Raw genomic sequence first — 50,927 nt, 5'->3', positions numbered from 1 at the left:
TTCTGCATATGCCCTCTCAAGCTCTTCTGGGCCCCTAGTTGCAGAGAGAGAAAGAGTTGAGGACTGGTTAGTAGCTCTCCTCCATGGGAGGTACCAGCAGAGTTAAATATGTTGATAATAATTATTATTACAATAAAAAATGTTGCATAGCACTTACAAAGTGTATTCTTTGCTACTTTGTTCCTTAAAGAGGCGAAGCTAATTCTGGTCCCTTTGAGTGTGGGCTGGACTCAGCGCTCACTTCAAAAGAATAGAATATGGCAGAAGTGAAGGTATATGACGTCTTAGATTAGGTCGTAAAAAGCATTGTGGCTTCCTCCTTTCTCTCTCTCTGGCTTTATTCAATCTGGGGAAAGCCAACTGCCATGCCATGAGGACACTCAAGCAGTCGCTGTGGAGAAGTCCACATGGTGAAGAACTGAAGCCACCTGCCAACTGCCATGTGAGTGCATCTTGGAAGAGAATCTTCCTTCCTCAGGTAAGCCATCAGATGCCTGTAGCCTGGTCAACATCTTGACTGCACCGTCCTGATAGATTTGGAGCTAGAATCACCTAGTTAAGCTGCTCATAGATTCTGATACTCAGAAATTGTGAGATAATATTATTTTTTTTCTTTTTTGTCACCTCACTTTCTTGGACAGTCGTTCCTTAGCTGACAATCTAATCTAAAGTAGCTACCCAATCACTCTCGAGTGTATTATTTTTTTTCTTTTTTGTCACCTCACTTTCTTGGAGAGTCATTCCTTAGCTGACAATCTAATCTAAAGTAGCTACTGTATTTTTTTATAGTACCTATTATGACTAAATTTTATTTGCTCATTGTTAACTAGCTCCACTCGAGTGTAGAGGCCACTGTATTTTTTATAGTACCTATTACGACTAAATTTTCTTATTTGTTCATTGTTAACTAGCTCCACTATAATTAATTGAGAGCCAAAATAGTTTCTTCCTTATTCAGAGATGTGTTCTTGTTGTCCAGAGCAGTGCCTGGTACATAGTAAGTGCTCATTAAATGTTTGTTGGATGAACAAAATAAATGAACTATATGTTCTTTAACAGGAGTACCTATGTTGATCTACTTTGGATCTCTACAATTCTGAACGCTGTGGCTTGAACATGATTGGAGCTCAATTAACATTACAGACTAAATTAATATACTTTATAAGACAGTAAAGAAGTGAAAAATGAGCAGTGATTATCTTAGAATCCTTCATATAATATGTGTAATCTTGTTTTATGCCTCTAAGTTTGAAGTAATTTACTACTCAGCGATAGATAACTATTACAAATAGCTAGCGTTTTTTCCTTTGTTGCCTAATCATTTGAAAATAAGTTGCAGTCATCATGATGCTTCAGCTCTAAATACTTTAGCATGTATCTTCTAAGAACAATGACACATGAAAAATTTATTTCAATTTATGAGGAATTATCGCACCCATGAATTTGAACATTGATTAAATAATATCTAATACACAGTTTATAAATTTCTCCAATAGTCCCCAAAATATTCCCATTTCATTCAGAGTAAAAGCCAAAGTCCTAACTTAGGCCATGAGGTCCTCCATGATCAGCTCCCACCCTTTCTCTATCACCTCTCTGACCTCTATCCTACCCTCCCCCTTACTTACTCCTCTCCAGCATCACCAACCAGCTCTGATACTCAAGGCACACTCCCACATCATGTCCTTTGCTCTTGCTGTTCCCTGTGTGCAGAATTCACTCTCACCTCCTCAAGGTCTAGGCTCAAATGGCTCAGATATCTTCTCCTCAGCAGAATCTACCATAGCTACATTTTAAAATCTCAGTCCTCACCCCTGGCACTCCCATCTCGTTGCCCTGTAGATTTTTCTCCATAAACGTAACATCTTCTAACATACTGCATCATTTACTTGTGTAATGTTTGTCTCCCCTGTTAGAATATAAGCTCCAAGAGGGCTGAGTTGTCATCTATGTTCACTACAGTATCCACACTGCCTAGAACAGTGCCTGCTGAAAACATTAATGAATATTTGTAAGCTGGATAAATGAGTGAATGAATAAGTGAACTGAGAGAAATACCACTCGTGGGTACTGGCAAACGGGACACGGGGTAGCATAATGATAATGAATTGAACATCACTGCTGGAGAAGTCTGCCATGTTTTGGGGAGACCCAGGCAAGATGAGGGTGAGCCTTGATAGCCAGACAGGAAATGAGGGACAAAGGCGTGAAATGGATATCTTATTCCTGCCACGAGGATTATCTGTGTTCTATGTCACATCCTGTGTCTCAGAACATCCCGCTTATCTCAGAACATTTTTATATTCTCCTTTAAGAAAGAGTTAATAATAGTAAGAATTGCTGGCATGTCATATTGAATTCTTACCATGTAACAATCGTGGTGCCAAACACTTTTTTTTATGTTGCAGCTTTTTTTAAATTATTTTTTTGTTTTTCAATTGCAGTTTACAGTAAAAATTATATTAGTTTCAGGTGTAGAGCATAGTGGTTAGACATTTATATAACTTATAAGGTGATTTCCCTGATAAGTCTAGTTCCCAGCTAGCACCATACATAGTTGTTATGATATTATTGACTATATTCTCTATGCTGTTCTTCATATCCTTGTGACTATTTTGTAACCACCAACATGGTGTCAAACACTTTAAACCCAGTTTCATTTATTCTCTCAACAATCCTACAAGGCAGGTATTACCATAAATCTCATTTTGTGGACAAGGACAATTCAGAGGTTTAACTGACTTTTAAAATTAATATTTAATTTATTGAAATTACCATATTAAAAAAAAAAACAGTTCTTCCTTAAGTTTTGGCTTACAAATCTTATTCTATTTATGTCCAACATATTTTAACAATCACTATTAAAAGATTTTGAATGATTTGATACAAAGTTAAACTCTTTTAAACATTTTAAATTGCATTTAAACATTTACTGTGTTTAGTTTCTTCATGGACTTTAACGGTCTGACTTAACATACAAAACCTTTCCAAGTATTTAAATTTAAATTATTCATTCAATAAATTAAACTTACAAATATGGCGAACTTTGAGTTCTCTTAAATGTTCCAATACTATATATACATTTAAGAAATTTTCAGTTTAAAATTATAAATCCAAATCAATTACATACTAATTTTCTATTGGAATTTCAAGGTTTTTACTATAAACAGTCAAATTCAATTGAGCTATAAATACATAAATACCAAATGTGCACAGATTCTTTTACATAAAAACATTAATACCATGATTTGAATTTCCTTAAACTTTCTGTACTTAATTTTAAATCTTTGAAGATGCTCACTCACCAAGAAAACCATAATATTCATTTCACACTGTTTGGAGAGTTACCTTCTAGACTCTTCTGAGATTACAGAACATCTATTCTGCCCTGTTGATCATTGTTGTGTCCATGACCCCATAATTCAAAAAAGGTGCCACATGGCCTAGGACTCTTAGATCTAAGTTATATGTTACACTCCTACCCAGGAAACTCTACTGCCTGATTTAATTTTGGATGTCTTTGGCTTTTAAGATTAATCACTTCTATCTAAAGCTTAAGATCTTTGAACCAGATGGAATCCTGTATTCTTTCATCTTCTACTGTTTCTTTGGACCATGCAAGTCTTGGAGATATTAAACTGATACCTGATTGAATCATGGCTTAGAAATCAGCTCTTTTTCAGGCATCCATCAACAGTGGAAACAGAGTTGGGCGGTCATAAGTTCCTTCCCTGGTCTGTAACACCATACCCTGTACTTCCACAGCTCTTAGGGCAGGAAATACGGAGACTTCCTCCAGGAGTCCTGTGTTGGATTTTATCCTACCTTACAGGATAAAGTCCACACAGATGGGACCAGAAGACACAAAGGCAGCAGCATTGCAGTTAGATATGCTCCTCCAGAGGGAGCATAGAGGTGCCTGAGTACTTTTCTTTCTCATCTCCTTTTTAATTAGAGAAGTCCCCTTTATCCATGGGGGATATATTCCAAGACCCCCAGTGGATGATTGAAACCACAGATAGTACTGAACCCTATACATACTATGCTTTTTCCTATACATACATATCTATGATAGTTTAATTTATAAATTAGGCACAGTGAGAGATTAACACAATAACTAATAATAGTGTAGAATAATTAAAACAATATACTTTGACATTCATCTGTGTTTACTGGGTACCTATTATATGTCAGGCATTATTGAAGAGAGGAGTTTGGGGATGAATAAGAAAAAATTAAACAAGATAATTTCAGGTTGTGAGGAGCTATCCTCTATTGAGTGCTTACAAAGAGCTGATGCTGTTCTAAATGCGTTACTTAAATTGACTTGTTTAAACCTCCCAGCTCTTCTGTGGGGCAGGAAACCATAGATATTCCCATTCTGCAGGTGAAGTGACTGTTTTTATTTATTTGCTGCATAGCAATTCACCCCCAAAATTTAGTGGCTTAAAACAGCAATCATTTTATTTTGTCACAATTCGGTGGGTCAGGAATTCAGGCAGGGCTCAGCAGGGACCGCTCATCTCTGCTTCACAGTGTTAGCTGGGCTTTAGGCTAGGACTGGAGGATCAAGATGTCTTTCCATATGACTGGGGACTTGGGGTTGGCTGTCAGCTGGGGCATTTCAGTGTCTTTTATGCGACCTCTATCTCCAGCTGGATGGCTGGGACTTCTCTACAGTTGGCTTTCCAGAGTGCAAACACAGACACTGCAAGTGACAGCGTCAAGTCCACCACATTCAAGTGGTCAATGAATGTCACAGAGCCAGCTCAGGTTCTGGAAGGGAAATGGACATGGGAGTTGTGACAAAGTCACATTGCAAAGGACATGCAGGATGGAGGGAACTGCTGTGGCTGGCTGTCTTTGGAAACAATCTTATGCAGACATGGGGTTTAAATAACTTGTTCAAAGTCATAACTAGTTAAGGGGAGGTCAGTAGAGTAAAGATCAGACACACAGAAATATGGAGAAGGACATTTCAGATGAAGCGATATGCATGTGAGTGAGGGCCCAGAGACATGAAACCTGGAGTGGAATGTTCAGTTTGCTGGAAGAAGTAGGTAGACAAGAATGAAGCAAAAAAGGTAGACTGGGGCCAAACTGTGGATGACCTGGAACACCAGGCTAGACTATTTAGACGCAATTCTACAGGCAGCGGGAAGCTATGGGAAGGTTCGGAGCAGGAGAGTGACTTGATCAGGACTGTGCTTTAGGGAGATTAAGACAGCCGTATGTGTGCTGGATGAATGGAGTCAGCCCAGTAAATGGAGTGCTGAGCACCTGACCTAGATAGCATATGTGGGAGCAGAGGGGTGAGTATAAATGTAGGAAACATCTCAGGTGGATTTGACACAACTTGACAACTTGGTGTTTTGCAGATGAGGAAATCGTGGCTCTGAGAGATAAATACTCCAGGATCTCCTAGCAAAGCAGATGGCAAAGGCAGAGAATAAGAGGTCAGTGGCCAAAAGAATAAGTAGAGGGTGGGGCCCAGGAGCCCAGGTCCTTGGACCCCCTAGTCTGTTCATACACAATGGGAGCTTTCAGGGTGGGAATCAGAAAAGTTGGCTCCAGTGACTGTTCTGTGGGGCATGTTGGCATCAGCATGGCATGAGGGTCAATTCTGTGACTTGTCCAATGGGAGATGACTTGGCTTGACATGACAGAAAGAGCCCCACCTGCACTCTTCTCTCTGAGAGGCACTCACTTGCAAGGGAGTGAGGCCAGGTCCATTCCAGGTTAGATGGGGGCTGGGTTTTGACAAGGAAATGGAGGGTTGAATTTTTGCTACCTTCACATACACCCTGAGTTGTTTTGAGGGTCTTTCTGAGTAATAATTTTTTCAAAAGTCAGCAGGGAAGAGAAGAAGGACTGTGAAATACAGTTCTTTCAAAGCTCTTAGTTTGAAAGGACACTGAGTTTTGTTTTGTTTTGTTTTTTAAAGAGCCTGGTTGATCTCATTCTTAGCATCTCTGGCTGAAAGGGGCTCCCCACCCCCTCTGTACTAGTTGCTCTTTGGGATTTATATCTTCTATTCTTCTGACACACTTCATGCAGGGAGAGCTCATTTTGGCTTCTTCAAAAATTGGACTCTAAATTTAGAACTGGCCTCAAAACTTCTGATCTTTGAGCTCAACTTGTCTGGCTTGGCCCAGCCTGTAACAGCCACCTCTTATCACCATTAATGTTGTTCCTATTTGGTTCTTCAGTTGTCTTAGAAACATGAATTGGTATGATCAATCACGGCCAAAAAAATGTAAGCCAGAGCCCACCAGTCTGCCCAGCTCTTCTCTTGTAAATAATGTTCTCTCAGAGCAGAACATGTTTTCCTCTCATTTTCGAAGAGCTGGGCCCCTTGGGCCCATTCCAAATTCCTCTGGTCTCCCTTCCATCTGTTGCAAGTTCCTTCCCTGCCTTCTCATCCCTGGAATCACCAGAAAGGGGAGGAAGCAGTGCTTGGTTTGTGCCTCGGCCAGCTGCTTACCATCTGGACACAGGCCCATTAACCCCTGACCTTCAGCCATAATCCTTCCTCTCGCCTCCTTCCACAAAACCTATGTTGGGAGAAGGCGTGAGCAGTCAAGGGGCCTCCCAGTTCCCACCGGGTGGTCCTTTACATGCCCACTTCTCACAGAGGAGATGCCATCTCCCTCAGAGCCCTGCACGAACTATCTAGTGTGCAGCAGGCAGCTGGCTCCGAGTTCTGAGCTTTGCTCCTTCTATTTGTCTCTGGGCAAGTCACTTGACTTTCTAGCTGAGCCTGTTTTCTCATCTATAAAATGAATAATGAATGAATGGGCCTCTAACCTTAGGGTGCATCCCACTTAAGACATTCCATGTCTCTATGAACATGACCAGTTTTTGTTAGAGAGTGTTTTTTCAGCATTAAAGAGAGGAGCATCACACAGTGTCATCCACAACATCTTGAAGAGCAACAGTCGTGAACGCATTAGAGAGTTTCAGCATCCTTCAATGAAATCCAGAGATATAACCTCCCAAACTCAACTCAGAACAATTCTGCAGGAAACCAAGGCTCCCCTGGATCTCATCTATGATTGTTTTAAAGATCCACAGCATTCTAAAAATAAAAGCTAAATTCTTTAGAGCAGCGTTTCCAGAATTGCTTTCCATAGAACCCCAATAGAATCCCATGAGTACTTGGGTTTTGCTCACCTATTGTCCAATAAGTTTGGAAAAACCTGGTTTTCTTTACTGCAGGACTTCTCAGAGCCTTTAACAGGCTAATGTGCCTTGAACTTAGAGCCACTACTACAGACATCCTGCTTACCCTTCATAACAGCCTTTGTTTTTGCCATTTTGCTATTTCCATTTTACAGATGAGAAAATGAGGCTCAGAGAGGTGAAGTGACTTGCCCAGTTTTGCAACTTGGAAGTAAAGGGGTTGGGATTTGAATCTAGAGCCATGTTCCTAACATGAGACAATATTTACATCCCATGTTAGTAAGCTCCAGAAAGAAGTTACTGGCCCTGAGAGCCTGCCTTTGTCTCAGCTGAAACACCTCATGGAAAAAAAATGAGACAAAAGGCAGCCTTCTGGAGTAAAGGGACATGCTATGTGTTTATAAAAGCCCCAGGTATAAGGGCCTGTAGCTGTTTCTTGAGGACAACTCATTCAGGGGTTTGAGAACTCACAGACATCTATGCTGCTCCTCACAACTGGAACCAATTTCTGGAATAAGTCAGGTGGTGTGCCATCCCCTTTACAAGGAAGATGCGCAAAGATTTACAAAGGCTCAGAGATGCTCATTTCAGAAATATCCATCATTGCGCCCAGATTTGTACCACACAACTCCCCTCTTCAACACTGCTGATTGAACGGGGTCAGCAACAGTCTCTCAGCGGCCAGTCTGCTACTAAGGGATTCTGAGAGATTGAATTATTTGTTAGTTACTTGTTCCTTCTTTCATTTCTCTAACAAGAATTTATTGAACACACTACCATACATTGAAGACACAGTGGTGAACAAGTCCAATTCTCCTGTTCTCAAGGAGAAACAGACCTTAAACAAAAATAATGCTCATAAGTGGTATAGTTACAACCAAGGTAAGTTCTCTGAAAAGAAAGAACGTTGTTCTATGATGATATGTGTCAAAGGAAAATGATCTGGTTTAGGAAGGTGTTGTGTGGTCACAGAGGGGCACCACTTACAAGTCCCTTCAAGAGACCCTCTTTCGAGGAATGTAGTTGGCTGACAGCCTCCAACTGCCACACCTTCAGATCAGCCTGTGTTCATACCAAGGTTACTCCCTCACCAGGTACTCCTAGCCAATGACTGAGCTACAGCTGGGAAACTACAGCTGGACCATCTCTGCTGATACAGGACTCCCTAATGGGCAGCCTTTGCTCTGTGCTTTCTATCGGCTTGACTGAGACTTTCTCAGAGCTGCAATGCAGTCTGAAGCTCTTGCTTCCCTCTTCTTTCAAAGGTGTCCTACCTGAAGGCTCTCCCTACCTCCTTCTGCTCACTCACTCCTTTTCATCCTTCACATCATTTTGGCATCTGCTTCTTAAAAAGTATATTCAACTGAGTAAATCTTAAAGATCTTATTGGCTTTATTCAATGATTCATAAATCAGGCAGCATTCTATCTAGCATATAGAAAGGAGCTCCTCAGCGCTCCTTTTAATGAAAGACTTTTATAGACAGAAAGGGGCACGAGCAAAGAAGTTACGCTAGGCAAAAAAGTGAGTTGGTTATTGCAAGGTCACTTTCTTTGAGGGGATGGCAGGGTTCTATCAGGCAGATTACCTAATTAGTGCTTCTCAGGCAATTGCTGTTCAGCTGGTTTAAGATTCCACTTAAGCTAGACAAAGAAGAGCAAAGTAAACTCAAAATAAATAAAAGGAAGGAAATAATAATAAGAGTAGATATTTGTGATGTAAAAAACACACAAACAAAATTAACAAAGCCAAAATTTGGTTCACTGAAGATATCAACAATGGCTTCTATAACAAAAATACCATAAATTGGGTGGCTTATGAATCACAGCAATTTATTTCTCATAGTTCTGGAGGTTGAGAAGTGCAAGATCATGGGTAGATTCAGTGTCTGGTGAGGACCCACTCCATAAGTTTTAACCTCACAAGGCAGAAGGGGCCAGGAGCTCTGTGGGATCTCTTTTGTAAGAGGACTAGTCCCATTCACGAGGACTCTGCCATTATGACCTAATTACCTCCCAAAGACCCCCTCCTCCTAAAAAAGAGGGGGGGTGGAGAAAATATCAACAAAATTAGTAAATCCTAGCTAGACTGAACAAGGAAAGAGAGGGAGAGAATAAATTATGAATATAAGGAATACAAGAGAAGATATCAAAACAGAGCCTACAGACATTAAAAAGAATGATAAAAATAATAAGACAATTAAAATAACAATAAGAAAATATTATGAACAACTTTATGCCAATAAATTTGACAAAAGAAGAAATGGACAAATTGCTTGACAAATTACAACTTACCAAAATTGACACAAGATGAAATTGAAAATCTATATCATTTTATCTATTAAGGAAATTAAGGAGATTCATTGCCAAAACCCTTCCCATAAAGAAAACATTAAGAAAGAAATAATACCAAACTTACACGGACTTTCATAAAATAGAAAAAGAAACACTTCCCAATTCATTTTATGAGGCCAGAATACACTGACACAAAAACTCAACAAAGACATTATAAGTAGATAGATAGATAGATAGATAGATAGATAGATAGATAGATAGATAGATAGATGGATGATAGATAGAAGATAAATAGAAATCCAGATCTCAGTATCTTAATTCAACAAGACATTTATTTCTTATTATGCTACATATCTAAAATAGGTCATCAGGAGGCTTTGCTAGTCATAGACGCTCAGGGACCAGACTGATGAAACTTTCTTTCATCTCATCACGTGCTCCCCTTATGATTAAAGCAGAGAACAGAGACATAGGGAATCGCACACCGATTTTCAAAGCTTCTGCCATGGACATGTGTCACCTACGCTCATGTTCATAACCATGTCCCGAGATGGTGAAGACCTACACGTTCCTGGAAGGAGAGGAAAATGGATAATGATTATCTCAGGAGTCATAGATGTATATATAGTAACAGAAGAGCCTACATATGTAAGATGAATGACCTGCCCAGTGAGAGTACAGAGTAGGCAACAAGGAGGCCCTGGTGCCTTGCCTTAAGAAATTCCACCAGCCTGAGAGATGGGCATGAAGGATGCTGAGATAGAGGGAATGGGGGAGGGGAGACTCGGTGAATTCATAAAAGGATTGATCAACTATATCTAATGTGATTGAGGGGTCATGCAAGATGAGGATGTGAACAACTAGGATGTCACTGGTAGCAGAATGAGAAGTATGTCTGTGGCATGATGGAGTTAGAAGCCAGAGGAGTAAGAACTGAGTGTGAGGTAAAGAAAGGAAAACGGAATATAATGCCCTTTAAAGAAAGTGATTGTGAAAGGGAAAAAGGCAGTAACTGGAAGAGGACATGTGTCAAGAGAGGATCTGTTTGTTACTTCAATGGGAGAGCCTAGAGAATCTTTAAATATTGATGTGAAAGATATAGTTTGGAGGAAGTGGTTCAATATATGAGAAAGGAATCAGATCTTGGAAGGCAGGACCTGAAAGTTGGAAGTGAAGGATGCCGTAAGGAAGCACAGGGATTGTGGATCGCTGAGCTGTTGTGAGTGGAGACAAGTAGGCAAAGGAAGCCAGAAGGAAAGGGAGGAGAATGGAGCAAATGCAAAGTGAGGCAGAGACTCTGAGAGGAAGGGAACCTACAGTAGTCTAGCTGGTCCCTGAGGCTGCTTCCCTTCTGACTTCCACTCCAAGTCTGGACCTTCTGTGTCCTTACAACTCCCATTTTATTGAAAATATTTCATTCATTCAATAAATATTTACGGAGCATCTGATACGTACCAAGTCTGGTCTTGAGCACTGTAGGTAGACCATGACAGATGCCGTTCTTGTCCTTGGGATCTGTTTCTGCATCCATCCAAAGAAGCCGAGTGGCCCAACCTCTTTGGCTGGGCAAGCGCCCTCAGTTTGGACTGATTTATTGGAAAGCAACAAAGAGATACCACAGACATGGGGGTCAGAGCAAAGAGGACTTCCCATTATGGAAAGGGGAATAAGGCTTGTCATCTGGAATGGCTGGGGACTTTGGGTGGGTGGGGGGCGTCCAGATCTGTCTCTGAAGCAACTCGACACAGAGAATCACTCTGTGCCTTGAGAACACTGTGATGTGCGCATGATTGTGGTTGGCAGTATGTGTGTGAAGAGAGACAGACCAACAGAAGTGACGCTCTCCTAGAAAGCGTGCTCATTCTGGTTTTTTTGTTATTGTTTTTTACTTTTTGTTGTAGAAATTTTAAAACATATATAAAAGTTAAGAGAATAGTACAGTGAACCTCCATCACCACTATTCTCACTTCTACTGGCCCCTTCCTCCTCCAAAAACTTCTGACTTCTCCATGATTCCCATTTGGCAAATAGTTTTGTACTTTCTCATGAAATCTTAATTTTAGCTTCTTTTGAAACCAGCACTATTTCTAGGCTTTTCTGTTATGTGGGTCAATAAATTTCTATATTTCAGTTTAAAGTGAATTTTTATATCTCATAATGGAAAAAATCCTGTCTAATATAGAGACATAAGAATCTTGTCTAATAAAGAGAATATAGAATTAAGTCCCACCCAAACTTATCTGCCTGTCACCCTGAGCCTAACTACCATTTCAAGGGCATCCACGCTGTTAGTTGTCTAAGGTTGCCTAATAAATAACACAAAACTAGTAACTATGGCAATCAGCCTCCAAGATGGCCCTTAAAAACTTCGCCTCCTGATATTTGTATTTTTAGGTGAGGCAACCCTTGGTTGACCTCACAGATTGCAAGGACCTTGTCAGTTTACAATCTCTTATTTTTTTTATTATTATTTTCTTTACGCCTACAGCACCTGGTTTTCCTAGGTGGTCTCCCATCCAAGTACAAACCAGGCCCAACCCTGCTTAGCTTCTGAGATAAGACGGTACTGGGCTTATTCAGGTTAGCATGGCCGTAGACCACCTCCTAGTATTCTTGCCGGAGTGTCATTTCCTACTTGTCTTATTCTGTAAAACAAACAGAACATATTTGAAATGACAATGTGTGACTTCCAAGCTAGGTCACAAGAGACATTGCGCTTTGCTCCTTGCTCCCCCTGGACATATCCTGCTGCTTTGTGATGTCTGGGTGAGCACACAGGAGGGTGCCTGTCTTGCCCTGGGGAGCCAGGAAGGACTTCCTAGTGGAAGCAATGACTAAGTTGAGTCCTAAAATTTATCCTCCCCCTCTGAATGCTCAGTGGACAAAGCTCTCTGAAGGCATGTTGACAGATGAGGACACTCACTTCCTTTTAAAACAGGCTCTCGTGCTTCCAGGATGTCAGGGGACACATCTAGTCAATATATGCACCCTGGAGGGAAGAAAGCCAGACAAGGCCCCCCGACCCTATTTCCCTGCTGGATCACACCACAGCATTTTCTCAGGGATCTCCTGCAGCCAGTGCCCCAGCCTCTGTGGTCAGCTCAGAGAAGAGGGGCCACAGTTTTCCTTTTAAAACAGGCTCTCGTGCTTCCAGGATGTCAGGGGACACATCTAGTCAATATATGCACCCTGGAGGGAAGAAAGCCAGACAAGGCCCCCCGACCCTATTTCCCTGCTGGATCACACCACAGCATTTTCTCAGGGATCTCCTGCAGCCAGTGCCCCAGCCTCTGTGGTCAGCTCAGAGAAGTGGAGCTAAAGGGGCCACAGTGCCTACAGGCAAGGACAATGGGGAAGTCTGATGGAGAGAGGGTGTTGGCCCCGTGCAAAGACACAGATATACACTTCCTGAGCTGAGTTGTTGGTTGGGGAAGGCTGGGCTAGAAAGCCTATGCTTGCCTGACCCCCATACCTTTGCTGACCAGCTGTCTCCATTCCTGTCTGTTCTCTTTCCAAAAGGGGAGCTCAGAGCATGCTAGAATGTCCCTCCCCTTCCAACAACAACTCCTGGCTCTCCCTCCCACACACTTCCCACTCCCACAGCCCACCCCTTCCTGGCAAGGTGCCTTCACCTGGCCTGCCTTCTCTCCCTGGGCTCATTCTTACTTCGTTGTTCTTCTTTTCTTCCCTTTTGCTTGTGTGTTGTAGCAATGGGTATACATGAACGTGTATTTCTGTGCACATTCGTAAGAGTGTGTATGTGTCTGTGTATACCACAGTATATTGGCGTATGTGCCTGAGCTGGCAATTGCTCAGGACCAGGGGCTCCGATGTGATAGGAGGCTGCAGAGGTCCTGACCCTTTAGCATTTCCTGGAAAAGGCCTCCCTGTTCTGGCCCCGCCCTACCTCCCAGTCTCATATCTCACTACACCAACATGGAACTCACCCACCCCCTCACTCTCTTTCCTCAGCCTAGGGTTTCTATTCCTAATCCTTATCCATTATTAGGCAAACTACTGCGTGTACTTTAAGCTTGGCTCCAGTGTCACCTCCTCCCAGGAGCCTCCTTGAGTCCCTGAGTCTTGGCTGGGTACCCCCTACAGCAGTGGGCAGTGCCTCATCTCTCCTCCAGGGCTAGCTGCTTGTTGGTCATCTTCCCCCAGCTTCTGGCACAGTGCCTGGCCCAGAATGGTAACTCACTGCAGGGGTTAATGCAGCCACGGGTCTGGCTGCTGGGGCAGGGCAAGGGGAGAAAGACAAAATTTGGAGAGGGAATTATATATAATAATTTATCACCCCCACTCCCCACCCCAGCTAAGCAATCTACACTGACTCTTTCTCCTGGTGGGAATTGCAGGTATGTTGGCAAACGTGGGTTAACTTTGTTCTTGGAATTGGGGGTAAATTGTGCCCTCCACCCTATTACCCACATACACACTGGCACCACACCGGGCTGCTTTCTGAAAAGAATGTGAGCTATCATTCTACATTTCTAATCTTCCTGGTTTAAGGCCATGGTCAAACATACTCGCAGCCCTGACCCTCGCTAATCATCCTCCACACCCCAAACACACGTTAAAGTCAGTCTGGACGGGAGCTTGTGGTGGAAGACATTGAACCCGGGGAGGCCCCACAGAGGACCCGCCTCTTCAGCCATCCCCTTGCTCCCCCAGCCAATCGCTGAGCACCTTTGGTTTCCGGAGCAAGGGTTGGGGGCGGGGGCAGAGAGCGGGGCTGCAAGAGGTTTCAAGCCAGGCAGGCTGCATGCTCTGGGGGCTGACGCAACTAGAGAATTTGGCTTCTTTTTATCACATATATCATTTTGCCATATATGGTCACCGAGAGCTACTGGCAACGAGACTTGGGCCCAGATGGTGGGCTCCCAGAGTGCAATGAGCTACATACCAGCCTAGAACAAACAGACCATCGCTCACTCCGCAGGACAGGTGGGTGGGCCAAGAGAGGGGTTATATATAGTTCTGGTCACATTCCTTCACTAATGCATGTTGGCCCCCAAATGCACAAACAATCTCCATTTCTGGCTCTTTTTACTGAATTTGCTAATTGCTATTCTTCTATAACCAAGGGAATGAAAAAAATTCCAGGAGGAATGTGGGGGAAGAGATCTGCTGGCCGTTATTTCCCTTCCTTGATCCTCCCCTCCTCCCACCCCCTTTTCCCTTCCTCTCTCTATTGCCCCTGACGTCTTTCCCATCCTGGCCACCCCCAGCGGGCCTCTTCTGCTGACTCTCTTCCATTCTCCCGTTGCCTTTCATCTCTTTCTTCCCTGCATACCTCCAGGCCAGGCAAAGCTGGCCTGTTGCAAATGATCCCTGAGGCTGGGCAGGATTCAGAGAGGTAGAGTCACAGCAAACAAGATCCCCAGCTCCCAGAACCTGTCTTTGCAAAATATTGAGGTTCACCCTCCCTACCTGGCCTGACCGAGCAAGAGATGCTGCCCCAGCCTGCCCAGGATCCCGAAGGCAGCAAAAATGGCAGCACAGGAAGCTAATCCTGGAAATAACAACAGACCTCAATAAATATTGGTGATCCCCAAAAGCCATTGTCGGAACCTCACTTTCTGTCTGCAGCCTGAGGCAGTCAAAATTTCCAAGGCTTATCACCTGTAGAATCAAGTAGCTCTGAAAATGGATAGTGCTGGAGCATCAGGCAAGACAAACTCTGAGAGGAAACTTTAGGTCATGCAGAGAAATGCTCTTGGCACACTCCTTGATTTTGACACAAGCAGCATGGTGTTCCCCCCTGCCCTCCATTGGGCTGTCAAGGAGTAGATTTCAAAGCTTGCTTCTTTATTTAATAAGAGCACAAAATAGTGGTGGCCCAAAGATGAGGTGATGTCAGCCAGCTGAGAGAACAGCTACACTTCTCTGCCCAGCAGGAAAGAAAAAAACAAAAACAAAACAAAAAAAGGGAATGGCTGAGTGAACAGTGGTCCTGTCTCTAACCCAGAAAGTTGGTAGCATATAGGTTCAGGTCTCCCTCCACCCTGCTGCTCCGCTTTTCACCTTTTTTGAGAAGAATCAGAAGAAAGAGGAATCTGTGCTTTCGAGAGGGTCAAAGATGAGGTTAGTGTTGTGAGGGAGTAAGGTAGAAGCAGCCGGAATCAGCAAACTGAGGATGGTAATTTCCTGGAATTGACAAGTCCAGGAAAAGCCAAGAGGCCAAGAGAGAGAGGTCAGAGAAATGGTTTTATATTCGTGTGTTCATTGTTGACAGCACTTAATGGAACCTGGACTCAAAATATGAGACTTTGAGAGATTGTTGATTGCCTCTGAGGTACTTTTCCTGCATTTAGGGTAAGCCGCCACCAGTGGGACTTTGTTGTGGCATTGGAACAGTCTGACCACAGTCAGAGCATGGATAACTAACTGTATAGTTAGCATACCTTTCCTCTCATCGTTTTTATTAAACATACACACACATGACTCTTAAGTTAAAAATCAAGAAAACCGAGTTAGAAAAAGCAGTTCCCGATTTGCCACAATCCACCAAAATGAAGGCTACAAATATCCTTTGACTTATCAGGCTGCAATTCACCTAATAGGAATTTAGCCTATGATCCATGTGTAACAGTGGTCACTGCAATTGTTTGCAATAGTGAAAGCACAGAAAACAACCAAAGTGTTTATCCACAAAGACCAGATTAAAGAATAAATTTTAAAGGGCTCCCATGCCTAGAATCATATCTACATTCTTCATCCCGAGGTTCAAAGTCCCAGAGTTCTAAAGATGAAAAGAACTCAGCACTTTATCAGCCAGCCACCATGCATGTGACTTCCCTGGTTGATCCAGCCAACCGTAGGCCAAGATATTCCTATTGCCATATAGGAAGGAGTAATGGAGACCACCATCCATGAAGACCTTGATCAGGTGGAACAAGAACCCCTTCCTCAACTCTCTTTGCAAGTGGCCAAACCCTCAGTTGCTCTGGGAGCACAGGTGGGGGCTTATGGTTGTACATGCTCAAGTGCGGGTTCTGTGGCCCCCTCCCCTTCCCCGGCCCCAGTGCATGAATTCTACAGAACATTGCGATTGGATTCAGGACTGTCCTCTCCTCACCTTTATACACATTAAACACACATGAATCTTAAAAAAAAAAAAAAAAAAAATCAACTGAAAACCTAAAGAAACTCCTTGAAAAAGATTTCACTTCCCCCAACCCCCAAGAGAAAAAACAAGACAGCACAACCACAATAGCTTCCTATAAGCCAAATTAAATGAGCTAATTAAAACAAAAAACAATCCCCAGACTCTTTTCACTAAAGACAGACTCTACTGGTTCTTGCTCTTTTTTCCTCTCTGATGATTTCAGTGAAAGAAAATCTTGCCTTTTCGTTTCACCTGCTTGATTTGATGACCACACACCTCTCTCCCCTGAGAGACTCAGCTCTACAGTTGCACTTGGAATTCACATCCTGTTGCTCTTTTTTTTTTTATTTTGTCTTTTTTTGTTTTATTATCCTTTTCAAAGAACAAAATGTGTATTTTGTATCATATAGCATAGAACATGTATTATGTTACAAAAGAACTAAGGAACGATGTCTAATACAAGACAAAAGTTAATTTCTCTCCCATGTGAAAGAGGTCCGGAGGTGTGCAGCCTGGGGCTGGTATGTTGTCAGCACCGTGGCATCATCAGGGACCCAGACTTAGTCTTCGTGCTCTGATTCCCAAGGCCTGCCTTCCATCCTTAAAATTCATCATAACCATTGGAGATCTAATGATCAGAGTTGTGTTTCGGGCCAGGAGCAGCAAAGTATGGTCAGGAACTTCTGGGAAGGCTAATAAAGAGGGGTCGAATTATTGGTGAAGTGATCCTTTTATCTTTCCCTCCTTCTGTTGCTCTTTCTGCTGTACCACCCGTGGAGTTGCCGGAAAGGGCAAGGCAGGCTAGGTTTGAAGGTCAAAGAGAGTAGCCACTCACTGAAGCTCTGATGGTGAGGTCCCTTGCTCCAGCACTGACGCCGCGCTTCACTACATTAGAGAGGAAGTGAAATGTCAGCAGCAAAGCGTCCCTTTGGTTTTAGTTTTCCACTAAAAGAAGCAGGTAAGGAAACCACAGGAAAAGCTTGTATAAAGCTTCTTGATCCAATCAAGTGCACCCCAGAGGAAATAAGAATCCATCAAAGGAAGGTGCTGACAAGGCTCAGGTGAGGCTGGGTCAGGAAAACCAGACTCGAGGAGCTCGGGTTTTCAAGTTCTTACAGATAGTATCATTCTTTAAAAATGTTTTCATTATCAAAATTTTCAAACATATACAAAAGTAGAGAAAATAATGCAAAGAACCCTTCCCTTGTACCTATCACCCAGTTTCAGTGGTTAGAAACACTCTGCCATTCCTACTTCTTTGTCTCCTCCCACATTTTTTTCCTTGAAATATTGAAAAGCAAATTTCAGATATATTATTTCATCCTTAAATACAGCAGTATTTATCCCTAACTGGTAAGAACTAAAGATAAGGATAAGGATTTTGTTTATTAACGCCACCATCACACCAATACCATGAGGGCCCTCAGAACAGGCCTCCCCAAGATGAGCTCCTTTGGCATGTGAATTATTTTGAGCTGAAGGCAGTCGAGACCCTGAGGGCTCATGAGAAACTTTTACCTCTTTCTTAAAACATTTAAATTAGAGGCCTTGCCCATGATAGGAGTTATCACCAGAAATAACGTTTTATGACCTATCTGTGGGGCAGGACAAACTTCTAAACAGTGAACATCTGCTCTTCTTATCATCCTGCGAATGACCTTCCCCCTCTCTGAAGCCCCAAGGTGCTTTACCTCATCCTTAGCTCAGAGTGTCTTACATGCTTCATTTTCCCTTTCTGTCTGTGAACTTCTCATGTATGTGGGGTTCACATAGGTACCTATGTAGTTAAATTTGGTTATTTTCTCTTGTTAATCTGTCTCATGTCAATTTGATTGGTTAGACCAGCCAGAAAAACCTAGAAAGGTAGAAGAAAGTTTCTTCCTCCCACATAGTTACATCCAACAGAATTAATAATGATTCCTTAATATAAAGTAATCTGTGTTCAGTTTTCTCTAATTGTCCCCAAAATGCCTATTTTCAGTTTGTTCAAATCAGTATCCAAAGTCTACGCATTGTGTTTGGTTAACATGTTCAAGTCTTCATTTATAACACTTTCCACTTTCCTGCTGTTTTTAATGTCATCTACTTGTCAAAGAAACTGGGTCATTTATCCTATAGAATTAGTCACATTGGCTGACTGTACCTTCACTGAGTGGTTTAACTGTTCCTCAATGATTAAGTCATATGTTAAAATTCAAGATCTGGGTATTCTCAACCCTGGCTGCACATCAATATCACCTGGGGAAATTTTAAACATTTCTGAACTCCTGGCCTCATCCCTGATGATTCTGATTCAGCAATCTAGGGTACAGCCCACGAGTCCTTTTTTTTTTAAGCCACCCAAGTGATTCTGATGTGCATCTCTCAGTTGAGAACCACTGACCCCAATAGTTGGGCTTTTCTCAAAAGGGCTACTGATTATCCAGAAGGAGGGCAGGGAGGAGGGATAGAGGGAGGAGGGGCAGGTGAAAGAGAAGTTGACAAACACTTATTGAGCACTGAGCACTTAGGTTGGGATGGCATTGTTGAGAAAGAAATAAAAGAGGTTCGATTTACTAGTTTAAAAGTTTACACCAGGGAACCAAATCCTGACTCTAAAAATGTAACAGATATCAAATCCCAGACCTAGCCCATGTTTAACTCCCTGTCTCCTCTAAGTAAACATAATTGGGAGATAACAGATTATGGCAGGAATGGAGGAGCTGTGGGAATCAGACCCTGCCCCCAGAATGGGAGTCCGCCCTCCCGTGGGCCCTGTGAGAACCCATCTTTTTCTGTATTCTAGGCCCTCTGCGCTGAAGCCCCCTTTCACTTAATACTGCAGATTATTTCCACTCTTTGTAAGTCTACTTGTGAACAAGAAAAAGACGAAAATGAAGGATAATCTCAATACGTTAAAAAGCTTTGTGACATTCAGCGCACGGGCTAAATTCCTTATTTGATATATGAAGAAGCCATATTCCACTATAATTAAAAGAAAAATAGTTTTTTTTCTATCCTCTTAAATGAAAGTCTAACAAATATTTAAAGAATATCAATTCGAAAGGGTACTCTTTATGATTATGATAAATTTCTCATTATTCACAGAGGCGAGTCAATCGATATTAAGATTCAAACTGGAAGAAAAAAACAGCCTAAAAGAAAAGAAGAATACGTTTGATTCATTAAAATATAACAAATTTAATGCAGACTAGAAAGATACCATAATGTTAAGTCAAAAGCAACAGGTTAGGAGAAATAATTTAACAATATTTTCCAAAATAAAGATCTCCCACATAGCAGTAACTAAGTAGGAAAGGGACAAAAAATAGAAACATGTAATTCACAGATAAGGATTCCCACATGGCCAAGAAACAAAAACATGATCAACTGCAGTAGTATCCAAAGAAGCGCATATTAAAACAGCAAGAAGAAACTAAAATTTCACTAAAAAATTGGATGAAAGTTTTCTGTTAATGGTGAATGCTGGCAAGAGTGTGAAGAAGGGAATTCTCTTGTGTATTATTGGTCAGACTGAAGGTCAATTTGACCATATCTACTGAAATATTAAATGCCTGTACCTTGTGACTGACAGATCCACTTCTAAATAGATACCTAATTTGAAGAAGCAATAGCATATACACCCAAAGAGCCATTAGTCCTTCACTCATCCATTTATTCAGTGAATATCTGCTGAGTGTCTACTATGTACCAGACACAGTTTTAGGCACAGTAAGAACAAGCAGAAAAAGTTGTTTGTTTGTTTTTTTAAGAAAAAGAACAATAAACAAATGAACATTCTATCAATCAAATGACTAAATAGGATAAAATCATATGGTAACAAGTGCTATGAAAAAACTATTTCATGCAGCATGTTAATGAAGAAAATTTGGGACCCAGTTAAATGTCCCTCGAATGGGAAATAGTTTTAAATAAATATATCCATACTGTGGACTATTATGTAGTATTTAGAAAGGATAAGATAGTCCTGTATGTACTGACATAGTGAGTTCTCCAAGATATAAATCCACTGAATAAAAGCAAAACCTTGCAATTCAGTACATAGAATTTAATCCCATTTATCTAAAAAAGAAAAGTATCAAATTACATATATGCACACGTATGTATGAAAATGAAAAAAGTTCTTGAAGAATACACAGCAAATGGATAATGTGGTCATTTCTAAGCATGGGGATGAGGATTCGAAAGGAAAATCAATGGGAATTTTTGCTTCTTCTGTGTGGTTTGAATTTTTTACATTGAAAACGTTTTTATAACATTTTAAAAGAAACATAGTAAAAGGAACAAAATAACTTACAGAAGAAGATGGAGACCTCCCCAATTCAATTTACAAAACTAATATAACCCTGATATTGAAACCTGACATCATTAGCACAAATAAAGAAGACTAGAGATCAATGTTGTTTAGGAATATGGATGGAAAATTCCTATGTAGAACATTAGCAAAAGGAATCCAGCAGTATATAAAAAATAAAAAATAAAAAAAAAGCATGACTAAGCAGGGTTTATTCCAGAATCACAAGCATGGATGACTATCGGGAAATCTATTAATACAATTTATCAGGACAATCAGTACTGCTCTGGATCTGGGCAACATGGCCCCCCACTCCACCCCTACTCCAGCCTTGCTTCTCCCAGAGGGCAAAGGACTCCTGTGGGCCAAGAGGACTTGTCCTGTGTTCCTCCTCCCAGACCACATTTTTGATACCAAGACTCCAAAATCGCCTGCCCCAATAGCCCCAAGCCCGTTTCCAGGACCTATCCTGGCTTCTTCCCCTTCCTCAAGGGTGGATCTTCCCACCAGAATAGTACACGCCCTAAGACCTGAGGGATGGCCAAGGTGAAGCTGTTTGTGGGGGGCTGGCAATGTAGTAGGGTGGAACTTGGATATATGAGCTGGGGTGTCCATAGCTGTGCACAGGAGGCATCTCATGGTGTGGGATGGAACCGGGGGTGAGAAGAGAAGTAGGGAGGGCTGTAGCCTGGGGTTGAGAACGGGCGAACTCTCTCTAAACTTCCATAAGCCAAGGAGTATGAGAATTCTAGATTCACATTTGGCCTCCCTGGTTGTTATGGAGATAAACGTCAAGGTAGGAGACAAAAACATATTTTAACGGTTTGACATTTTAGTTTGCAATTTCGAAATATTTAGAAATATGACAGGCTAGGCCTCCATTTGTACTCTTGGCCCAGGCCCCACAATTGTTGAGGGCAATAATAGAACCTAAGGGAAAAAAAGGTGTGACACCAAAAATAGATAAGACACTGGAAAGATAAATTGAGAGGGAGAAGAGACAGACGGTGAGAGGAAAGATGGAAAAGGAGACATCCTAAAACTCAATCACCTGCTCCTTAATGTATGCTTACCAATGCCTTCCTTCTGCTAGTCAGGGTGAGGAACACCAGTGTAAGGAAGGGTGGTGAGCAGACCCTATGAGTTGTGCAACTGAGGAGGTGAGACTAGGGACAATTTTCTGTCACTAAAGATGGAATCTTCGATTTATCCTTAAGGCCATTTATCCTTAATCTTTGTTTGTTTTGGCAAAACACACTAGAATTGACCCTTTATTGCACAAATATAAAGCAAGTTCCTATCTATTGTTCTTAGACAAACTGTGAAATCAACACAACCTGAATGCATTTGTTAATTATGGTGGTTTTCTCATGCCCGTCTCAGGTGTCTGCTGAATCAGGGTGTGTAAGAATGTGCCACTACTCTGGTTTTTTCTACGGAGAGGTGGTTTTGTGTTTATTTTTCAAGGGAGATTTGTTCTCTGGAGATGAGAATCCAAGAAACAAAACACAAGAGAAGTCACTTTGAGATTTCTAAATGGTCTTCTATCTTTAATCTTGCCCCAATCCCAAAATGACTTTTTTTCTTCTTAAATCGTTTCATTAAGGCATAATTTACATATCATAAAATTGATCCATTTTAAAGATAAAGTTAGACAAATTTTAGTAATTTGTACAGTATGCAACCATCACTAGAATCCAGTTTTATAATATTTCCATCACCCCAAAAATGTCCTGTGTGCCTTTTTGCAGTCAATCCTCACTCCCACCCCTTGCCTCAGGAAACCACTAATCTGCTTTCTGTCTCTATAGTTTTGTCTTTTTTAGAAATTTCATATAAATATAATCATACAATATGTAGTCTTTTGTAGTCTTGTTTCTTTCACTTAGCATAATATTTTTGAGGTTCATCCATGTTGCAGAATGTATCAGTACTTCACACTGATATTGCATTCATACTGTTACTAAATGGTGTTCATTGTATGGATGTACCACATTTGTTTATCCATTCATTAGTTGAACATTTGTGTTGTTTCCTGTTTTGGGCCGTTATTTAAAATTTTGCTGTGAACAATTGCTACAAGTCTTTGTATGGACATATATTTTAGTTTGTCTTGAATTTATACCTAAAAGTGGAATTGCTGAATCATATGTTAAGTTTATGTTAAAAATTCTAAGTAGCTGCCAAACTATTTTCTAAAGTGGCTGAGTCATTTAAATTCCCGCCAGTAATGAGGGTTCCAGTTTCTTCATATGCTTGTCAACACTTAATATTGTCAGTTTTTTTTACTATAGCCATTCTAGTGGGGTAGTTCATTGTTTTAATATGTATTTTCCTCATGTCTAATGATGTTGAGCATCCTTTCATGTGGTTATTTGTCATCCAAATATCTTTTTCAGGGAAGTATCTATTTAAATCTTTTGCTCATTTTAAAATTAGTTTGTTTATTTTTTTTATTAATAACGATCTGTTAAAAACATAAATTGGGTCAGGTAACCTTCTTTTTGAAAACCTTTCAATGATTTCACATTTACCTTCCTCTCCTACCACCTCCTCTTCTCCAGGTTAACTCCCACTCATCCTTCTCTCTGCTCAGGTATCTCTTCTTCAAACTAAGTCAGGAACTTCTGATATGATATACTTTGTCATGGCCCCTGGATATTTACTTCATGAAACTTGATACCATTATAATTAAATATGTAGTCATACAACTTTAATCTTTGTCTCCTCTGCCCTTCAACAGGCTTCATGAAAGGGCATGGGCATGGGTGACATCTTGTTGCCCCATTGCATCCTCAGCATTTAGCCAGTGCCAGGTACACAGAGGGTGTCCCAAACACATTTGTTGAATGAATAATTGAACGAAGAGGTCCTGCTTCTCTGAGGAGTGAGATCCCTAAAAGGCCAAGTTCATTCCAACCCAGGGCATGACAGCAGTAAACCGACAGGGGGACAGTGGTCAGAGCCACTGCATGATCAGAGCTACAAGGAGGAACTGTGGACTGAAAAATAACAGGATGTCTCTGAGAGGAACTTTCAAAATATGAAGTGTGTATACTAAGAGCCTGTCTTAGAGACTGGCCTCCAGCTGGAGAGAATCTGTACACTTGGAATTTGTTCCTGGAAAACAACAATTTAACTCTTGAATTGAGAGTAGATAAGGAATTTTAGTGGATGAGGTAAGAAAGAAGCTCTACATTAGAAGAGGCTTTGGGAAGGGCCTCTGTAATTCAGTCTTAAAAGAAGGCATTTCCTTTCCACACCCTAGGTTATGATATAAAACATTAACCAGAGATCAGTATTGTCAGGAGACCCAACAGGGCCCTGGCACCTAGACTCTGCATGAAATTTTGTCTCAATCATTTTCTTTTTTTCTTTCTCACAATCCCGTTTCCCACCTTCTCTCTCTCTCTCTCTCTCTCTCTCTCTCTCTCTTTTTTCTCTCTCTCTCTCTCTCTCTCTCTCTTTCTCCTTAGAATGGAAACATATTTATTGGTAACCTGACGTTAATCAAAGTTTGGATAAATTGAACACTTTACCCTCAAAAAATCGAAATGTTCCCAAATGAGATTCTGACATATTACTGTTGACCCTTGAACAACACCAGGGTTAGGAGCGTCAACCTCCAGTGCAGTTGAAAATCCACCTAGTTTGACTCCCCAAAAACTTAATTGACCCTCAGTATTTATGAGGATTGGTTCCAGGTCCTGTAGATACCAAAATTCATGGATGATTAAGTCCCCTATGTAAAATGGGGTAGATCAAGACATACAGTCTGCCCTCCACATCCGTAGACTCCCAACCAGAGATCAAAAACAGTACAGGTATTCAGTAAAAGTTCCAAGATCCTCTAGATCAGCGGTCCCCAACCTTTTTGGCTTTAGGGACTGGTGCTCCTATGAGAATCTAATGCCTGATGATCTGAGGTGGAGCTGAGGCGGTGATGCTGGCACTGCAAATATAGGTGAAGTTTATTCACTTTCCCAGCACTCACCTCCTGCTGTGCGGCCCAGTTCCTAATAGGCCACAGACCATACTGGACTGCTGTCCCGGGGGTTGGGGACCCCTGCTCTAGATTGTGATTCAGAGACCCTTGTATTAAAAAGTGCCACTTAAGTTGTGGGCATTGCTTATTTATTCTTACAGATACATTGGAAAGAAAACCTCTAAAGAACACACCAAGGTATATGGTTATCTATTATTTGTTGAAAGGCAGGGGGATAGGAAAATGCAGATCAGGGATTAGAGGCAAATTTTTTCTTAGATAATTTATTTTAAAACAATCTCAAATTTATACAAAATTTTCAAGTATGGTTAAAAAAAAAAAAAAGCCTTGCTCCTGAACTATTTGAGAGAAACTTGCTAATATGGTGCTGCATCACCCTGAGGACTTCAGTGTGGATTTCCTACGAGAACCTTCCCTGACATAACCACAATATAATTTTAAAAATTGGGAAATCGACATTGATATATTTCCATCATTCGAGTTTCACGAAGTGTTTTAATAATGTCCTTTATAAAAATGAAAAGATCCAACTCATAATCACATGTTGCCTTTAGATGTCACATCTCTTTAGTCTTCTCCAGTCTGGAATAGTCTCTTAGTGCTTCCTCGGCCTTCATGATCGTAAAGATTACAGGCCAGTAATCATGTCGAATGTCTTTCAGTTTGGGTTTGCCTGTTGTTTCCTCTTGAATTAGCTTCGGCTTCTGAATCTTGGGCAGGAATATCACAGAAGCAATATATCCTCTTACTGCATCCTATCAGGCCGCACGTGATTTTGATTTGTCCCATTACTGATGACGTTACCAGTAATCACTTCATTAAGGTAGGGTCTGCCAGGATTCTCCAGTGTAAAGTTACTCTTTTCCCCTTTTTAACAAATGAATATTTTGTGGGGAGTACTTTGAGACTATTTAAATGTCCTGTGCTGGCTCAAATTTTCAACTTATTCATTTTTTAATTTATAGACTCAAAGTTCCCTGTTTTATTACTATTTAGCTTCTTATACTTTTCTTTTTTGGAACCATGTGAATGGATTAACTATTTTTAAAACTAATTTTTTAAAGAAGGGACCTGAAGTCTAAAACCTCCGCTGATCCTGAAGCTTTGCTGAATTCACCATTATTCTTTGGCCAGGCTGAAGGCGTACACGACCCAAGGTGCCTGGATGTATGCGTGGTGGGTTGGAGGGTATTGTCCACCCCAGTGAAACTCAGGACCGAGAGTGGGCAGGGACATTTCCCCACATGGCAATGGGTGGCTGCTACCAAAAACAGGGAGAATGAAAACTGGATGTCAAAGACAAGAGCAGATATAAAAACAAGAAAACACAGAAAAGAGGCTACGACCAGAGGGCATTGGGAGTCCAGTGTTGGGAAATAGGGGATGTATTGGAATGAAAATGTGTGCCAGGAAGTAAAGGAACAAGCCCCAGGGCCAGAGGGTGATCACGGGGCAGTGAGGCCCCTGCTCTCTGGCATGTTCCATTGGACGCCAAGCCACTTTCCACGAAGTTGGGACCCAAGTGGGGACAATTGGCACCACCTGGTTGAGGAGGTCATTCGAAGGCAGAGGATCAGCTCCTAGGAAGGCCTGATGACATCTCCAAGAAAGTATGTGTGTATAGATAGAAGACTTTAAATGAAAGAACAACCCGGAATCTGCTAGTCTCTTCCCAGAGGTGGACCTCAGGCCAGCACTTGAACTTTGGCAGTGATGCTAGTGTGGAGAAAGTTGTCAGCAGTCACTGAATTCTTTGTACACTCCATTTTTTAAACACAGGAAGTATCTGCCACATTACATGAATTATGCTTAATGCCACTCATTCTATGCCTCTCCCCCAGGCTTTTCTCTCCCCACCTCTCAGCCATGGAGTCCGCTTATCATTCCTGCGTTCATGGGATATTTTAGGAAACTGTATGTTGGCAGCTGTCCCTGGCCTGAGCAGAGCACACCTCCGCAGACAGACACATTCTGCAAATTTCTAACAAAGCAAATATGTTGATTTTGGCCTATGTTAGCTCCAACTTATCAGACTATATTGCTTGGTTGACTAGAAGGAAATATCTAGGGAAAACACATTTTATGATTTTAATTGTTATTATAGGTGCTCTCAAAAAATAAATCTGTGACCCGCAATATATTTCAGTGAAAGAACACACATCTGGTTCCAATTAGCTCTGGAGCCTGTTGGCTGACTTAGCACGGGAGCCTTTTCTGGAAGTCAGCTTTGTGTCTCAGGGATTTTGTTTTCACCCAGAGAGGCACAGTGGAGACCTTGTTCCAGCACAAAAGCATTAACTGTTAGTGCGACCCCTTGCAAACATGGCAATGCTAACCAAAGACCTCAAAACGTCAGAATCCTGTCGTGGATGACTGAGACAGGCAAGTCTGAAGGCAAGGGCAGAATAGATGGAGAAAGAGTTCCAGAATAGCCCAACAGACTTGGCTTTGGGCATTGTCATTTTAACCTCTATTCACAAGGAGGACCAATAGAAGCTTTCATAAAGACAGTGGCACTTCTCACCCTCGTTCTGGCTAAGAGAACAGAATCAGTAATAAACATTATGCTATGTTCACTTTCATTATGAGCAAGATGGCAAAACCTGTAGCAGACATCCTAGGATAGTTCACTTTCTTCTCTAAAGATGACAAGAGCTATAATAAACACACCAGCATATCTCATTTCCTTTTGGGTAAGATGGCAGGATTAATGATAAAAATGGGTGAAATGAAGCCAACACAGCCAATATCTACACTGGACCGTAGACTCCAAGGAGTTCACAAAGCAATGTCCAGGAGGAGATGTCTTTGACTTGAATGAACCCTTATGATTTTAAAATTTATTGGCAGTAGCAGTTTCTGTCTAACGGAGGTATCACAGCTCTTTCTGGAATCTTCTCTGGGAGCAGGAAGAATAAGATAGCTTCGATCTCCAGTTTTGTCCTCTCAACCCATATTCTTGCCATGGATGTTGGGAGCCATCTGGAAAAATAGCGTTCTGCCCTGCTCCTGGGACATGAGTGGGTCTTGCTTGGGGTGGCCTCTCCTCCTTCTCCACCTAAACGGTCCTTCCTCCCCTAATCGCACCCTATACAGCCCCAAGAACTCCTTAGCTTTTTGCTTAGCTGCACGTATCTCGCTTCTCAAAGGAAACAGAGAGACCAATTTTTACCAGTTACGCCATCGAACAGAGTGAGGTAATGATAACCTCGAACAAACCTGACTTGATAGGGAAAAGATAGTTTTTTTTCCCAATTGCATACATACATCCACATATAGATTTTAGCCTTCAAGAGCCTTTGACAAGTTATCCCACATAAGTCTTCATGAGCCATTAAATGACTGGTTACTTTTTGTCACAAGTAGGAAGCTACCTCAGGTGCAGGAATAAAGGGTCACTTCTCTGGATGGAAATGTATGAATAATAATTTTTGAAATAGCCAACAATTACTGAACACTAACTAGGTGCAAGGCATTGCTCTAAGCTTGTCCCAAGCATAAACTCACTGAAGCCTCTAAGGGAGGTACCATGAGGGTACCAATTGTACAGTTACAAAGAAATTAAGTGACTTGGCTGAGGTAACTCAGCTAGTTCTAGAACAATCATTGCTGTCTTTATAATAATTCATTTAGGTTCTATGGTAAAAATCTCATTGTAATGTTTGTGACTGACACAGGTATTAAAAATTTCATGAGAATAAATTGCAGAAAGATCCTGTTAGGCTGCTGGTCACAGTGTTGGCTCTGTTGGCCCTCAGTCTCCTGACAATTCTAACCTTGAGTCATCCCCCAACAATGTTGCCTCCTTTCCAAGCCCCAGCCACCACCCTTATTCAGGCCTTTACTCTGTTTGCTTGAACGCTTATAAATGGCCTCCTAACTAGTCTCCTGGCTTTCTGTTGCTTCCCTGCTCTGATTCAGTTATCACATCACTGCCAGATTAAATGAACACGGAACAGCTCTGTCCTAGCCCTAGCCAGCTCAAAGCCCACCGTTACCTATGTTCAAGGCCTTCTATAGCATGCCACAGACAACTTCTCCAGTGTTGCCCAAATTATGCTTTTTGACTCAATATATTTTTGTAAAGTGATGACCTTGAGCCAAAGTACCGCAGCAGGTTATGGAAATTCAAAGATGAAAGGTCATAGTCCTTGTCCTCAAGTTGTTTTTTTTTTTTTTGCAGTAAGAAGACAGACTTGTAAACAAATGCAAAATCCTAAGTTAACTGTTCCATCATGGACTGTACAGCGGAGAAGAAGCACCTTATCTTCCCAGGATCATCTGAGACAGGGAACTTTGAGCTGAGAGAACAAGCCAAAATCCCGAGTGGATCAGGGGAGCGAGTTCCAGAAGGTGGGCACAGTGCACAGGGACACTGTGAAAGGAGGGGAACTAAGTCTTGTGGGAGCCTAGAGTTTGACAGGAAGTAGAGTAAGTTGAGAAAACAGGGGCCAGATAAAGGCCCTTCATGAGCGAAGTATTGTATGGATATAAATCCAACTCCGAACTACAAAATTATTTTGAAGTTGGTCTGGAAAAATAATACGTACTTTGCCCCCCCGCCCCAAATTTTTAAGAATAATGAGGAAAGGACAAATAACTGCTCTACTAAATATTAAAATATATTTTAGGATCACCATGGTTGGAATTGTGTGGTCCTGGTGAGAATTAGAGAGATAGATAAAGGAATAGAATAGGAAGTATAGAAGCGGGTCCAAGTATATAATACTAAACTAACAAATATAAATGTGGCATCTCGAATCAGTATCGAAATGATGTATTATTCAAAAGATATTGTTAGAACAACTACTTGATTTATTTTGAAAAAAAAGTTGGATTCCCTATCCTTCCCCATCATTCACAAAACGAATCTAGATCAGTGCTGTTCAACAGAACTTTTTGCAATGATGGAAATATTCTGTATCTTCAGTATGGTAGCCACTGGCCACATGTGATTATTGAGCACTTGAAATGGGGCTAGTACGTCGAAGAACTAAACTTTTTATTTTAATTTGGATCAAATTTACATACCCATTATGGCTGGTGGCTGAATAGCACAGTTCTAAATGCACTAAACGTATAAATATAGAATAGAAAATAATAAAATATTAAAATAAAATATAAGTAAAAATGTAATATGGTAAAAAAGGTCTTCTTTGGTATCATATAAAAGCAGAAATCATAAAAGAAAAGATGCCTTTGACTGTAAAAATGTCAAACTTTGGAATATATAAAATACAATCTAATAAGATAAATTAAAAAGTAAAGTCAGACAAAATTTACTTCATAGATAACAGATAAAGGATTTATAGTTTTGATATCTGATTATAAATTAATAAATTAATTGTAAATTGATATTGTAATTTAATAAAAAATGAAGGAGTCTTAGGAAAATAAGCAGACACGAATAAGAAAATCACAAAAGATGAACTACAAATATCTAATAAATAGGAAAGAAAAACTTTAACCTCACCAATAATCACAAATTCCTCAATCAGAACAATTATGAGATAATTCATCAAACTGGTGATGCCTTAAAAATGTTGCTATAGGCATCGTTTAGGAGGGTGGGTAGGAAAGCAAGCATTTTCCTACGTTGTATGTGCAAGTGTAAATTTATGCAAGTGGAAAGCAGTTTAGCAATATGGATCAAATTACACACTCTTGGGTCCAATTTCAGATATATTTACATCCTCCATGTTTATTTTACATGAAAACTCACAAATTAAGACCCCCGGATGGCCATTATTATTGTGTGTGTGTGGTATAGTGAATTTTTATTTAATTGAATCAAATATTTCTGGATGGCCAATATTTAGGCTCTATGATAGCCATAGTCCAGGTCCCATCTCTGCGTACTTGGTGGCATTCCTTGTGGCAAAGGGGAGCCATGGGAAGGTGAGACGGTGTCCTGAGAGCTCAGGAAATAATAATCACTGCTGTTACTTAGCAATTAGCTGTGTGCCAAGCACAGGACACACAGCATCTCGTTTAATTCTCACCACAACCTGGTGAGAGAGATATTATTATGCCCATTTTACAGGTACAGAAACAGCCCCAGAGGAGTTCAGTGTTATCATCATGCAGCCAGAAAACCATGATTTATACCCAGGTCTGTGATTCCAAGCTGTGCTCCTTTTGCTGGCAAGGATTCCAGAACTTCATGCAGCATTCAAGTCTCCTCAGAGAGAGCCTGTGGCCAGTACGACCCCACGAACAGAGAAGCTACAACCCTGGGCCCTCCTGATCAGGATCTGGGCCCTCGCCAGCAAAGGCAGGCACACGACCCCCAGCACCACACATATCAAGTGACTTTTCGAACTCTTAGCTACTCCCTCTGTGACCTGAAGAAAACTGGTATATATGTGTGTGGGGAGGAGCTGGGTTTTAACTCATTTGAAAAGCCTAACTTGTCGAGGCTGAGATGGGGTACAGCTCGAAGAAAAGGAATCTGGGGAATTGAGTGTCCCCAGACTTTTCCATCTGCTCTTAGACATGGCCCTGCCAAGTGACGACGGATGCTGTGTGTGTGCCCAGCCTCGTCTGGGGTCATCCATCTCTGGTGTTGGGCTAGGGCCACAGGTTCTGTAGCCGGGTAGGTGGGGGTGAGCTCCTTGGGGAGGGAGGACTTGGAGGCTGCCAGCTCCCTCTTGCAGCATAGTTAGAGGGTGAGATAGTTGCATGCTCAGAAGGAAATGGGGTGGGTGAGCAAAGCCAAACACCATTTGGTCTCCATCAAGGCTCAGAAAGCAATTTGGGTCAACACTGCCGTCAGTGTTGGGTCTGTAGCAGGGAGATAGCAGCTGGGATATTGCCGGGTGGCTGAATTTGCCCCAAAACAGGAGTGCAGGGAACCTAGAGAAAGACGGTCTCCACTGGGCAGGGAGGGATAGAACTGGGTAGGATTCACTGAGATGAATAGAGGGGAGCATATGGATCACTATTTTAAAACTAACAGACCTGCATCTTTCCTTGAGGAAAGAAGTGTTTTGCTTTTGTGTCTGTTTTCAAAGCAGTTAGAAAAAAGTAGCTGTGTGAACTTGGACAATCACTTGCTCTGTTGAGCCTCAGCTACAATATCTGTGGATTGGGAACTAAGTCAGAGGATGTCATGTTAAGGTCCCTTTTCGAGTTAAGGTCAAGGTGCTTAAACTTTGTCCAAGATAAGATTACTTAGGACACTTGTTAAATACATTCCCAAGTTCTGCCCCAGATCTATTGAGTCAGAGTCTCTGGGAGAAGGGCCTGGGAACCTGCACTTTATTTATGTTTTTATAGATGAGGATCCTGAAGCACAATTTATTTACTTATTTATTTTTCTCATTTTCTTGCTATATTATTGACATGCTACACTGTATAAGTTTAAGGTGTACAGCATAATGACTTGACATGCTTATATATTGCAAAATGATTATCACAATAAGTTTGGTTACTATCCATCACCTTATACAGCTACAAAAAAAAATTTTCCCTTGTGATGAGAACTTTCAGGATCTATTCTCCTAGCAACTTTCAAATATACAATACAGTGTCGTAAACTATAGTCACCATGCTGTACATGAAATCCCCAGGACTTATTTATCTTAAAACTAGAAGTTTGTACCTTCTGACTCAATTCACCCATTCCCCCCCGCAGACATACACACACACTCTGCCTCTGGCAACTATCAATCTGTTCTCTGTTGCTGTGAGTTCCATTTTTTAAAAAAATTCCACATGTAAGTGAGATCACACAGCAGTTGTCTTTCTCTGTCTGACTTATTTCACTGGAATCTGTATTTTAATCACTACCCTGGATGAGTCCTACATCAGGAAAATTCAGAAATTGCTGTAGGGAATGGGACATCTGTAAACTCCCTTAACCCTATTTTGGAGAAAGGAAGAGAGAAGGAAGAGAGGCTGGGAGCACTGGCCTTTAAGGACTCAGTTTTCAGGGAGTAGAGCCTCTAGTCCCGGAGTCCTATCACCTCTGGTGTCCCTGACCTGCTGTTCAGTAGCCCTGGAGCTCTGAAGTTCTCCTTCAGTGAACTTGCTCACTGATCTAGGCACCCAGAAGGGACAGCGGGAGATCAGCGCAGGGTTTGGGGGACACACTCCAGGCCAGGATTTAGGAAACAGGGGTTCTGTCTCATCTCTGCCCTGATCTTGACAGAGTAGTTTGTGTGGTCTTGATCCAGGGCTTAACTTTTCTGGGCCCCAATTTCTTCATCAGTAAAATAGGGACAATTAATAAACTCATTGATTGTTCAATAGTCAATAAATATTACTGAGGTCTGTTTGGAACTATCTTTTAGGCTTGCTGGCAGCTTCCAGTGAGATATCGATAGAAGTACTTTGAGCAGTATGAAGCTCTTTATCAGCATTTCCCAAAGTGTGCACCATAGATCTGGGCTATTAATAGTGTTCCATGAAAATAAATAGGGTCTGTATTCAGTTGAGGAAATGCTCCATTAAATCCAATTAAACAGTCTTTGATTTAGGACTTCTCTGAGTCTTTTATTGAATGTGCACTGGGATTGGCCAAGGCTGAGGCCCTGTGTGAGGGGAGCGGAGGGGTTAGTATTTAGACCTCCTCAGACTGCTTTGTTTGGTGATATCACTAATCAGTGGAGCCTGTCGTGCATGCATGTGTGTGTGTGTGTGTGTGTGTGTGTGTGTGTGTGCGTGTGTGTGAAAATATACATAACACAAAATTTACCACTTAGTGTCATTAAGTACATTAACATTGTTGTGCAAACATCCCCACCATCCATCACCAGAATTTTTCCATTTTCCAAACTGAAACACTGTACCCATTAAATAATAACTCCCCATTCCCCTTTCCCACCCCCCCTGTCCTTGGCAACCACCATTCTACTTTTCATCACTATGAATTTGACTGTTCTATGTACCTCATATAAGTGAAATCATACAGTATTTTTCCTTTTGTGACTGTCTTATTTCACTTAATATAATGTCCTCAAGGCTCATCCATTTGTAATGTGTTAGAATTTCATTATTTTTTAAGGCTGAATAGCAAATATTCCATTGCATGTATACATCACATTTTGTTTATCCATTCATCCATCAGTGGACACTGAGATTGCTTCCACCTTTTGGGCATTGTGAATAATGCAGCTATGAACATGGGTGTACAAACATCTTTTTGAGTCCCTGCTTTCAATTATTTTGAGTACAGACCTAGAAGTGGAATTGCCGAAGGATCTCTTGGGCTAGTCTTCTGTGAACACACTTTAGAGACGTTGTTCTTTATAGCTCTGAAGGAGCACTATGAACCAAGAAAATTCCTGAATTTCCAGGGATATTCCTGCCTTAATCGATGCAGTAAAAAAACATCCTGGGTTGAGTTAGAATTCGCATTTCTGTCTGGTGAGGATCTCTGTGGGCCTTCGTTTCCGCAACTGTTAATTTAGTATGATAACTAGATGACCTAATACGGTCCCCCTTCCGTGTGCCATGGCATCGGGATGGAGAGTGAAGGGTGAGGGTAGTGAGGGGAGCAGCCCGGGAAGGAGATACTAACATGCAATTAGGGAACAGTTTAATGTATTTGTCCTTCAATCTCATCATTTTAATTTTTTAAACTAGTTTCCTTTTTTGAGGGAAAACAATATTTTGTTCTTTCCTCACCTTCATGCTTCTGGATCCAAACACTGCTTGGGTAGTTCTCTCTGTCTCAGATCAGAGTTGTCCTTTAAGTCACGGTTGTGGACTTTCCCTGCTCTTTCGGTCTCTCGCTCCTCAGTCAGCTGAACAGCTCCTGGCGAAGAGAGGGCTGTGTTTATGTCCTCTTTTATTTTCCCATTGGAAGAGTGGCTTTCCTTTTGTTCCACCGTTAGAAACACGGAAGAAAGAGAAGTCATGTAAGTTTGTCTCTAGGCCACAAAGGACGAGCCTCAGGAGCTACCCTCTCCCGTGAGAGAAAAGTAATTTTCCACTTTCCTCTTCAAAAACAGAGGCTTTCCTCTCCCATTAGGAATCTCTGGCTGCTCCTAGAATTTTAAATATAATAACCAGGTTTATACATTAAGCAAGCTTTGCCTGGTTCCCTTAGCAACAGCTCTAATTTTTATAGCTTGCTGTAGCTCGTTCTAAAGGAACTCGCAGATTTCATGATAATAACATCTCAGTGATCCAGAAGGGAAAAAATCTTAACCTTTCAGAATGATGAAAATCTAAAATTAAGCCACAAAGCAAAACAAAACCCTTTGCGCCTCTGAAATAACCTTCACAGAGTCCCACACTACAGACAAGAGCGTTTTTGTGAGAAAAGTCTTTAGACCCCAAAATTCTACTTATTCTTTTTAACACATTCTTCTCAACAGTGGGTAAAAAACAGGGAGGGAGCTGCTACAGACAGACATGTTAGCAGCAATGTTAAACCATCTGGTAGCCTGAGGACAAAGGGGACAGAAAACTTTTAAAAAGCATAGTTCTGTGCTGTGACATTTTTGATGGAATCCAATCAAAATGGCTAAACTAAACAAAGTGTTGGGTTTTTCCAAGATAAGCCTCAGTTATCTGGAAAACTCATTTGTTTAGGAAGAATTCACTGTCAGCAGGGCTGCATAATTGAAGCATCACTGTGTTTTGAATAAATAGCCCTAGCAAGGCATTCAAAGATTTAAAATCTATGATAAGAAGAATTGCTAGTGGTGTGTACAGGGTAGAGGACTGGGTGAGGTCTTGGCTAAGACTGAACTTCTAAATTTTATGAAAAATTTGATGGTTCTAAGTAGGAAAAATATTTTAAATCCATAAGCAGTCTTCTCGATTGGGTAGAGGCTGGGATGTGAGCCTGAGGACAACTTGCTACTATGAAGGGGAAAATGCTTTAATGGGCCTTTGACTCCGTAAAGGTAAATATGTTGCCTTGTTACACAATGGGGAGGTTCACTTCTCCGCATGATGATGTAAATGAGTGGCTTCCCCGTGGGTGGAGCTGCACCATGTTCTTGTCTAAAATTACGGTTTCTTCTGGGGAGATGCGTGATGTGGTCTTGTCCAAGACTGGGAACAGTTATCGGAAGGTTCCGGAAAGGTGCCTGGAACTGCATCTTCACTGCAGGCTGACAGAGCTCCCCTAAGGGCAGCCTGACAGGCATGATCTGAGGCAACGTGGACTCTCCCACTGACATCCTCTGCCAGGTAATTCTAGAACAACGGTGCAACCTAGACTTTAGGAAGTGTGCCGAGAATAGTGTTCTGATGAGCTCAGGATCAAGGGGCACAACCACGTTCTTCTAGGTCTCAGTGGGGTTTCCCTGAAAGAATGCATATTCCCAAGATCATCTTGGGGCACAAAATAGGAACTTGGAAGGAGACTTAGGTGCCCCGAGGGGAAAATTGCTTCTTGTTCTCAGAGTCCTGAGGATTTAAGATCTTGGACTTGAGAAGGGAGGGGTTCTCCAGGATAGCTCCATTGTGAGAGGTTAAGTGGAATTCTGCCGTGGGGGACACATCGAGGGCCACAGAAAGACTCTAGAAAGAGAAGGGCTGCTAGATAAAATGCTGACATCCAGTCAAATTTGAATTGCAGATAAACAACAGACATTTTAGCACAAGTATATCCCAAATATTGTTTGGTTCCTAATATTGCACAGAACATATTTACACTAAAAAGTTAAGTTGTTGTTTGTCTGAAATTAAAATTTAGCTGGGTGTCATGTATTTTTATTTCCTCAGTCTGGCAACCCTAAGAAGGGAACTTCTGAGAAGACCCTCCATACTATGCTTTCTGTTACCTCCAAGTTTTCAGTATTAAATATTAAATAAGCTTGGCTCAGCCTTGCTGGAGTGCTTGAGGAAGGGGTCTGTGCCATGCTTGGGGTGAAGTCGTCCTGATGGGAGGGGTAGCCATTGCCAGAAGTGTCAGGGTCAAGACTGAGGAGGAACTTTGGGGAGAAGAGGATGTTGGAGTGGCCCAGAATCACAGGGCTAATTGGAATGGAAGTGCAGGTCAGGGCAGATTTGTGGCTCTTGTGGGTATTTCTTCTGGAGTCCTAGAGACCTTGAAAAAGGGAGACTGGTAAAAGTGTGCAGTCAGGGAAGCTGGGGCCCTGAGCTATTATGATCTGGACATTAAATGGCAGCATAACCTTTTAATAAGCTGATGAGTCTCAGATACTTGAGTTACAAGTCCAACTTGAGGCATCAGGTTTAGGGACTGTGATATTGGGATTCAAAGTAAGAAATATATATTTGGTCTTCAACCTCATTTCTGGCACAGAGCTCCTAAAAGCCTTGAAATATCCTAAGTGAGGAGAGTCATCAAAGTGTCTTTTATTATGTTAATGAGATGACTAACGGAACATACCTTCAGGTGGGCTGGTTACCAGGAGAATCAATCCTGGGATTAGAGGGTTGGAACTTTCAGTCCCACCCTCTGACCTCTGGAGAAGGGACAGGGGCTAGAGGTCAGCAGCCTGTAGCCAACGATTTAATCAGTCATGACTAAGTAATGAAGGTCCATAAAAACCCAAAAAGAGGAGTTTGGAGATTGTCCAGGTTGGCAAATAGGTGGAGATTTGGGGAGAGGGGCAAGCTCAGAGAGAACATGGAAGCTCAGTGCTCTTTCCTCATACCTTACCCTATGCATCTCTTCCATTGGGCTATTCTCGAGTTATACTTTTTATAATAAATCAGTAATCTAGTAAGTACAATGTTTCTCTGAGTTCTGTGAGCCACTGTAGCAAATTAATCAAACCCCAAAACGGCGTCATTGGAACCTCCAATTTGTAATTGGTGGCTCAGAAGCACAGAGGTGATAACCTGGGCTTGCAACTGGTGTCTGAAGTTGGGGGCAGGGGACTGTTCGTGTAGGACTGAGCCCTTAACCTGTGTGATCTGACATGATCTGACACTCCAGGTAGATGGTGTCAGAATTAAATTGAATTGTAGGACACCCAGCTGGTGTCAGAGAATTGCTGGGTGGTGTGGTGAACCTCCCTCCACACACATATACCCATGTTGAATTTGGGTACAGAACACTTATAGAGACATTTCCACAGAAGGGCATCCTTTAACCTCCAAGTTATGATATAGATTATTAGCGTGCCACTTTTCCTGTTGTCTTTATTTCAGCTGAGAACATAGTATGTTAGGTCCCCATATACTCAAAGAAAGGCTCCAGACTATCTATACGAACTCAGTGAAGTGATCCAAAAACCCTATCTGGGGAACTCTCAGCACCAGCCACTGAAGGCTGTGCCAGGGGAGCTGAGGTATCCACAAGGAGATTGGAAAAGTAGGATTTCCCCAAAGTCATCAACATGGGGTGCAAAGGACAGGAGGATGTATCTTTCCCTCCCTCAGGCCAAGTGAACAAACCTTCAAGTGCTTGTGTCCCTTGGGGTGTCCTCACACTGAAGCCTGCCACACCTGGAAAATGAAGGTGGAGCAGGTCTGGCAGCTGCCTGGGACCAGGCTGCACTTGCATTGTGTGACAGGATATGGATGGTGGACTTTCCCACGGGCCCTGTGCACCCATAGAAGGTGGCCAGGCTTAAATTCTGTTGAAGAGGGACTCCGTGATGAACCTAAAACAAATTATGTTGAGTGAAAGAAGCCCCACAAGCAAGAATACTTACCGTTTGATGCCATTTACATGAAATTCCAGAGAATTTATCTGTAGTGTAAAGTTATCTATAGTACCAAAAAGCAGAGCAGTGTTGCCTAGGGGTGGGGGAGGGACAGGAGAGAGGAATCACTAAGGGCCATGAGGAAACTCTTGGGAGTGATGGAATGTTCATTATCTTGATTCTGGTTCATTGGGCCCCTTCAAAAGTCAATGTTTATCAAGCAGTCCACTTTAAATGTGTATAGGTTATTGCATGCCAACTATAGCTTGGTAAAGCTTTTTAACCAAAAAAGAATTTCATGTAAGAGGGCCTAGTACTGGGAGCCAGGTTATCCCAGCAGAAAGAGATTGGATGCAGAAGCTAGTGGGGAAAAGGGCTCTGTCCTAAGTGGTTAGCCAAGTAGTACATTAGCTGAGCCAGGAAGTGGTGCTGTGGGACGACCCAGTGGGAGATTCCGGGGAAATCATAAACAAGGCCTTTGTCACAAAAAGCCTGCATTTGACCACCTGCCACACCCAGAGAACACGAAAGCCAAGTAAGACTTTTCCTTCCTCTTATCCCCCTTGCCACCCTCAACCCTAATTCTGCAAGAGCCTGAGGCAGTAAGGGGAGTAGGGGAGATGTGGAAGAGGCAAATCAGGAGGAAGCCACCCATGACCCCCTTCGCCATTGCAAATTTCCAAACCAGGGGCAGGAGAGAAGTTTTCAAATGGTTGAGAGATTGAAGTTTTTGAGACAAGACTTGATTTCAGTTTTTAAATCTCAAATTATGAAATTGTTTGTTAATTCCTGAAACACTGTGGTATGGAGGGGGTGGAAATTAAGCTGTTAATTGCTTTGTATATCAATGAGGCGGGCTCGCTTGACAACCAGTTTTATTGTACAGAGTCTATATATTTTGTCTGTTTGACCTACTGAGGACCAAATGATCTGTTGAGTATTTTTAATTACTTTCATGGGAAATGAAGAAAAAGCATACGCAGGGATCTTGCCAGCTAAAGGAGTTTTGAAAGAAAACAACAAAGATATTTTTGGAGGCGATACAATGAAGTGGTTAAAAGTACAGACTCTGAAGCCAGACCGTCTGGATTTGAATCCTGGTTGTATGACCTCAGATGAGAGTATCCGCAATCTCTGGGTACCTCGATTCCCTCATTTGTGAAATGGGGATGATGATAATAGCTCAGGCTAAGTTGTACTGCAATAACAAATAGCTCCAAAATCTCGATGGCTTACAACAAAGGTTTATTTCTTGCTCATATCACATGTCCATTACCGGCTGGCTTTGGCTCTTCCCCCTGAGACCAGATGATGTAAGGAGCAGCCCTTGTCTGGAACATCATGGGTGTTAGCGCAGCAGGAAAAGAGTGGTTGATTGTGGATCCACGCAATGGTTCTTAAGGCTTGTTCTTAAAATGACATGGTCAATTCTGTTTACATTCCTTGCCTAAGCTTGATGTCAACATGGTGGAGGAGATATAATTCTCCCATAAGGAGGGGCAGAGAATATTTGGGACAATAATACACTCTACTGCAATACCTGCCTATGTAAAGTACTTAAAATAATTCTTGATAAGGCCTTGTAAGTGCTACATAAGGACTTATTAATATTTCCTTTTCCTCTTAAATTTGTTGGTAGTTTTCTTAAGGAGGCCAACTGCTCTCAGACCCTGATTTAGGAACAGTCCCAATATCAACTGCCCAAATCAGCGAGAACCACCAAAACACCAAAGAGGAACCCTAAGAGGTTCCTGGAACATGGACCCCAAAGCCTGATTTGTGGTCTAATTGACACATTCTCATGGAAAGGAATAAAGAAAGCTGTGTTTTACTGGGCCTTTCTCTGAAATTCTCTCCCTGAAAGATAAGCGTCCAGGTACTGGGTGATCATTTCTCAGCTATTTCGGGATGACTGGGATGCTGTAATGTTATTCTTGTCTCAAAACAGACTGCAATAGCTCCTCTTCTGTCAAGTGCTGAGACCACGGAGGGAGGGAGGCTGGGCTCCGGGCCAGCCATGCTGTTTCCTTTTAGTGCTGGGATCAGCATTGTCTGGGCCCAGACACTGGTCGACAATTTTCCGTAAAGCGCCATGGGGACCCAGACTGCTGCATCGGGCAGACACAGAAGGTCTTCCTGGTATGTATTTGATTTGGGGTTTTCAACTGGGCAATCACAGTCTGGAGCTGGAGGCTGTCATGGAATCATGGGTGTGGGGAGAGGTGATTTTTCACTGTCCTTGAGCCTTGAGGCCAGTGCAACCACTGGACAGGAGTCATTCTTGGGCCTCTTTTTGGCCCTCAGAGCACTTCAAAGTCCTCCCATCCAGAGGATGCTAGAGATCAAAACTATTACAAGTCGGGAACTGAAGCATACAAACTGCAGAAGGAAAGAGAAATTGTGATCACATTTCAGTTTTTTTATTAGGACAGCTTTAACCTTATCTTTTTCCTTCTGATGGCTTTACAAACCATGCCAGCATGAACCATATAGCTACTCTCTCTCTTACCGCTTTTTTCCTTATCGGATCAAAATGACAAATATTTATAGATTATTTTCTGACTAGTAAAACAGGTATTAACCAAGGGCTTTAGATCATACAGACAAAGTTTGAATCCTAGTCCTGTTGTTCGCAAATATAAGTAAGTTCACAAGTATCTGTACTGCAGGGTCAAACGTGATTAGGCTGCAGCAAAGCTCGTGAGGTAGGCAGATGATGAGGTCTTCCTGCAGGAAGTGGCATTTGAGCTGGACTTTGAAGGATGACGTTCCCCCAAAAGATTTATTTTAAGTATTAATCCCCAATCCCTGTGAATATGACCTTATTTGGAAAAGGGGTCTTTGCAGATGTGATCAAGTTAAGATGCGAGGTCACACAGAATTAGGGTGGGCCCCATTCAGTGGCTAGTATCCTTATAAAAGAAAAATTTGAACACAGACACAGATACGGAGGAAACACCATGTGACAACAGAGGCAGAGATTAGAGTGATGTGTCCACAAGCCAAGGAATGCCAATGATTACTGGCAGCCACCAGAAGCTAGGAAGAAGCAAGGAAGCATCCTCTTTTAGAGTCTTCAGAGGAAGTGTAGCCCTGCCGACACCCTGATTTCAGACATATAGCCTGCAGAACCTTGAGAGAATAAATCTGTCAGTTTAAGCCACCCAGTTTGTGGTAATTTATTATGACAGCCCTAGGAAACCAGTATAAATGGGTAAGACTTTGAGATGGAAAAAAGAACTATGTATAGAAAGAACTGTGAGTGAATGTAACAACTTTTGAAAGCATACAGTGTCCTTGGGGAATATAGCATTTTGATGTGGCTGGAGCAAAGGAGGTGGAGAAGAAGGAGCCAAGTGTAGTGGAAGATGATGGAAATATAGGCTGAGGCCTAGAGTGCCAGGCTAAGGAGTTTGGCCTTTGGCTTGTATGAGATGGTAAGTCATTAGCATTTCTGATTAGAGTCCAAAATGTGCTTGAGATAAATTATTTTCATTAATCAGGAGTAAGAAATTGCCTTTCTAGTATGGCTTGGGTTTCTTCTTATCCTTCTCACTGGTTTTGGCCCCCGTAATGTTTGACGGTGCTGGGCTTAGTGCCATAGGATGAGGACTCAAAGGTAGAGACAGAGTTTAATTTGTCTTTGCATCCTCAGCACATAGGGTAGGTAACATGTTGTATTAAGACTTTAGCTATAAGTAACATAAACAATTTTGCTTAAGCAACCAGGGAATTCACTGGCTCACAAGGGGTAGAGGGGAAATGAGAGGGTGTATTAGTTTCCTAGGGCTGCTGTGATATCGTGATTTATAATAAGAAATATATATTTGGTTTTTGTCCCAGTTCCTGGCACAGAGCTCCTAAAACCCTTGGAATTTCCTGAGCGATGAGAGCCATAAAAGGTGTCTTGTTACATTAATGAGGTGACTTTTGGGAAGCCCCTAGGTCACTTAGAGATGGGGACTGGTTGCCAGGGGAACAGATTAGTGATTAGAGCGTTGCAACTTTCAGTCCCAACCCTCACTCCCCACTTCCAAGGAGGGAAGAGGGGCTAGAGATTGAGTTCGATCACCTATGGCTGATGATTTAATCAAATGTGACTACTTAATGGAGCCTCCCTAAAAGCCCAAAGGCCCTGGTTCCGAGAACTTCCCAGTTAGTGAACTTGTGGAGGTGCAGGGAGAGTGGCGTGCCTAGAAAGAGCGTGGAAGTTCTGTGCCCTTTCCCTAGCTGTTCTGAGTGATGTCCTTTTACAATAAGTCAGGAATCTAGTAAGTAAAATGTTTCTCTGAGTTCTACTGTAGCAAATTAATTGAATCTGAGGAGGGGGTCATTAGAACCTCCAATCTATAGCTGGTTGATCAGAAGCACAGGTGGCAACCTGGGCTTGCTATTGACATCTAAAGTGGGGGGAGGGGCGATCTTGTAAGACTGAGCCCTTAACCCATGGGGTCTGATGCTATATCCAGGTTGATAGTGTCAGAATTGAATTGAATTGTAGGACACCTTGCTGGTGTTAAAGAATCGCTTGGTTTGGGGAAAACCCCACAGATCAAGGCGTCAGAAGTGTGAGTTTTGTTAGTGTGAGAGTAAAAGAGAAACACAGGAGTAGTGTAAGTTTCTTTCTCAGTTGCCCGAATAGATTACCACAAAGTGGGTAGCATAAAATAATAGAAACTTATTCTCTATCAGTTCTGGAGGCTAGAAGTCTAAAGTCAAGGTGTCAGCAACATTAGTTCTTTCTGGAGGCTCTCTTTCTCTCTCTGGAGGCTCGAGGGGAGATTCTGTTCCGTGCCTTTCTCAGCTTCTGGTGTGGCTGGCAATCCTTGGCATTCCTTGGCTTGTAGACACATCACTCCAATGCCCACCTCCATTATCACATGGCATTCTCCTTATGTGTCTGTGTCTATGTCCCTTCTCTTCCTATAAGGACTGGTGTCTTTTTATAAGGACACCCATCTTAACTTTACTACATCTGCAAATACCTTATGTCCAAATACAGTCACATTCATAGGTACCAGGGGTTAGGACTTCAACACATCTTTTTGGAGGACACAACTCAACCCACAACAGAGGGATAGATGGCTTCGGGTATGGCTGGCTTCAGGGTCTCAAGTCTCGTTACTATCATCAGGGCTCTGTCTCATTACTATCCACAGAGGCTCTCTGTCTGATGGCTGCTAGCAGCCCAAGGATGTAAGTGTATGGTGATGGTACATGGGGGTTGGGCAGGGAAGTGGAGGTAAACACCTTTTGTGTTTCATGCTCATGAATGCCAAGAGGAATAGTGAGCCAGAAAAGATGAGAGCAAGACGTGATTGGTGAGGAAGGGCAAATCAGAAACAAATTAAAGATAGTCTGGATAAGGAGCAGGGATGGGGTTGGGGGACGGGGTGTCAGTGCCAGTAGAGTGGAGCTCTCCTGGGCCCCGGACACCCTGTTACCTGTTTGGGGCAGTTCTCTTTAAAGAGCAGATACCCAACACTAAGCTTGAGAAAAAGCAGTCCTTTTATGTAGAGCTTGGTATCTCCTTCCAGGACAGATAAGGTGGAATATGTTGTTTGCCTATCCAACTTATAGTCCCCATTCTTTTGATAATAGCACCATTATTTTCTTTTAGGATAATCCCCACCACCACCACCTCCAGCTCCAACTCCTGGGGGCTTCTAAAAACCTAGGACTGGGCCATCAGGACACTTCATCCCCTTGGCCACAGCGATCAGCTCAGGGAAATGTCTCCTGTGTGTCTAGAGAGTCCTAATTCCTACACTTCTTCTAGAACTACTGGGAAAGAGAAGTGCTCTTTTCAGCAGGGGTTGCTAAACTGGTAGGGTATAAGTGTGAGGCTGCCAGGGACCATCTGTGCCACCGCCTGGGAGAGCTGCTTCTGAAAGAAACCAAGGCAGAAGAAAACAGAGCTGAAAAATGGTGAGAGAGAACCTGAGGCTTGGTGACATGGTTCGAGCAAATGTACCTAGCCAAATCAGATTGAGGAAAATGAACCATAGTTTATAAAAACGCATGGATATAGTATTATTGCTGTTGACTTATGATAACAAAGAAGTGAGACTGGGCCCCATTCATCCATTTATTCACCAGTTTGTCTGACCAATCTTTGATAATGAGTTTAAAATAACTAAATAAGACATGAACATAGGCCTTAAGGACTCTCTGGTCTCTGAGGAATGTTAAAATCGTGTTTCCAAATTATATTAGAAAGGTAGAAAGGGGTAAATTTTATGACAGGCCCAGACAGAATGCTTTGGAAATTCAGAAGAGAGATTATTTCCACTAGGGAGACTGACATTCTTGGATATCTTAGGAAGGCAAGTAGGAGGCGGACATACATAGATGAGATGAAGGGCGTTCCAGGAGGAGGAACTGCATGATTAAAATCCTGGGGTATCAAGAGGATAGCCCAAAAGTTGAATTTGGCTGGAATATAAGAAATATGAGGGAAGAATAGGAGAACTTGGAAAGTTAAGTTCAGAGACAGATCTTGGAAGGCCAATGGGGGTAGGCTAAACAGAGTAGGTCGTATTCTATTCACAATGACTTTTTGTAAAGCAGGAGCCCCACACAGTTTCTTCATGGAACAAACTAAGCAATGTAGAGCATGGACGGTATGGCAGGAGACTGAAAGTGGGGATCAGTTTTCCAGGTAAGAAGTTACAAGCTCCTGAGTACAGTAACGTTCTTGTTATTTACTGCTACATTAACAAATGACCCCCAAAACTTAATGGCTTAAAAGGACAACAATTTTATTATCTCTTACAGTTGTGTAGCTCAAGAATTGGGGCTCAGTTCGAGTTGTGTAGATCAGCCCAGGGCTTAGCTGAATGATTCTTCTGTTCCACACAACACCCAACAGAAGTCGCTCAGTGCTATTCAGCCAGTAGGCTGAATCGGTCAGGAGAGTCCAAGATGGCTTCACTCTTATGTCTGGCTCCTTGGCAAAAGTGTCTGGAAGGAGGGGCTCGGTTGGGCACTTCTCCCTCTCCATGCCTGTTCAGCAGCCCAGGACTGAGAGTTCAAGAGACAGGAAGTAGAAATTGCCAGCCTCTTAAATCCTCAGCCTAGAGACTGGTATAACATCACTTCTACCATATTCTATTGGTTCAAGTAGTCACAGAGCCCACCTAGATTCCAGGTTTGGGGACATATACCCCACGTCTCAGTGGGAGCATTGTCAAAAAAATTGTGGCCATTTTTAATACACCACAGGTAATAACACTGGGAATGAGAGGGTGATAGATTGAAGAGAAAATATAAAGAGAGATGTCACAGGACTTGATAACTGCTTAGATTCATTCATTAATGAAATATTTATTGAGCATCTACTATGAGTCAGGCAATGTTACAGACACTGAAGACACGGCAGTAAACAAAACAGATCAAAATCTCTGCCCCTGTGGAGCACGTATGCTAGTGGATTGGAAAGTAAAAGAAGGCACCAAGGTTTCCAGTGTGTGTATCTGGCATGGCATGCTGGTGCCATTATCAGATGTAGGGAGCCCAGGAGGCCAATTTGAATTCAGGTTTGATAGCATAACCGAGAAATTAAGTGCTCAATTCTCCCAGCACTTCAGCTGTAATCATAACCACAGTAACAGCCCTCTGACTCCAAGCTGTTGAGGAAATCCAGGATTTCTCTTCCAACCACAGGCAATGCCTGCAAGATTACAAAGAGAAAGACAGGCATTTTAACAGCCTTGTAGATTTCCTGCCTTCTTTACGCAGGAAAAGCATGTGGAATCATGCAAATCCACAGTTCACTGCCAAGTATACTCTAGTAACAAGGAGGACTCTAGTCTTATACACACTCTGACACACTCAACTTACTTCCCACATGAGTTTTTATTTGCGAACCTCTCCACTGACCCCTACTTTAAAGAACAGAATTTCTGGCTTTAGGAACCTATTTTGGAGCCTTTGGAGACTCAGATTGGTTTTATTTCAAAATAGAGTCAAATGCCCATAAAAAAAGAAAAAGCAAATTGAAGAGTTATATGTATTAACATTTGTGGAAAAAAAATTTTGTAGTGCACAGCAGAAGGTGTGGAAGGATATTATATCAAGCAGGATAGGTGAGGTTATATCCCAGTGGTAAATGGCTGCATAAATCTCAGTGTATGCCACAATAAAGGTTTATTTGTCATATACATTAGTATATCCTGGGCTGGTTGTGGCTTTGTTGTCTTCACTCCGTGATCCAACTTTCTGGAGCATTGTGACAGTGAGAAAAGAGAGCCATGTGCTGGCTCTCAATGAGTCTCCTCAAAAATGACTCTAGCCACTTCTGCTTGTAGTTTTTTGGTCAAGCTAGTCACACAGCTAAGCCTGAGAGTATATTCTGTCCTCAGAGCAGCATAGTGACAATGTCTGAGCAGTAATGCATACATTACCACGGAATCTACTGAAGCATCTCTAGTGACTACATCTGAAGTGGGGTGAGGGGGAGGTGGTGGGTGAAGGAGATTTTACCTCTCAACTTTCTGCACTCCTATATTATTTTAATGTTTTCCAAAAAAAGTGCGCTTTTTTTAAACTAAAAATACCTTTTAAATATTATTTATTTTTAACTTTTTATTATGGAAAATTCAAATATAAGCGAAAGAGAGACTAGTTTAATGCCCCACCCTCCCCACAACCTATCTGTCACCCAGCTTCCAACAGTTTTTAACTCACAGACAATCCTGTTTCAACCATAACTCTACCCACTCCTGCCAGATTATTTTAGATAAGTCCCAAAATCATATTATTTTGTCTTAACTATATCAGCATGTATCTCTAGATAGGGGTTCTCATAAAAAATAACCACGATGTCATTGTCAAAACCAAAAAAAAAAAAAAAAAAAAAATTCCTTAATATTATCAACTATCCAGTGTCCTAATTTCACAATTGTTACATATGTATATATATATATATATCTGTATCTATATTTATATATAAATGTATATTTTAACAGTTTGTTTGAATCAAGTTCCAAATAAGGTCCTTACGTATGTTTGCTGATAAGTGTTTTGTCTCTTGATCTTGATCTACAGGTCTCTCTTCCATCTCTCTTTCTACTTTTTTTTTAATTTCCTTGCAATTTATTCTTGAGGAGATTGGCTTGTTCATCCTATAGAATTTCCCACAGTCTGAATTTTTTAAATTGCTTTCTTGTGATGATGTTTAACATGTTCTCCGTCCTTTGTATTTCTGGTAAATTGGTAGTGAGATCTACAAGCTCTATTAGATATAGGTTTGATTTTTTTTGGGGGGGAGGGGGTCACGGATAAAGGTTGGATTATACACTTCCACCAGGAGACACATGTCAAGTTGGTTTTCTTTTTGTGACGTTAGCATCCATTGATAATTATTATCTAGATTCAGTATTTTCAGGGGTTATAAAATCATGACACCCAAATACTCTCATTCTTTTGTAATTTATTAACTGCAATACTTCTATAAAGAGAAAACTTCTCCCTTATCAATTATTTGGCTATTGTGAGTTGCAATTCATATAGGAAGTCAAGGTAAATGTTTGTTTTATTTTTTACATCTATTTACCTGTTTTTAAAATCATGAGATTGTTCTCTTGCCCTCTGCATAGTTAATCAATAAATTCCCGTTTTTGTTCTAATCATTATGAACTCATGTTTTTAAACATATTTAACATGTTTCAATTCATTGTTATTATTATTAATATGATACTTACATTGTGCCTCCCATCTTAGGTCAGAGGGAGCCTCTTCAAGTTAGTTCCTGAGTCCTTCTATCACAACTTAGTAGTTTTTGATATTTTGTTTCCTTGCTTTCTGTCTTAACAAGATGTTCCAAGCTCATTTTGTATATTTCTTACCTCAGACCTAGACTCAGCCATTTCTCCAAGGAACCCTGGTATCATTAGTGGGAAATACTATTTGTAGACCACAATTTTTTTCTTTTTCTTTTTTTTTTTAATCTCTTTTTTATTTTTTTATTTTTTTATTGCCTGGTATTCCTAGCTGGTCTTCCATCCAAGTATTAACCAGGCCCAACCCTGCTTAGCTTCCGAGATCAGATGAGATCGGGTGTGCTCAAGGTGGCATGCCTGTAGACACAATTTTATTCTTTCTTCTTCTTTTTTTTTTTTGGACAGTCTTTTTGTTGTGTGTGTGTGAGTGTGTGTGTGTGTGTGTGTGTGTGTGTGTGTGTGTGTGTGTTTTGTCCTTAGGGTATATCCCACTAGGAATGTACACTCAAGTTTCTATGCTTTAAAGTTGCTTAGAATAGTTTTCCCCTGTGTGGTTATACCTCAAATTGGATAAAGTGTTAGGTTTATTTTTTATTTTTTTCATTTACTTCAGATTTTTAGTGATGATCTTTTTTAAAAAACTTTAATTTTGTATAGTTTATAAAATATTTATATGGTTCCAAATTTATATCTGCAAAACAAAGTATATTCTGAGGAGAAGTTCAACTTCTATCCTTGCCTCTCTACCCTATTCCTTCTTTCTCCCTATAGATACTTTAAAAATATATATATGGCTTACCTTTGTGAAAAAGAATACATCTTTTCTTACATTCTGTACATACATTTCTTCACCTCATTTTTTTCATTGGAGATGACTCCAAAGCAGAACTTCCCTTAGAACTTGGCAAAAGGGCTTCTTACCCCGGGTCCTTGCTCCGGATCTCATGCTTTAGAAGGCTTCACATATCACAAGCACAACAATACACTTATTAAAGAACCCATGAGTGCCTTGAACACTAGGTCGCCAGCGCAAAACACTAGCACAGTGGGATGTGGGGCCTTGAACACTGTCTCTCATAACTAACACCATTCCGGCCCCAGGGAAATAGTTCTCCTTGTCTCTTGCCCTATGGCCTTGAAATAAGGGTGACTGTGTCTAATGTCATGAATGTGTGTGGGCTGTGCTGCTGCCAGCATTGGAGATGGACACAGCTTTGAGGTATGGAGAAGGTTTGAGCAAGGAAAGCGCTCATGTTATAGCAAAGACCAATAAACTACCATGTCAAATCCTTCCTCCCAGCATAAATGCAATAGATTCCTGCATAATGAGATATAGTTCCCCAGGAATACAGACAGTGCCTGTTTCTTTACTACTCTGCCAAAAGTGTGTTGTAAAACTTTTGGGTTTAGGCCAATCTGATAGGTTAGAAATAGTATCTGTGTAGTTTTAATTTTTATTGTTCTTATCACAAGTGCATTTGAGCATTTTCCCATATGATTAAGGACCATTTTCATTTCTTTTTCTGTGAATTATCTATTTCTATCTCCAGCCTATTTTTCTATGGTGCTACTAGTTATTTTCTTCTCTATTTTTAGAAGCTCCTCTCATAATGGGGATGTGAACCTTTTGTCTGTGAACATCTGCAATTCTTCTCTGTACTAGACTCTGGATTAGATTTGGGGAGTTCAACAAAATGCAAGGCATCCTCCATGTTACAAAGGAGTTTTAAAAATTAAATAACAAGAGATATAAGTAATTTTATGAAAAAATAAGAAAATATGTCAAAGGACTACAGAATTAATCACCAAATATTATGACCCCAGAAGTTCAGAGAAATAGAGTGATCAGGCTCTGTTTCTCAAAGGGCCTTATCTAAAGTGTAGTTGGATCTAAACTGGGTCTTCAGGAACAAATTGGAAGCATATGAGAGAAAGTTGGAAGATGGTAATCCAACTTCTAGTGGGGAGAGTCTTGAAAGCCAGGTCAGGGTGTGGTCTTCTTGTGTAGGCTTTAAGAGAAGGAGAATGACATGTGCTATGATATCAAATGAGAGAACATGGGACATTGCCCCAGAGGCCAGAGAACATTACAACATCAACTCCAAAACTTCCCCTCAACAACAAGATGGAGTGAGCCACACACCCTCCTCCACATACCCCAACACCGAAGGAGGGAGGGAGGGAGGGATGGCGAGAGAGAGCGAGAGCGAGAGCAAGAGCGAGAGGGAGGGAGGGAGAGAGAAAGAGAGAGGGAGAGAAGCAGCAGGAGCTGGTGGGGGAAGAGGGGGCGAGTTCTCTGAGAAACAGCGCTATCTAGAAGGCGAATTTAAATAATCAGTTGAGACAAAGGTTTTAATTGGATTAGCCACCTAGTTCATCCCACCCCCATCACATGTGAGCAGAGTGGGCAGGGGACTGAGGAAGAAGGCCTGATCAGTTATAGACATGATAAAACATTTACATTTTCTCCACACAACTCAGTTGTAGTTGAGCTAAAATTTCCAACCCAGCTATATAATAATACCCATCTCATAGGGCTGTTGGAAGGATGACATGAGAAAATGCATATAAGGTGCTTAGCACATAAGTACTAAAACAGTGTTAGCTATCATTACTAGGGGATCATAAAATAGTTGCTGAGGGAATGAATGAATAGCTGAATCAAAGGATGAATAACTGACTAATTGGCAACTGTCCTTGGCAGTAACAATAAATGCTATGAGGGTCAGACAAGCCAGT

At 41.6% G+C, this 50,927-nt stretch overlaps 2 pseudogenes; both read right to left on the bottom strand.

Moving 5' to 3' along the window:
- Positions 1-11,954: 11,954 nt before the first annotated feature.
- LOC112471487 lies at positions 11,955-12,073 on the bottom strand (annotated as a pseudogene).
- Positions 12,074-48,434: 36,361 nt separating this feature from the next.
- On the bottom strand, positions 48,435-48,553 carry LOC112471434 (annotated as a pseudogene).
- Positions 48,554-50,927: the final 2,374 nt, after the last annotated feature.

Source organism: Pteropus alecto, unplaced genomic scaffold, assembly GCF_000325575.1.
Source record: "Pteropus alecto unplaced genomic scaffold, ASM32557v1 scaffold398, whole genome shotgun sequence".
In the NCBI taxonomy this organism is placed as follows: Eukaryota; Metazoa; Chordata; class Mammalia; order Chiroptera; family Pteropodidae; genus Pteropus; species Pteropus alecto.
The sequence above is the reverse complement of the archived record's forward strand: the minus strand, read 5'-3'. Positions and strand labels throughout refer to the sequence as shown.